Source organism: Silurus aristotelis (assembly GCF_946808225.1).
Source record: "Silurus aristotelis genome assembly, chromosome: 6".
Lineage (NCBI taxonomy): Eukaryota > Metazoa > Chordata > Actinopteri > Siluriformes > Siluridae > Silurus > Silurus aristotelis.
This window is the reverse complement of record NC_139579.1, coordinates 29,899,300-29,969,736: the sequence shown is the minus strand read 5'-3', so window position 1 is coordinate 29,969,736 and position 70,437 is coordinate 29,899,300. Positions and strand designations below refer to the sequence as shown.

At 37.5% G+C, this 70,437-nt stretch overlaps 4 protein-coding genes across 6 annotated transcripts in view; 3 read left to right on the top strand and 1 right to left on the bottom strand.

Annotated features, from left to right (window-relative positions):
• Positions 1-5,912, bottom strand: part of vax1 (ventral anterior homeobox 1) — a 20,207-nt gene extending 14,295 nt beyond the window's left edge. Inside the window, exon 1 of the mRNA XM_083544909.1 lies at positions 5,845-5,912. The gene's annotated coding sequence lies outside the window, so the exon portion shown is untranslated. The remainder of the gene's footprint in view (positions 1-5,844) is intronic.
• Positions 5,913-9,747: 3,835 nt separating this feature from the next.
• LOC310727802 (cytosolic phospholipase A2 zeta-like) lies at positions 9,748-31,551 on the top strand. Of its 2 annotated transcripts, none has more exons than XM_083544611.1 (20): positions 9,748-9,915; positions 12,022-12,094; positions 15,190-15,326; positions 17,286-17,414; positions 19,275-19,526; positions 20,608-20,650; positions 21,372-21,423; positions 21,502-21,641; positions 22,256-22,354; positions 22,922-22,956; positions 23,570-23,708; positions 24,227-24,363; positions 24,860-25,082; positions 25,890-26,004; positions 26,085-26,222; positions 26,301-26,408; positions 27,835-28,005; positions 28,144-28,313; positions 28,581-28,767; positions 31,153-31,551. In XM_083544611.1, exons 4-20 carry the CDS (start codon positions 17,407-17,409, stop codon positions 31,398-31,400), a joined length of 2,265 nt encoding a protein of 754 aa, XP_083400737.1. In that variant the 5' UTR covers positions 9,748-9,915; positions 12,022-12,094; positions 15,190-15,326; positions 17,286-17,406; the 3' UTR covers positions 31,401-31,551. The 2 variants fall into 2 exon arrangements, with proteins under 2 accessions (XP_083400737.1, XP_083400736.1); XM_083544610.1 differs by having other exon boundaries at positions 9,750-9,915; positions 19,486-19,526.
• Positions 31,552-33,369: 1,818 nt separating this feature from the next.
• LOC310727803 (cytosolic phospholipase A2 zeta-like) lies at positions 33,370-50,892 on the top strand. Of its 2 annotated transcripts, none has more exons than XM_083544612.1 (20): positions 33,370-33,988; positions 36,291-36,363; positions 38,073-38,209; positions 38,593-38,721; positions 39,617-39,657; positions 40,281-40,323; positions 41,823-41,874; positions 41,959-42,098; positions 42,269-42,358; positions 43,047-43,081; positions 43,289-43,427; positions 44,027-44,163; positions 45,158-45,380; positions 46,993-47,107; positions 47,242-47,379; positions 47,469-47,567; positions 48,180-48,350; positions 49,009-49,178; positions 49,370-49,556; positions 50,555-50,892. In XM_083544612.1, exons 1-20 carry the CDS (start codon positions 33,983-33,985, stop codon positions 50,800-50,802), a joined length of 2,373 nt encoding a protein of 790 aa, XP_083400738.1. In that variant the 5' UTR covers positions 33,370-33,982; the 3' UTR covers positions 50,803-50,892. The 2 variants fall into 2 exon arrangements, with proteins under 2 accessions (XP_083400738.1, XP_083400739.1); XM_083544613.1 differs by lacking the exon at positions 33,370-33,988 and adding an exon at positions 35,222-35,354.
• A 16,038-nt stretch (positions 50,893-66,930) lies between these two features.
• kcnk18 (potassium channel, subfamily K, member 18) overlaps positions 66,931-70,437 on the top strand; it is a 12,291-nt gene continuing 8,784 nt past the window's right edge. Inside the window, exons 1-2 of the mRNA XM_083544813.1 lie at positions 66,931-67,311; positions 67,793-67,930. Coding sequence (XP_083400939.1) covers positions 67,086-67,311; positions 67,793-67,930 — 364 coding nt within the window. The 5' untranslated portion in view covers positions 66,931-67,085. The remainder of the gene's footprint in view (positions 67,312-67,792; positions 67,931-70,437) is intronic.

The following is a 70,437-nucleotide window of genomic DNA, read 5'->3' as shown; positions in this document are numbered from 1 at the left end:
CAACTAGATCATGAAAAATAGTGAAATATGTTCAGATGTGCAAAAGGGAAGCACAAAATGTATGGGATGTGATGAGGTATGACAATAACAGAGCACAAACGGTTACAGTGACGATGACATAGTAAGGTGCAGTGTGCAATTGCAGAACGGACACGTGTAATATGCATAAAATGGTCGTTTTAAACGAATGAGCTCCTAGTTATTGAATCAGCTGACTTGCAAATTGTAAATATTAGGAAGCAAAAAAAAGAAGAAAGAAGAGAGAAAGAAAGAAATGTTTCACCATCACCATTCCTGACACTTTCTAATCTGACAACATGGTAATATAAAGCATGTCATGCCAAGGCACTACTACACAAATGGCTTGCTCATATTTGAAATTTCTTACTTGATAAAGAACAACTCGAACGCATCCTGAGCTATTTTTAAATTGCAGAAATCTGTGTCTCATCTAACCTGAAGCTAATCTAAATTGAAATGTCTGCAAAACTGGAACGTCTGCAGGACATATCCTGTCTGAAATGAAACTTATTTTGTGTGCAATAATGGAATGGAATGCTTTAAAAAAAATGGGAAAGTTTCCCGTTTCATTGGTGACACAAATAACTTTGATATCGGAGGACCAGATTTATCAGTGAGCTATTTACTATTTACTGATTCCTCTTTCGTGGCATACAATTTGGAGAATAGGAGGAATCCCACTTATGAGCTGTGTGTATGATTTCTAAACAATTTACATCCATGGTTTTCAAAGTAGAGTCTGGAGACCTTGAGGAGTCTCTCAGGCAAAGCCTTTTTTTTTTTTTCTTTTTTTTGATCAAAAATATTGAACCTAAAAATATTAGCTAGAAACTATTTTATATTAAAATCTTTTTTTTTTAATGAATATTTGTAACCATTGAAACAGTTTTTTTGTGAAAAAAAAGGAAAAAAACATAAAAATATACAAATTTTCAACTTTTTTTTACATTTTTAAATAATGTGCTTATATATATATATATATATATATATGTATGTGTGTGTGTGTGTGTGTGTGTGTGTGTGTTTGCATTATTTCATAAATTGTGCAAAAATATTGGGACACCTGATTCACGTGATTCTTTCCCAAAACTGTTACCACAAAGTTCGAGGCACACACTTGTATATGGCGTCTTTGTATGTAGTGGAATGAAATTTTTCCTTCACTTTAATTAGGAGACCCAAACCTGTTCCAGCGTGGCGATGCCCCTGTCCACAAATCCAGCTCCATGAAGATATGCTTACATGGTTTGGAGTGGAAGATCTGCTGAGATAGATCTCTGACTTCAACCGTATTAAACACCTTTGAGGTGATGACCTTTTTTCACCCCCACATTTTTTTTATTCGACAAACCCTATAAACTCAGCGCATCCCAGAGGAACAGCACCTTGTCAGGAGAGAGTGTAAAACACAGCCTTTTGAAAAAATAAATAAAAGCGACAGACTGCAGCACCACCAAGAGTGAGAGGCAGAGCAATGAGACGTGAAACTGACAGAAGACGGAAATAAACGAGAGACACACTCGTCCAAGATAATAAAGAGAGCATGACGCAATCAATACACTACTTTATAGAGCTCTTTCAGATCCTATAGGAATAGTTTTTCAGGAAAAACAGGGAAGTCAGGAAATCTTTCGCAGAGCAGATTTTCGGTCTCAATTCTTTGCACATTTAAAATAAACATAGAGCGAGAAATGTAGGGGACTGAAACGTTGCACCTGTAGAGGTGCAAATATAATATAAAATATTATAAAATAAAAGTATAATTCAATGAATAAAATGAACTTTCAGATTAATAAAATACATAAAAAAAAAAAAAATTATAGTTATAAATAAATATAAACTGTATTATAATAGTTTGTATAGCATTATAATAGTTATTTATAAGCATAAAAATAATATTAAAAAATATATATATAAGAAACCAATAAGACCAATGAGTTAGTGGGAGTCAAAAAAAAAAAAAAAAAGGACCCCAAAAAATTGATAAAACTGAATTTTAAAAACTCAAGATCAGGAAATTTGAGTAACAAAATATTACACGTAATAAATACGTATCTTTTAAATGAAACTATACATATTTCCATATTGTGTCATTTAAAGGGTCTTTTTTTTTGCAGCAGTGAATCATAAACCTTATATACCTAACCTTAAATCTGTCACCCCCCCCCCCCCCACACACACACACACACCTTCCCACACACACACACACACACCTTCCCACACACACACACACACACACACACACACACACACACACACACACACACACACACACACACACACACACACACACACAAAAGCACAAGCACGCACAATTAAATAAATGTGTTTCTGTATACTCAGTCCTTCCATTACCCATAAAGAAACATGTCTCAGCTTGGCTACTTAATGAAAGGGGAGACAGACAGACGGAGGGTAAGAAAGAATGAGAGAATAAGTGAGCGAGCGAGAAACGAAAGAGTGACAGTAAGACACGGCGAAGGAGGGGGGGTGTAGGATAGATAGATAAAGAGAAAAGAGAGAGGGATAGAGAGAGGGAGGGAGGGAGTGAGGGAAAGAGAGCTCCATCTTGTTCTAATAGCTCATTATTGCTGATTAGGAGGGTCTTTTCTAGGCGGCTGCTACCTTTTTTTGCCGCTAATGTTTTTGGCATCTCTTTACCGTCTCACCCACATTAATGGCACGGAGCCTAAAGCATGCTGGCACAACATTACAGCAGGCCAAACAGGCACAACAAATACGGCCTCGGCGTGGACCTTAAGAAACAGCTCAGTCCTTGTGTGTGTGTGTGTGTGTGTGTGTGTGTGTGTGTGTGTGTGTGTGTGTGTGTGCTAGCAGAAGATGATTATTAGCTCAGAAGTAGACAGAGACGTCTCTATTGTGGATCTCCTGTAAAAATCAACCACACGTCACACCCACAATGAGATTACTCAACATCAGTCAACGTGTAGTAGATCAAGAATCGGATTATTTAGATCAGTCAAGTCGCAATTCCATAATCTGTAATTCAGTGATGCCACTGTAAGTAAGATGCAAACTTCCTGGGAGACAGAGGAAGATGGAAGAATACACGATGCGTTTTAGCATGATTGGAGATGCAAGAGTAAAAAAATTATATGCAGCCGATGTCAAACAGCAACCGTGCAGAACTATAAAAACTTCAGAAACAGATTCTGGTGCATATCCTGTATTTATTTATATTTGCAGTATTCATTTGTCTTTGTGGTACAAATAGTTTTTAGGTTAAATTGTGATCTATCTATCTATCTATCTATCTATCTATCTATCTATCTATCTATCTATCTATCTATCTATCTATCTATCTATCTATCTATCTATCTATCTATCTATCTATCTATCTATCTATCTATCTATCTATCTATCTATCTATCTGACAGACAGATAAAGAGACAGACAAAAAGAAAGATGTGAGGACACAGCCAGTAAATCAGGCAGACAGACAAAGAGACATATGAAAAGATGAAAAGGCAGTGGCACAGACAGTCATACAGAGAACGGGACAGACAGATAGAGAAAAAGACGTACCAAAAGACAAAGAGGCGAGGACATAGCCAGTCAGACTGTCAAACAGAGAGAGACACAAAAAAAGACAAAGAGGCAGAGACACAGCTGGTCAAACGAACAGACAAGATACAGAGGGACACAAAAGACAGACAGGCAGACATATAAAGAGACACGAAGGCACCCCAAAAGACAAGGAGACAGGGGCACAGCCAGTCAGACAGACAAACAGAGAGACACACCAAAAGGCAGAGGCAGAGACATAGCAAGTCAGACAGACAAACAGAGAGACACACAAAAAGACAAAAAGGCAGGGACAAAGCCAGTAAAACAGACAGTTGAACAGAAAAACAGACTGACAAAGAGACACAGAAACACAATAATAATCAACTTCACGTGATTTGATGTACAGCATTAGATAAAAAAAAAATCAGGTGTGCAAAACTAAGCGCACAAAAAAACAACCAATAGCTGAATGTGCTTCTGGACTGATGTTTGTTTTTCTGTCCTGGAGAATGAGTAGGAATGATGGTCAAGCAGGAGAATGCATTAAAGACAAGAAGTGGACATGAGAAACAAAAGAAGAGCTGGGAAAATTGCAGCTGGTGGTGTTACACAAAGTAGAGGCTGCTGAGGTGTGTGTGTGTGTGTGTGTGTGTGTGTAATGTTTGTTGATATGCTGCAGACTTTCATCCATTTTATTCTCTTTTTCTTTGACAATCAGGTCCTGCCGGAGATAAGGACACGTCTGCTTTTCTCAAATCATTTGTCCTCTCATTTGCGTTGTCATGTTTCGAAACTAAAGAAATGTAAAGACACGCTTGGCAACGACGCGGGAAAAAAACACAGACCGATTCCTGCACCTGAGCTGAATGGCCCATCAAAACAAGAGTGTTTTCTCGCCCACCTAACAATGAATACCAAAACACCAGATTGCCATCTTGCCATGTTGAACATAATGAAATGTTTACCTCGTTTTTATCATCATGATACCGTGCGGCTCCATTTACTGCTCTCTGACAATCACTGACAGATTGTTTGCGAGTAATAAAAGGATCTCTGGCCATTTTCAGACGGAAATTATTTTAGGTTTTGAATAGCGGCAGCGCGGTCTTTTCTCTGACCTTCAAACACACTCACACACTCACACATACACACACACACACACACACAAACACACATATATATATATATATATATATATATATATATATATATATATAGGCAGCCCCTTTATTTTCTTGCTGCACACACTCATTGGAAAAATCAATACAGACACATCATCTCGCCTCTCCATGGCTTGACACCTTCTGCTTATCACAACAGAGGACCAAATACCTGCAGCAGGAGTGTCAGCGCTCCCCAAACGTGGTGCCGTGACTGCATGCATGTGTGTGTGTGTGTGTGTGTGTGTGTGTGTGTGTGTGTGTGTGTGTGTGTGTGTGTGTGTGTGTGTATGTGTATGTGTGTGGGTAGATATGTTGAACCTTACAAGCATCTTTTATTACGATGGGCATCTTGAGCACTAAGACGGATGAAGTCAAGGTCACGGCCTTACATGCTATAATTTAGAATGGTGAGAAAAACAGCACCCGTGTATTAAAGGTGTATTAAAGCGAGCAATTTTTTTGTGCACTTTTCAGTCAGGCTATTAAAACATTTAAAGACTTGGAGCGGTATTTAAAAAGTTACTTTTCATAGACCGGTTATTAAATGGAGAGGAGAAAAAATAGGGATTAATAGAAAAGGAAAAGTAAGAAGAGGAATAAAAGGCATACGTTGTGAAAGTTTGAGAAGCGAGAATAAATACTGTGAATGCGCATGAATGTCGAAACACGGATTAGACTATGAATAATTTAAAGCTCCAACTTGACAGAGACTTTTTAAAAATTGAGTTCTTATAATCACATGGTGACCTTTAGTGATATTTGATTAAGAAAAACACATACACTATAATCCCAAAAGAATGATTTCACCTGACTTTTTCACTCATATGTGGTTCTTCTTGAAACAATGAACACAAATGTGGAGGCACACTATTGTATAGGAGGTCTTTGGATGTGGGAGACCCAAACCTGTTCCAGCATGACAATGTTCCTGTGCACAAAGCCAGCTACATGAAGATCTGCTTTACATAGTTTGGAGTGGAAGATCTTTTGCTATAGAGATAGAGAGATGAATTGGAATGGCACAACCAGACCTTTTTACATCATCTACATCAGTTCCTGACTTCACTCATACACTTGTTGCTGAATAGATTTAAGGACTAAATGTGGAATGAGATGTTCAAAAAGCACATACCGATATGATTGTCCATAAACATTTGTCCATATAGTGTAGCTAATCTATGGAATTTAATTTAATTGAACTAAATCCTACACTTAATTCGACAGTGACTTGCTGAGGTCGGATCACGTGTACTGTGGGCGAGAAGTTCGTATTAATCACATGGGCCTTTATTCTAAACAACATCCACTCTAGTGCTTATACACCAGCGCCATCACATGGCCATATACTGACACAACACCATGCATCGTATTTGATGTTTGTGTCTGTAACTAAGCAAATGGCCGATTGGTGTTTCATATTTTATGAAAACATCTACAGAGCACGAAATATATATATTGAAATAATTACTATTTATTTATTAATGAGAGGGAGGGCAGTGGAGGGGTGTGGTTGCAGGGAGAAGAGGTGGAGAAGGTGGAGGAGTTCAGGTACCTGGGGTGAACGGTGCAAAGTAATGGAGAGTGTGTTAGAGAAGTGAAGAAAAAAGTGCAGGCAGGGTGGAGTGGGTGGAGAAGAGTGATAGCAGGAGTGATTTGTGATAGAAGAGTATCTGTGAGAGTGAAAGGGAAGGTTTATAGGACTGTGGTGAGACCTGAGATGTTGTATGGATTAGAGACAGTGGCATTGAGTAAAAGACAGGAGGCGGAGCTGGAGGTAGCAGAGCTGAAGATGTTGAGATTTTGTTTGGGAGTGGCGACGATGGACAGGATTAGAAACGAGTTTATTAGAGGGACGGCGCATGTAGGACGTTAAGGAGACAAGGTGACTGTGCACCAACGCACAGCTCGAGTCATATCATTAGACCCGTGGTGGGTCTTATCAGCAAGAACGACGAGTCAGCATACAGAGAGGAGGTGCAACGGTTAACAGCCTGGTGTGGAGCCAACAACCTGTCTCTGAACGTGGACAAAACCAAAGAGATGGTTTTTGACTTCAGGAGAGCACAGAGAGACCATTCTCCACTGATCATCGAGGGATCTTCAGTGGAGATCATCAAGAGCACCAAATTCCTTGGTGTTCATCTGGCGAATAACCTCACCTGGTCACTTAACACCAGCTCCATCACCAAGAAAGCCCAGCAGCGTCTCTACTTCCTGAGAAGGCTGAGGAAAGCTCATCTCCCTCCCCCCATCCTGACCATGTTCTACAGAGGGGCCATCGAGAGCATCTTGAGCAGCTGCATCACTGCCTGGTTTGGGAACTGCACCGTCTCGGATCGCAAGACCCTACAGAGGATAGTGAGGACAGCTGAGAAGATCATCGGAGTCTTTCTCCCCTCTATCATGGACATTTACACCACACACTGCATCCGCAAAGCACACAGCATTGTGGACGACCCCACACACCCCTCACACACACACACTTCACTCTCCTACCATCAGGGAAACGGTTCCGAAGCATTCGGGCCGTCACAACAAGACTGTGCAACAGTTTTTTCCCGCAAGCCATCAGGCTCCTCAACAAACATCTGAACTGAACTCTCTCTCTCACACACACACACACATACTCACACACACACTTACACACAACTGTGTGACTGATCTGTACAACCGGACTCAACACACATACACTTCGCACACCCAGGTTTCAACACCATTTACACCTTTCATTGTCGCAATAATGTTTACATGCCGTCTGTTGCTGATCTTCTGATCTTCCGGGACTTGCTCTCTTTGCACAATATTCTTTTCTGTCCAAATCCTTTGGTCACTGATCAGTTTAGTTTGATTGCTGCTATTGTAGAATTGCAAAATTCTGTTTACATTTCTCTGTTTACATTTTTCTGCACCTTATTCTATTATGACAGGTTTTACTGGCGGAGCTATTGTTGTTTTTATTTTTATATTTTGTGTATTTTGTATTGTCCTGCACTGTCCTGTGTTGTCTCGCACTGTCTTGTGATGTCTTTTGCACTGTTTGCACCAGTTGCACACATGCACTTTATGTGGCGAGGATCTTAGTTCCTGGCCCTGTGTTCTTCTGTTCTGTGACTGTTGTTTACTGTTGTTTTATGTTGTTTTATGTAGCACCTGGGTTCAGGAGGAACGTTGTCTCATTTCACTGTGTACTGCATCAGCTATATATGGTTGAAGGACAATAAAAGCTTCTTGACTTGACTTGACTTGAGGGAGGAGAGATTGGGATGGTTTGGACATGTACAGAGGAGGGACATGGGGTATATCAGTAGGAGAATGCTGAGGATGGAGCCACCAGGAAGGAGGAAAAGAGGAAGGCCAAGGAGGAGGTTTATGGATCTGGTGAGGGAAGACATGCAGGAAGTTGGTTTGAAAGAGGCAGATGTAGAGGACAGGGGGTATGGACACGGATGATCCGCTGTGGCGCCCCCTAATGGGAGCAGCCGAAAGAAGAAGAAGACTATTTATTTATTACATTTATTTATTTTTAGCCGATTTCCCCCCATTAAACTTTAACAATCACAAGCTGTCTTGCACAAATCATAACAAAAAATCTACAACCGTCTAGCACTGGATGAACCTGTTTAAAAAATGACAAAAAGGACACAGATAATAACTACAGTGCATTTCAGGTTGTAGTCATTATATGATCATTATCATTATAAAAATTACAGTCATAAGTTTTATTGTGAAAACCCACATGGACATTCCTGATCACACTGAAGAGCTTTCGATTACTGCTGGGGTGTGGCTAAGTGTCAGGAGATGCACGTTCAGCTAAAGTAATCTTTAATGAATCTGTAAAAAAAAAAAAGTGCCAAACCCAAAAGTCTCTTAACAGTAATAGAAGTTGATTTTCTTGCTCTGCCACTAGCTAGGTTGTAGCTGACCTTGATTTGACCCTGTTTAATTGAAATTGCAAAATCCATTCAGTTTATCTGCAAGTTTAACTGATAATAATTTTTATTATAGAAACCATTCAGACATTTAACCACTATTATAATAGAACATGAGAACATTTCTATGTACACTGCTAGTTTAATAGGGTACGTGCAGGAAAATAAGGAAACAAAGTAAAAATAAAAGAAAAATGTAATAAATATTGTCAAGTTTTTATTTGTATAGTGCGTTTTACACAGGTCAGCTTTACACAGATAAAGCGGTAATAAGGTTACATATACGAATGTGTCAGGACCTTCCGGTTTCGTGGTGTGCTCTTACGGTTTCTTCCGAGACCTTTGATCTTTGGGAGCTCATACTCCATTAGAGAAAGGAGTACCTTAGGGCACTTCAACTGGCTCTAGATTTCATCTTAAGACAGCTGTTCCCTAGTGAGGAGTACCAAGGAAATTGCCTACAGTCATGCATGGTGGTGGTAGCATAATGGTCTGGGGCTGCTTAAGTGCTGCTGGTACTGGGGAGCTTTGGTTCATTGGGAGAAACATAGATTCCAACATGTACTGTGACATTCTGAAGCAGAACCCGATGCCCTCCTTTCAGAAACTGGGCCGAACGGCAACTGCCTTGCTGAGGAAGCTGAAGGTGAAGGTGATAGTGGCCAAGTATGTCTTCAGACCTGAACCCTATTGAGAACTTGTGGTGCATCCTCCAGCAGGAGGTGGAGTATCTCTATTCGTCTTACATCCAGGAGCTCTGTAATGTCATTTTGGAGGAGTGGAAAAGGATCCCAGAAACAACCTGTGCAGCTCTGGTGAATTTAATGCCCAGGAGGATTAATGCATTGTTAAATAACAATGTGCTCACATTAAATATGAACATATATATATATATATATATATATATATATATATATATATATATATATATATATATATATATATATATATATATATATATGTGTGTGTGTATAAACTTTATATATTTGTTATGGTAAAGCTATTGAACCAACTGCAGGATCATTTCTTCAAGAACCAAAAGAAAATGAAATGGGGTTTGGCCTCATGGTCTCATAGTACAGTGAAGGTGTTGACACTCGGGGTGTGGCTTCAGATTCACATCAGCAATACATAAAGCAAGCTGTTCTTAAGAACCTCTGTGGCATCGAGTGGACGTTAAGCTGTTCTTATTCAGGTTTTACTTGATAGACTATACACACAAACTAAATTTTACTTCAGCCTCGAGAGATTCTGCTCACTTACAAATGAAGGTACTGTTTTTCTTTCTCTTTTAAACTAAGTAACTAAGGGGAATGTTGTAGATGTGAACACGACTGTAAATAGCAGATTTCAAGATCAGTTTCTGTGTTCTGTGCCGTGTCCTGAAGAGTATGAAGACAATCAAACATGTGGTTTACACTGACTGATTTTGGAAAAAAGATTGTGAAACTGGACCTGCTAGTGTAAGAGCCTGAGGATATGGGTTGCCATTTCCTCTGTTTTTAAATTCCAGGTGTAAAAAAAAAAAGAGAAATATTAATCATGCGAGCAGAGTTTGCAGATCTGATGAACTAACATCCACAGATAGATAGATAGATAGATAGATAGATAGATAGATAGATAGATAGATAGATAGATAGATAGATAGATAGATAGATAGATAGATAGATAGATAGATAGATAGATAGATAGATAGATAGATAGATAAATAAATAAAGGTTTGTCTTATCTTAAAAACATAATATACAATATTTGAGGTATGTGCATTACAACATAACCAAGGTATTATACAGTCTACATACAGATATAAGATATATATAATAAACTAGGATATGCTATGAATTTGCAATTACATGCAGTTATAATTATCTAAAGATGACAGACATGATAATACTGTAATTGGTGGTGTTTTCTGCTTCTACTTCGAACTGTGGTCGAGATGGCTACTGGCGTGACTCCAACCTAAAAATGGCCCTTTTTTTTTTTTTTGTGTGGGATTTTCATATCTGATCTCCTCCCCCTCGTTCACATGCGAGTGAAAACTGCCACTTCCTGCATCAGATAAGCAGTGTAAACCTGCAGTGGGTCATGGTCAGTGTTTTAATTCGGTGCCACCCAGATAAGTATGCGTTTCCTTTTGAGTCTGGTTCCACTTTAGGTTTCTTCCTTAGACCATCTCAGGAAGTTTTTCCCTCACCTCAGTCACCACTGGATTAATCATTAGGGATAAACTGAAAATTATAAGAAACAAATGTCTTCTTTTTCTTTCGGCTTCTCCCATTAGGGGGCGCCACAGCGGATCATCCGTCTCCATACCCCCCTGTCCTCTACATCTGCCTCTTTCAAACCAACTACCTGCATGTCTTCCCTCACCACATCCATAAACCTCCTCCTTGGTCTTCCTCTTTTCCTCCTTCCTGGCGGCTCCATCCTCAGCATTCTTCTACTGATATACCACATGTCCTTCCTCTGAACACGTCCAAACCATCTCAATCACACCTTCCTCACCTTGTCTCCAAAACGTCCTACATGCGCTGTCCCTCTAATAAACTCATTTCTAAACCTATCCATCGTCGCCACTTCCAACGAAAACCCCAACATCTTCAGCTCTGCTACCTCCAGCTCCACCTCCTGTCTTTTACTCAATGCCACTGTCTCTAATCCATACAACATCTCAGGGCTCACCACAGTCCTATAAACTTTCCCTTTCACTCTCACAGATACTCTTCTATCACAAATCACTCCTGCTATCACTCTTCTCCACCCACTCCACCCTGCCTGCACTCTTTTCTTCACCTTCTAACACCTTCTCCATTACTTTGCTCTGCTACCTCCAGCTCCACCTCCTGTCTTTTAGATAAGGAACAAATGTATACATAATTTTTTTAAACAACTTTTTAACCTTTATATCTTTGTAAAGCTGCTTTAAGACAATGTCCATTGTTAAAAGCACATCAAGAGCCTAAAGATCCATGAAATGACTGAGCAACTCAAGAACTTTGAGAATGGATTTGGATTTTAATTAATATCAATAGTTGGGACCGCAGGTTACAATCGTTGATTACTGCACACCTTAACAATGATGGAACTGTAATTGATGGACATTCGGTGTCACCCGAATGAGGATGGTTCCCTTTTGAATCTGGTTCCTCTCAAGATTTCTTCCTCATACCATCTCAGGGAGTTTTTCCTAGCCACAGTCACCACTGGATTGATTATTAGAGATAAACGTTTACATTCTTTTACAGACGGAAATGTTTTTAAAAACACTATACAAATAAAAAAAATTATTGAATTGAATAAATTTTGCGCAAGTCCACAGGATTGAAATATTTCCAGTTTACCACAAACTTCTCAGATTTTCCTGTTTGTTACAGAGGGAGCAGGCGCCACACTGGAACCTGTCCGTGACGGTACTACGAGGAGAGTTCCAACATACATATGATTACTGTATGTCCCTAATTCATCACACACACACACACACACACACACACACACACACACACACACACACACACACACACACACACACACACACACACATTGATTAATTAATGTAAACATTAATCTTCTAATTCAAGCTAGTTTCCTTTTTTCCATTTCATATTTGAATCATCTTATCCAGATCATTAACACATGTTTATACACTGGAGCAGTTGAGGGTTAAGGGCTTTGCTCAGTGTCCCAGCCGTGACAGCATGGTGCTTCACGGATTTAAACTCACAACATTCTAATACAAATTTAATCAGCTTAACAATTACAGCTGAGCTACCGCTTCCCTAAATTTACGGCATTTGGGGAGACACCCAGAAAAGTATCTCATTTTTTCAACTGAGCAATTGAGGATTAAGGGCCCTGCTCAAGGGCTCTGCAGTAGCAGCTCGGTGGTGCCGAGATCAAAAATATATTTGATGTTCATGTTATATGCAAGTATGAAGAAACATTTGAAATGTTCTACTGCATTCGTAATTCTGATCATATAGAATGCTGACTGATATGAATACATGATGTATACACAATGGGCGCCTGACTTTATGGTTCTTCCCCAAACTATTACCACAAATTTGAAGGCACACAATTGTATAGGATGTCTTTGGATGTGAACCAGGATACCTTCAACCTGTCTAACATGACAATGCTCCTGTGCACAAAGCCAGTTCCATGAAGACATGGTTTACATAGGTTGGAATGGAAGATCTCCTGGTATAGAGCTCTAAAGCCTATTGAGCACCTTTGGGATAAATGTGAATGCTGACTGCACCCCAGGCCTCCTTTCTTTCTCACCTACATCAGTACTTGACTTTACTAAAAACATTCTTTCGGCTTCTCCCATTAGGGGTCGCCACAGCGGACCATCCGCATGTTTGATTTGGCACATTTTTACGCTGGATGCCCTTCCTAACACAAACCTCCCCATTTATCCGGGCTTGGGACCAGCACTAAGACTTGTGGGGACCGGGGATCGAACCCGGGCCGCAGCGGTGAGAGCGCCGCATCCTAACCACTAGACCACCAGGGAACCAAAATACTTGACTTTACTAACATTCTTAAACACAAATTTAGATCAGCAAACACAGTTCAAAATCTAGTGGAACATCTTCCCAGAAGAGTGGAGGTTCTAATAACAGCAAAAAGGACCTACATGTGGAATGGGATGTTCAAAAAGCACATACCAAGATTATGGTGACAAATCTTAGTCCATATAGTGTAGCAGAAGAGTTGCAGTAAGGAAAGGACAAGTTCCTCAGTTCCCACCTCAAATGATTCTGAAGAACAAAAAGTTTTTTTAATATCATGAAGGATTCTCATCAGGTCTAAAGGTTCAGTTTCTTAACACCCAAGAAACACCAATTTGTATATTTGGACAAATTTTTGGAGTTCATGGATTAATTAGTCATTAGTCAATGCAAATGGGTTTTATTAACATTTTATGACTTTAAATCTGTAACTGATAACATTTTTAAATAATGACCCTAATGTAAAGCATTACAGATATATCAGTGCAATGAATAAACTAAAACACACACAACCTAAATAAGCCTATTGTCTATTCTAGTTTATTCAGCTGGCATGACTGCTGTGAATGAAATGTTTAAAATCAGTAACCACATTCACTTTCAAATAAGCACAATGTAAGTGTTGTCTTCTATGAATAGCTCATATGTAGTATGAGAAAAGTAGACTGCTTGTAAAACCGTGTTCCTGAAATGCATGTAGCAACATGTCAACATTGTGTGTGAGAATTTTTTTTTTTAAACAAGTCTGGTCGTATGATTTGATGATGATTTGGCTGTAGATCAGTTTCTCACAGCTCCACACTGTTTCACATGTTACAGTCGAAAAGTAACGTACATTTCATTTGGCAGATTAATCAGGAAGTGGTGTATGTAGTGGCTTTTACTGTACATTTATGACTTTTGGCGGATGGCGTTATCCGACGCAGCTTACATTTATGTCATTTCTACATTAAATACTGTAAATTGCTTTGAATAATAGAGCCTTCCTTATGCTACGAATGTAAATGTAGCAGATGAGGGTTAAATAACTGTATCAAAGCCTAGCTGGCAGCTTTGGTAGAACTTTCAGATATGATGTTCTGCAGCTTAACCATTGAGCCACTTCTCATTTAAATCTGAAAAACACCATGCTAAATATGAAGCATGAGGGTGGTAACATCGTGTTGTGCTAAAAATAAATGTTTTGCTGGTACACTTCTGATAACAGGAAGGAAGCACCACCTCCAAGCTTCAGGTCAAAAACTCAGCAGGATAATGATCCCAAGCATATCCCAAGCATTTCATCCGGGCCTGCCTCTGGATGGTGTTCTCTTAGACTGGAGGCCACTTTGTGCAGGTGGAGATGGTTTCACATCTATGGCCTGAGGATCTATTAAATTACAGAGTATGACAGGAGTTTTGAGGATAGATTTGGACTCTACTTAATGTCTACAGTCTGCTACACTGATTTAGATTAATCGTTTATCTGTAATAAATAGGCATTCTGTGCAACCCAGATGAGGATGAGTTCCCTCTTGAGTCTGGTTCCTCTCAAGGTTTCTTCCTTATGCCATCTCAGGGAGTTTTTCCTTGACACAGTTGCCACCAGCTCAATTATTAGAACATTAAGAACATTCTTATTTATTATTTACAACATTATGTGTTGCAAAGCTGCTTTGAGACAATGTGCATTATTAAAAGTGCTATACAAATAAAAATGAATTGAATTTAAATTGAATATTTCCAAAGGTGTGTCATATAAAATGGTCATCAATAAAGTTGGAAAAATAAAGAAAAGCAGAGGAGCCTTCACCTGAATTTCAGGGGAAATTTGTGAACTGTACTAAAGACATAAAGCATGCCTGAACTACAGGGAAGCCCACAAACCTGTGTGTGTCACACCTGTGAGGAGGAATGAGCAGAAAAACCTAAGATATTTTATAAATATGTTGTCTATAGTCTCTGTGAGTGTAAACTTTTGGCCCGATGTGTAACACTGACTCTCAAAATGTTGCCTGATTAAACCTACAGCATGGTTTATTCCTACAGTTTCTAAGCCTGACCTGTACGTGACCCTGCGCCTACCCACAGCCTCGGCTTGTACTCTGAGAACCAGGACAATCAATAACTCTCAGAGCCCTGACTGGAACGAGACGTTCCTCTTTCGAGCCTACAGCCAGGCAAAGGTGAGTCAGCCAGATCTGTGAATTTCCAAAAAGGGCTCCCATTCTACTCTTTCCTTGAGGTCTGATCTGAGTCTGATCTAATACACCTTGCAACAGTATACAGGTCCTACTCATTTACCATGTCAAATCTAATTAAACAAAATGTGTTGCGTAATATATTATCTCAAAGCTCCAATAATTAAGTAAATATTGTCTTTGCCAATGTACGAGTTGGTATCAAAAGGTTTTGAGACTAGTTTTGAAACACATCAACAGATGGCAGCACAAGGCTGCACGCACAGTCACAGGGAGCACAAAGAGCAAACCTGCATGAAACTGGCCAAATCTGCCCCTGAGACGTTTCACATGACATGTTTGACATACAGCGATGCTGCAACGAGTTGTTTGAGGTGTTTTGAGTGGCATGCACACTTCAAGAGCAGAACAACATCACTGGAAGACGACAGGAGACCAGGAAGACCTTCAACGAGCTCATCCACTAAAATTAAAACTTGTGCATGATGATTGTCGGAGAACATTCTACAACAATGTTTTTATTATCGGTGTATCATTATTGTTGTTGAAGCTGTGATGGCAGCTGTAGCATTGTGGAAAATGCTGCACTTCAGTCTGCTTGTAGGTGGATTGATGGCCCTGTTCTTCTGTTCAGATGGTAAAGGGACAAACATTCTTTGCCCTGAGAGTCTTAGATAATGATGCTAGTCTTCAATTACAGTGGGCTAGCATATAAAGTGTCTGGGTTTGGGAACTCTACGCCTAAGCCTATGATGCATTGTGCGGATTTAACTACCCACAGTTCTGTTGGTTTTCCTGATACAGCTAGCATTCAACATAGCATGTAATATTGCATGCTAGTATACTCTCTGTGGTGCTGGGATGGACATTTACTGTGTGGGTAGTCTGGCCTGTGTAGGTAGGTAGCTAGGTTGGATAGTACGTGCCAAAAAATTAGATAATTTTTAATTGGATACTGGATTAAAAACAAACAAACATAACACTCCATGTAAAATAGTACTGAACTTTATCACAAAAATAAAGCAGTACTGAATCATGCAAATGTGCTTAAGGAAATAAATGTGAATATACAGTATTATACTTGATCAATATAATTAGATAATTAATTAATAATAAATATAATGCTCTCTGTGCAACAAGCAGCCATTAGTGTCAGCAATTCGCCTTTAGAGGCCACTGTTGTAATGACAACGAACAGGAAGCCGGAAAAACTATCGGTTTGGATTTCTGCCAACAGTACCAGCAATGAATTTTCTTTTTTCATTTTCTTCCTTTTTATTTATACATTGTGTTGTATATATTGTATTATGTTTCTACATATATATATATATATATATATATATATATATATATATATATATATATATATATATATATATATATATATATATATATATATATATAATGGCCGACCTCTAGTACAAATAAATGTGAAAAAATTTATTATGTGTCACTGTTTACTTTATACAAATCCCAACTGCTGGCTGACTGTTGTGAAATAAGAAGATTAAAACAATTGTTGTTCTAGATGCTAATACTATCTTATCATTGCAATTTTGGCAATTGGCAGACACCCTTCTTCTTAGCTCAAGAGCTTAGGGATGGGTCTTAGTGATGTTGAGATTTAAACGCACCATTTTAACCACTAAGCTACCACTTTCCATCATTAAATATTTTCCAATGCACACCCTGTCACATTATTTCCTGACATATTTTACATGTACACACCAGAATCTAAAGCCCATGGTTTTTTAAACCCAGCCTAGAGTCTATCATCATTAATCGAAATCACCACATAATAGTAATGTTCACAAACCTTCTTTGAATCCTTTTCTTTTGTCCAATACCTATCCAATACCTTCAATACTACATGCCAAAACATGTATATACTGTACCTTATCCATGCTTGAGTGTAACCAAGAGGCCTCTTGTTCTCTCTTCTAGAATATTCTGGAGATAACTCTCTATGACAGTGATGTAGTGTTGGATGACAAATGCACCAGCATTTTGTTTGACATCAGCACCCTTAAACTGGGCCAGAAGTTGACCAAGGACTTCTTTACAGATGACAAGGTATAAGCTTGGCATATTCAAGTATTTAAGTTCAGAAAATTGTAGAAATTTGGAACAGAAAATTATAAAAACATATAAGTTTTTATAACAGAACTATAACTTTATAATATATAATTCTAAATATATTATAATTGAATCTATTATTACTGAATAATCTATAGAATATATTATAATAATAAAAAAATTACAGTATGATATTTTTATGAGCACAGCTCTTTGTTATATAAATGTAGACATTGCAGTGTAACTTTATAGTTTATGTTTTATTGTTTTGTTTTAAAATATTAAAATATCACATTAGGCAATTAACATCTCACAATATAACACGCACTCACTATTTACTGCTTTAATATTTACATATATTTACATATATCAAATCAGTGTTTATCAAAGCTTCTGGTCTGCTAGAAGTTGCAGCTTATCTGAGTGTACATTTACTCTAGTACATTAATAAGTACCCTAAATGTCCTAGTGTGTGGTGTACAGAAATTCTCCCTGCGATTAAATATTATATATATATATATATATATATATATATATATATATATATATATATATATATATATATATATATATATATATATATATATATATATATATCTGTTACACTCCCTCTACTAACTTCCTGTAGCTGCTACATCACATTTTAAACACTGATGTTGCTTGGAAAAGCCAAAACTGCACCAGTAACTCACAGCACTTATCCCTCCCTACACTGCACTACACTACACCTCTCCAATGATCCCTCCATCCTCTACCACTGCTCGTCTCATCCCACAATCTCTCACAGCACAAGGTGGCAAAACAACACACAAGCTTCACCCAAGTAGAAGTACAGATACTCATGTTATAAAAGACTCTGGTAAAAGTTGAAGTTCTGACTGCACTTTTATACAAGTTAAAGTAAAAGAAGTTTGGGCTCTGACATGTACTTAGTAAGTAAAATGTACCGTATTTTTCGGACTATAAGCCGCTACTTTTTTCCCACGTTTTGAATCTGTAGCTTAAACAACGAAGCGGCTAATTTATGAATTTTTCCTGGGTTTTTCCCGGTTTCACAAACTTCAAGCCAAAAGACTGAACCCCATAACATTAGACCAATGAAATTTCAGAACGGAAACGAAAAAACGCACCTCACCTGTGTTTTGAGCTGCACGGCATCGTGAGAAAAAACTTCCATCGGGTGATTTTTAAACGCACGACGATGCCAAAAGATAAACTCCCGAGAGAAATAGTTGTGAAAGGAAGGAGGAAGACAGTAAACAATGACTTACTTGGTCGGCTACTGTTTAGATACAAGTCGTTGTAGCGTGTTGAGCCTGGGTGAAGGGAGAGCTCGCTAACTCCAGTTACAACAGAAATCATATAAGCACAGACAGGTTTCCAAAACTCGTGCTTTTTTATTTTTTTTGGCAACAGCGTTACAGGTTAGTCAAAGAAACTTAGAAATGAGCATCAGAAAACAATAAGGACATATTCCTCTGTCTTACACACATGCAGTAATAGCGGAAAAATGCAGTGCCGGTCTTTTCCCAAAATACCGCTCTGCTCCTAAAGTAAGCATAACATATTTCACCCGTTACACCGTGTGTAACGTGTCTTTCGTTAAAGCCTGTGTAAAGTACATTAGTGTAGACACCTGCGGCTTATAGACAGGTGCGGCTTATTTATGTTAAAAATAAAAATATTTCTAAAATTCAGTGGGTGCGGCTTATATATGGGTGCGCTTTATAGTCCGGAAATTACGGTAATCATTACTACTACCTGTTTTAGTGTCCCACTGGTAACTAAACCTTACATCATTGTAATATATTAATACAAAACAAATTTCAAATTTGATTATCTAATAAATACATTCAGGCTGAACGTCCACCATGTAGAGCACAAGCAGAGCAAAGATGATGATGATCAGGTGATCAGGAAAGTCTATTCATATAAATATCTACTGAAGTACAGTAACACAGTATTTGTACCTCGTTACTTACCACCTTTTCTGCCAAATTGTACATGTAGATATGAATGTGAGGAGAACGGCATAAAGCTAATAAATAACTACTGTTTCTATTTCCAGCTCAATGATAAGCTCTGGGTGGAATTTGAGCTGACCGAAAGGTAACAGATGCTTGCTTACAAAATTATGTGACACACTACAGAAGAATAAATGTAAAGCCTTGCCGTTTTTTTTTTACTGCAAGATATTCCACTGGCTTACAGTACACTTTATGGACAACATTTATGGAATTTATGGACACTTTTTGAACATCCCATTCCACATTTAGTCCTGATTTATTGTTACAATAAACTTCACTCTCCTGGGAAGATGTTTGAATAGATTTTGTGGAAATTTGTGTTCATTCAATTATGACGAGGGATATTAAATTTAGGTACTGATGTAGGTGAGAGGAGTCCCAAATGTTCTTCCACTTCATGTAAAGCACATCTTCAAAAAGCTGGCTTTGTACACAGGCGGCATTGTCATGCTGGAGCAGGTTTGGGTCTCCTAGTTCAAGTGAAGGAAAAATTTCATACTGTTACATCCAGAGACATCCTATACAATTGTGCCGCTCTAACTTTGTTTGAGGAAAGAAACCACAAATAGTTGGAAAAGTCAGGTGTTTCAATACTTTTGCCCATACATAGTGTAAGTGTATATTCAATACACGAAGCAGGTTTTATAAACTCAGGATTTTGGTATAGCTTTTTTTTTTTTTTTCCAAATATAAATGATACCAGAAGAGTAATTCCTCCAATATTTTAACAAATAAAAACGAAAGTAAATAAATACTGACCTCAGAATTTATATAGAAATGTAAAGAAATTCCCCTTTTTTACTTGTCTTTTTTTAAAATAGAATTTCTATATTATTAGAATTTCTAGAACTATACATGAAACACTGTCTAGTATGATGGTGGTATCTTAGTGGTTAAGGAATTGGCTCTAAAGGACGAGAGTTCAAATGCCAGCCACAGAAAGTGTGCCCTCCTGGGCCCCTGTGCAAGGCCCTTAACCTCATAGCTGCTCAGTTATATGAAGAAGATAAATAAATATAAGTTGCTGTGAATAAGGGTGTATGCTGTAAATGTAAATGTCTATTTTTACTTTGTATAATTTAAATCTAAAAAATCTACAGTAGGTCATCAGAACTAGAATGATGTCTTTAAACATTTGATTTGTGTCTGTGTTTGTATTACAGTCCTGGCGCACCTGGTCAGTACCTCTCTAATGGAGTCCTATTGGTAAGCGATGTTAACCTACTGCATTCTTCCATGATGGCATTTAAGATTATCAATCTAGAATAGTAAGAAAGCAACAAAGCATGTCAGGGTGTGCAGCTAGGAAAGTAAATAAATCTTCTATGATTCAGCTCACATTTTGTGAAATACAATTATAAGGAGTCAAAACCTTTGATCAATCAGAATCTAAAGTTTAGTAGCACTATGGAATGTACATTACATGGACGAAGGTTTGAGATACCTGACATTATAAGCCATATTAGATTAGATTAGATTGGATTTAACTTTATTGTCATTGTACCAGAGTACAAGCGCAGGGCGAATGAAATGCGATAAAATCTGTTTTTTTTCCAAAGAAAGTTTCTTGCAATTAAACGTGGTAAAATTAAAAGAAAAGGAAAAATATAATAGAATATAATTTTCTATGTAATATAATTAATAAATAATAATAATTAAAAATAAATAATAATAATTAAAAAAAAAATAAAAAAATATTATATTACAATTAAAGTTTCCATATATATATATATATATATATATATATATATATATATATATATATATATATATATATATATATATATATATATATATATAAATGTAATAAAAAATAGAATTTAAAATAAAATAAAAATGAAATTATAAAACATTTTTAATAAAAAAAATTGAATAACAAATATTAGAAATGGAATAAATTAACTTCTCTCCCATGTTGTGATCACAGGCCGCTCCGTTGTCCACTCTGGAGGTGAAGTTGGACAAACTGCCCACTGACAGTAAGAAAATGAAATGTGTAAATGAGTAGGATGGATATGACGGCTTGTGCCTGTACATTGTGTGCGTTTGTGTTTCAGTTCAACACGACATGCTGTTAAAGTTACAAGGAGCGTACAATGAAGATCAAGTCATCTCGATGTCCATAAGCAGCAGCCTTATGCAGACGCTTCGCTACTTCATCAACAAAGACCTGGAGAGCAAGTTTGAACTGCAAACTGTAAGATTTATTCATGTTACCGTACATCATGATGTCTTTACACATTATTACATTATTAAATTGTCTTTATTGTTACAATAAAAAAGTGGACACTGTGTAGAATACAAATGACACCAGAATGCAATGATTTCCAAATCTTATAATCACCTATATTTTTATTCACAATAGAACAAAGAAAACAGATCAAATGTTTAAACTGAGGAAATGAACCAAATTAAGGAAACAATATGGTCATTTTGAATTTAATGAGAAATTTTAATTTACATTTAAATAAAAATAAATGTACATTACAAAAATACAATAAAAATTTGATCTAATCTATTTTATCTATTTACATTTGACATTTAAATTAAACAGTTATAAAAAACATTTTGCAATTAATTAAGTTCATTGGCAAAGTGAGTAAGAAATTGGGTATAAATGGTATATCTTAGAAGTAAAGCTGGGCAGAGCTTCACCTTTTTTGGTAAAGTGTCTATAGATTTTATATTGCACTTAAAACAACAAGTAACCATTGAGGCACAGATCAAGTACTAAAAGCTACTTTTGTCTTGGTGTAATGGATGCACCTGGCTTACTGTCTGATTTTTTGTTGTTGTTGGTTACCTGTTAAGCTGAATGAGGATACGGTGGATAATGAAAAATCATCCGAAGTCTCTGTAACCCCATTTGGACCCACACAAGACTGTACTCTCACACTTCCTGTGGCAAAGGTGAGAGTTTTTGTTGTTGTGCTGTGTCTTTTAAATGTTAACATTCACAGTAGTCACACCAGTTCTTTAAACACAAAACCTGAAGCAAAAAAAAAACAACAATCCAAAAGCACGCCCTTCCCAACGACCTAAAGGCAATGCGTATATATGATCGGAATGTGCACAAAAAATTATCAATGTATTTCTTCTGTGAATTATTGCGATCTAAAACATGGAATATAAAACTCGACAAAAATATAGAGTCTTACTCTGTTCATTTTAGAACGAAAGAAAACCAGACCTGTATTTTCCCTTATAAGCTTGTAACAAGAATGTAAAAAATGGCAAATGCAAGAATCAGTTTTTATTTATAAAAAAGAAATTAATAAACTGAAACAGATTACAGCTTATTAATAAATACAGGATTGTTATAATATTGTATAAGTTTCTCCTGCCTATTTCCTCTATGTTGTTGTGAATGTTTTAAATGCCACTGATCATTTGATTATTGTTATTATGACATCATGCATTTGGAAAAAAAAACATTATATCTGATGCAAAATGTTGCTGAACGTCTTTGTTTTACAGGAAAACGTAAATTTACATCTGAACACAGTGGACAGGTACTGCTAAAATCCGTTATTAATATCATTAACACAATATGGACAAAAGCAAAAAAAGGAGGTTATTATAACAGCAAATGGGGATTAAATGTGGAAGGGGATGTTTTTAAATCACAGTCCACAAACTTGTCCATATAGTGTATTAGTAATGCATGTATTATAAGGATGTAACAATATACAATATATTTTTATTTCCTGAGGCACTTGACATTATAATAATACAGTTAAAGGCACGATGTAGAGAAGGACTATTAGAGTCACGGGCATGTCACATTTGGAGGGGATGTTCTAAATGCGCCTTCAAATCTTATGATCATGTGTCCACAAACGTTTGTTTATATAATGTTCATAGCTGTGAGATTTTTTTTAAGTCAGGCATCATGTTTCATCATCTTTTATTTCATGACAGGATTTGCATACATTCGATATAATTTTAAATCGATAATGAAAACCGGTGCTATTATTTCAATTAATCATTCTTGGCTGGAACATGAATTATTGTTTTATGTCTAACAATTTAATTATTTATTATAATTTGGTGCATGTGTGTGTGTGTGTGTGTGTGTGTGTGTGTGTGTGTGTGTGTGTGTGTGTGTGTGTGTGTGTATTTTAGCTCTGATGAGAATATGAAGGTGCGTCTGGATTTTGACATACCACCAGAAGAGAAGGTGTTCCTGGTGAAAAGGAGAGAGGTGGTGTCTCGTGCACTGCAGAAGTTTTTAAGCCTTGAAAGTCCTCTGGATTCCACCCAGGTATAAGCCAAATATCTCTCACACACACACACACACACACACACACACACACACACACACACACACACACACACACACACACACACACACACACACACACACACACACACACACACATTTAAGGATTGAACTGAAGTCCTATCTGTGTAGTATCATACTTAAGAAAGTTTTAATTTTATGCAGTCATTTCAGTGCAATAATAATAATAATTGTTACATGTGCAATAAATAACGGTGGGAGTTTTTACTCTTAACACGTGAAACGTTTTGCCACCTTTTGGTTTGAATGTTCCTTTGACTTTGACTTTAATCTGTATACGCCTTCAGTGCTTGGCCCCCTAAAAAAAAAAGAAACAACTCGATGGAGCTAAAGGGGGAGGTGAGATCTGTACTTTACAGCAAAAAAAAAAAAAAAGTGTAAACAGTGTGTGTGCACAATATTGTGGTGTGTGTGTGTGTGTGTGTGTGTGTGTGTGTGTGTGTGTGTGTGTGTGTGTGTGTGTGTGTGTGTGTGTTCAGGTCCCGACAGTGGCTTTGGTGTGTTCAGGAGGCAGCTCCAGGGCCATGACTGGCATGTATGGAGCTCTGAAAGGACTGCAGAGCCTCGGCCTGCTTGATGCCATCACCTACATCACGTCTGTGTCTGGCTCCACCTGGTGGGTGTTAAAGAGCCTGAATATTCTCTTGTGTGTAGGTTGTTCAAACACCTGAAGACTTCATTTTAAGATAAGATAAACCTTTATTCGTCCCACAGTGGGGAAATTTCTTACATTTTAATTTAATTTACATTTTTAAGGCTGAACCAGTTTCTTCAAAATGAGCAGACGTGACACAATCATTCATGATGTCCCAACTAGAAATTATGTCAAGGGGTTCTAAGCTCACACTGGTTCCAAACTCCTAGTTTCATAATTTCCCCTTTCCCTGTGCCATACTGTATATGGTTTATACAAAACCTAATATACATTTGTGTGCCTCCAAACGCGTGCTTAATGTTTGGGGAAGAACTACATATGATTCTAAAAGTTGTGAAAATAAAGAATTCGGAAAACATAAAGACAGAGACCCAGACACAATAGGTTAAATATAGATATGATCTTATGCATTTCTCTGTGTTTGTCATGTATTAACGTGATTTCTTTTCTCTTTAAGGGCCCTTGCAAGTCTCTACTCTGATCCATTCTGGTCAAAGGAAGGCCTGGATAAAGTGATGGCATCTTCGCAGAAGGAGCTGTCTAAGAGCGTGACCAGTCTCTTTTCTCCTGCACAGCTGTCTTATTATCGTTCTGAGCTACAGAAAAGAGAGAAAGAAGGCCATTCTGTCTCCTTTATTGACACCTGGGGGCTCGTCTTAGAACACCTCATCTTTGGAAAGGTCTGCTTCTCGTTTGGCACAGAAATCCACTCATACTGGCAGTTAGAAGCTGCCAAAACATGTAAAGAGTTTTACACTCACATTGTTTTTACAGTACTATGGAACGAGCAGCAGTTCTGGCAGGAGTTCCAGCTATTAGACAAATTACAGGGTCTAAAACATTACTGTTATGCACGGGGACATATAGACGTTTAGGCTCTATACTGTACAAAAAGGGATTAATATTAAAGTGTTGTTAAAGGGGATATAACACACAGTTTCTGCTAATCTCATATTAATCTTGAGTATCTATAGAGTAGTATTGCATCCTTTATATCTACAAAGAGTATTTAGTTCAGATCAGATTTATAAATGAAACATCCAGCTTTACGCTTCCCTCCGAAAACAGCCTGGCTTCTGGAAGGCGAGGTGTGGGTGGAGCTAAAGAGTCGCAAGGAGGTGCAGCTTGTAGCTGTGACTTCATATAAATAAAACAGGAACCAAAATTGTATAGTCTTAAATGACTCAGAGTCTGAAATTGAACATAAAGAACAGCATCAGCGACGACTACAGCAGGACATGTCTATTTATTCTATTTTTGTGCGAGTCCTGGGCAGTGCTGCAACGACTTCCATAACCAAATGAAGCACGGTGATGGGTGTGCACTTGCTCTCGCTTTTCCGAGGAAGTGGCCATACAAAGAATTCTATCCTTAATGACATCATGATGGGCCCGGGAATGAGAATCCAACTCTTAAACAGTGTAAACAACTCAAAACGCATGAAATAGCATTAGACCCCCACTTTAAATATTATTTTTCTTGTTCAGAAACACACCGAGACACTGTCTGACCAGAAGAAGGCAGTCTACAAGGGTCAGAACCCACTCCCAATCTACACTGCAGTAAACATGAAGAAGGACACCAGTGGCTGTCTAGTGCCTGGTAAACAACAACAAAACTCTTTAATGAACCTTCAATGATTTGAAATTATTCGTAACAGCCTTTCTTTCTATTCGTTTCAGAGTGGTGTGAGTTTAACCCATATGAAGTGGGGTTCTCCAAATATGGAGCTTTCATCTCTGCAGAAAATTTCGGAAGCGAGTTCTACCTGGGTCATGTGGTTAAAAAACTACCGGAAACTCGCATCTCCTTCCTCCTGGGTCAGAGACAGTTTTCACACAATATCCATTAGCCAACATTAATGCTGTATTCTCTAACTACTACTAATCTGTGTGTAGGCATGTGGAGCAGTATTTTCTCAGCAAACCTCATGCAGCTCTGGAGTGCTTTTACTGGAATGATACCATCCTGGGCTTCCAGGCTGGGAGATAAAGTGGACAAGATCGGTAAATACGCCTTAGTAACAGCCATGTTCATCTTCATCGGCACCTTTAACAGGGTTGTGCAGACATTCAACAGACAAGCAGCATGTATTTGCATTTTGCATTTGCACAAAGCAGAGATGTTACTCCTGCATAAGTCTGTATTGGAATATATTACACATTTTAATGCACACAATAGAAATAGGATTCCCTCAATAGTTATAGGTTTAATGGCAAGCGCAGATTATTTGTATAAAGTTGTGGTCTACATGCTGTTGAAACTAAAGGTCGACCGATTCATCGGTTTTGTCGATTCATATTGCTAAAAAAAGTCCATAACGATAGTTTTTCCGGGTTGCGTCTGCGCTGGAGTGGCTGAGAAGGTCCGTTGTCGGCCTATAGAGGTGAATCACTGACACCATGTGCTGTTTGTTTTTGCACGCTGTACCTTATTCATGTTAGTTCACAGTGCATTAACTATTTAATAGATCAAATGAAAATAAACTTAATTCGAAATGTATTAGTAAATGTTAAAATGAGCAAACAAACAATACTTCTAAAGCATTTACAGCATTTGCATTAAGACCCTTATCCAGAGAAAAAAAAGGGCCTTGTTTAGAGACCCATAAGTGGCATTTTGTTGTGGCTGGGAACTCCTGACCAAAGTCCAATGCCTTAAGCTACCTTCCCCATTTATTAACTTCAGTTAATGTCACAAATTCAATCTTAATTTAAAGCGTTACCATTTCACATTTATGCAAACAGTCACTTAAAATGAACATCTTTAAATGTCTTTACAAAGGCCAGAGCATTAAATGCTTTGTTGTCATTTGTCAACATTTTGTACAATCCTGAAGACGCAAGCTGCCGAACAACATACTTTTCTAAATAGTTTAGAGTTAAGCTGTTAGTCATTAACAATTGCTTCGATTCTTTAAAAGAAACAGATAGAGTCATTTGTTTGTAAACAGTGATCAGGCAGTTTGCATTGAATGTGTTTGATTCACTCAAACGAAGCAGCTCATAAGAGTTGTTTGTTTGGACTTCGCTTTAATAGAAAGATGAGATTATTGTCGGGTATATGCTTTTTTTTATGTCATAGAATTAACGTGCTGCTGCTGTAAATCGGTCGAGTAAACTGATTCAATTTATATTTTATACATTGAGATACTAATGCTGGGGTGTAGATGTAGTGGCAATGCTTTTTTAATTGCTACCATGTGCCACACCGGTAGATCCGCCCCGGATCCAATGTAGCTATTGGTATGGGAATAATCCACTATCGGCCGACCTCTTTTTAAAACCTCCAGTCTACTCAAGACAAATCCTGCAGCTTTAACGTGTTTTTGCATTTGTTTAGCCCAATTTCTGAACAAATTCATGTCTATATATTCATTATAATAACTTTTTTATCTCAATTATGTCCATTGATGTTTTCTTTGGCCTGTAGAAAAAGGAAATACATCCTCAACCTTGAACACTTTGCGGGTCAATCCGGAGGCTTCAGTGCTGAGCGGCTTCCTGAATGGCTGCCCCATCATCAGCAATGTGTTTAACTTCCTGAGAGGATTCACCCTGCACAACCTGTACAGTGAAAGCCCAGGATTCAACACCTCTAATGGTCAGAGCTCATTTTGGTATTCTATTGTAATACATAGTGAACAAGTGTGATTCCTTGCATCCCATTCAGGATGGACTAAACATAGAAGACTTGTCTTCTTGGAATGAATGCTGGTTTATAAGATTTGTCCTGTTTTAGAGACACACCCGGACGCGTTTCCGAACAAGCTGACCCCAGCGGACTCCACGCTAGGCTTGGTGGATTCTGGATTTGCCATTAACACGGCTTTCTCTCCTGTGCTACGGCCGCAAAGACACGCCGACGTCATTCTTTCTCTTGATTATACTTGGGCTGAAGATCATTTAAAGGTGAGTGTGAGGTGTGTGTGTGTGTGTGTGTGTGTGTGTGTGTGTGGGGGGGGGTGTAGCTTATTAGTTAAGGCATTGGACTTTGATCAAGATGAGTTTAAATCCCAACCACAACAAGCTGCCACTCCTGGGCCCCTGAGCAAGGCCCTTAACCCCATAGCTGCTCAGTTGTATGAATTAGATAAATGCAAGTCACTGTGGGAATCTGCCAAATGCTCAAAATGCAAATGTAATAATGCTGAACTCAGCTGTTTGTGTGTGAAACAGACGCTGAAGGACACTCAGCAGTACTGCAGTGAGCACAAGTTGCCGTTTCCAAAGACCGATTTCAGCAAGTACAAATCAGAGCCAAAAAGGGAGGTGTATGTGTTCGAAGATGAGAACAATCCTGATGCTCCTATCGTGCTCCATTTCCCGCTGGTCAACGTCTCATTTAAAGAGTTTAAAGCTCCCGGTAAAAGAAATTTCTTTACTTGATATTTTTATGCATTTTGACTGACGCAAATATACTTTGCATGTCATATACACACATACATACTACATGGACGAATGTATTTGAACACCAAACTTCCAGCCATAATGTAAATCTTCCCAAAACTGTTACCACAAAATTGGAGGCAAACAATTGCATTTGATGTCTCTGGATGTGATGGCATGAAGCTTTCTCTTGACTTGAACTAGGAGACCCAAACCTGTTCCAGCATGGCAATGCCCTTGTGCACAAAGCCAACTCTATGAAAATATGCTTTACATGTGTTAGAATGGAAGATCTCCTGAGATAAAGCTTATTGATTACCTTGGGATGAATTGAAACGCTGACCCAGTTCTCCTCACCTCACCCACATCAGTACCCGACATTGCTAACAGCCTTGTGCCTGAATGAGCACAAATCTCCACAAAATCTAGAGGAACATCTTCTCAGAAGAGTAAAGGTTATTATAAAAGCAAATGGGGACTAAATGTGGAATGGGGCGTTCAAAAAGCAACATATGTAATCTTATGGTCAGGTGTCCACAAATTTTTGTCCATATAGTGTATATTACATGATCAATTCATCTTTACATGTGATCACATATAATGGTTGTGTAACATCACATGTTTAGCCGAATTTATACGTTAAATCTTTTCTGAACGTTTTTTTGTCGGCAATATAATCAGATCAGATCATAAATCCCAGAACATGAGCTCACACTGAACTATTCCATTACAGTTAATGTGCTCTATAACTCTATGGAAAGCACCGAAGCTCATGTTTTTCTTAAATACTTCACAATAATTCACTATTTGATCTTGTTGAGGTTAAGCATATTATAACTATTCTGATGTGCTCTACAGATAATTTGCTCACTTAGGTTCCACACTTTTCTAATGCCTAAATCTACATTAATTCAGCCTAATTAACGTATAATTCCATCTTGGATCATCTCCCCAGAAGAGTGGAGGTTAGTATAACAGCAAATGAGGACTTAATATGGAATAGGATGTTTAGAAAACATCTCCATATTGTATCCACAGTGTCCACAAACTTTTACATAGTGTTGATAATACAATACACAAAACTCACGGTTTGGCACGTACATCAGTGTTTAAGTAACTGCCAAACATGAAATTACTTGTCCTTTTTATTTTATTAACGAGGTTTATTATTATTAACATTTGTGAACATCGACAGTTGACATTTTTAAAACAATTTGAATTAAAATGCCTGCTTGGTTTATTTAAAAAAATTAATAAATTGAAATAAAAAAAGATCAATAAATAATAAATCTAATAATAAATCAAAAAATATAAATGAAATAATCAATCAAAGATACATCTAATTAATGCAATACACTTTATTATATTGATTACATTTAGTCATTGATTAAATTCGCACAATTTTAAATTGATTAAATAAAATGTATTTATTAAATTATTGTTATTTAAATAGTTTACATTTGTAAGACCCCATATGGATAATACAGATGTGTATATAGAGGTGTGTGTGTGTGTGTGTGTGTGTGTGTGTGTGTGTGTGTGTGTGTGTGTGTGTTTTTATAGTTAATATTTAATTTTCTAAAGATATGACATACTTATCTGTTCTTTAACAATATATTCATTCCTTCCATCCTTCATTCATTCATTTCCTCGATATGTGGAATTGTCAGGATTTTCTCCTTTAAAGAGAAATACCTGAAGCTGGACAAAAAAACGCAAAAGGATCTGTATGGCTAGACTGCTGTAAAAGCATTGGAGATGACAGGAAGTGACAGCGGTTTTGCGCATGAGCAAAACTAAATCATGTTTCTGGTATAGACCCAGAAGCCACGGTGACAATGCGCTCAAAGTGCAAGACGGAGACTAAACAAACATTATATCATTTGTGAGGGCACTCACATTTTAAGTATGTTCCTCATGGAAAAAGGATTGCATCGGTACACTGACCCGAAAGCCCTGAAAGCCCTACGTGTACCGTTAAACCACTAGTGGATTATATACACTACAATATATATAGTACTAAATTATAGTATAGATGGTAAATGCATACCTTAATAAGATGCGTCTTGTTGACCTTCACCTCCATGGCTGGTACTTCTTTGATTGGTTGCAAGCGCTAAGATGGATTGCAAATTTTTACAGACATTCATCAAATTCATCAAAAACACTTTGGTCCTCACATGGAGATTGAACGGTCAGACAACTCCAGAACTAAATTATAAGTGAAGAGAATTGTAGTGTAGCTACTTACCTTTAACACAAATAATATTTAAACAATACTGGTGATAAATTGTAAAGAAACTGTGACTAATGAACTTCTGTGTGTGTCTGTTTGTCTGTGTGTTTGCATTTGCGTACTCAGGAGTGAAGAGGAAAGAAAACACGGAGCTAATTGACGGAAACATCGACGTGAGCTCCAGTTCCTCTCCATACGCTACCAAAAACATCACCTTCGAGTCGAGAGACTTCCAAAAGCTGGTGGATCTGACCTCCTACAACATTGTAAATAACAAAGAAATCATGAGGGATACACTGAAGAAAGCTATGAGCAAAAAAGGGCTTTCTAACATTCCCTCAAGTGAAAGTGCAAATAACTGCACACTGGCTTAAACCAGTTGTATTAGAAATGAAGGAACGTGTTTATATGTTGAGGAATTGTTTTTGAATCAGTTCACAAAAAAAAAAAAAAAAAAAAAATGTTTTAGAAATAGAGTGAGAAATGTACCCTTGTTATCATCTCTGTATGGACAACATTTGTGGAGCCTCAGCTATAAGACTGATATACGCTTTTTGAACATCCCATTTCCACATTGAGTCTCAATTTAAAGTAACATGTCCCAATATTTTTGTCCGAATAGTTTTAAATTGTTAATGCACTTGCAGACACAGTGGCTATAAGCAACACCTCAACAGTACTGATGTAGGTGAGGTGAGGAGACCTGGACTGCATACAATCCATTTTACTCCAAAGATATTCAATAGGGTTGAGTTCAGAGCTTCATAGCATAAGATTTTTCACTCCAACCAATGTAAAACATATCTTCATGGAGCTGGCTTTGTGTACAGGTTCATAGTCATGCTGAAATAGGGTTGGTTCTCCTAGTTCAAGTGAAGTACAACAATTCAATGCTACCACATCCAAAGACATCCTATACAATTTGTGTGCCTCCAACTTTGTTTGGGGTTTCCCAATGCTCTTGTACATATCTTGCAAATAGTGTATTTACTCTGCCTAATGGTAGATAGATAATAGATATAATGTATATAAGAGAAATACATGATGCAATATATATATATTTATATATACAGATGCTCCCTGAGGTATGATGGTTCAACTTGTGATTTTTTGATCTTACAATGATGATGGCAATCCAATAAAAATGTTACAGTATTTTGCATTTCGCATGGCTTCTTCTGCTGCTGACCTTTTTCCCTTATGCTTGTTGTTTAATGATCATAAGCTTTCCTCCTCCATTAATGCATTAATGCACAAACACCTAACCAACATCAGAATGTCTCACTGAAAGGGCCAATGGTTTTGTGGTCCAGTGATGGTCTTTGTGAGCTTATGTTCATATTCCATGATAAAACAGCTGTTGCAGCTACAGTCATTTACAACATTAACAAAGTCTGGACTGGATTTCTGATCAATCTAATGTTAATTAATTTGAAATTATTTTCTTCTAAAGTCAAAGCAATTTTTTTTACATTCATGTTACACTGGGACCTGTCAAGAAGTAAACAACAAGAAAACAATTCATTCTTGAAGGTGATGTGTTGGGACGGTGGAAGCTTTGTGGTTAAGGCATTGGACTTTGGACATTGGACCAAGCTGCCACTCCGGGCCCCCAGAGCAAGGCCTTTAACCCCATAGCTGCTCAGTTGTATGAATAAGATAAAATCACTCTGGATAAGGGCATCTTCCAAGAAGCAGGAAAAACTGTAAGGATCGATGGGACTTTGGCAAGGGCCAAATTGTGACAGCTAACTACTGGATCTCCAAAACTGAAGTGCTTCTATAATGTTCCATCAGAAATAAATGAGGTTTTCACACATCCCAGCTGGTCAGAACACAGGATTATATATGCCTTGCTCAAAGGCCCAACAGTGGCAGCTTGGGAGTGCTGAGGCTTAAACTCCTGGCCTTATGATCAGTAACCCAGAGCTTTAAACACTAGACCACCACTGCACTGAGTGGTCCTCTTATTAATAAGTGAACTGGCACCTACTAGTGAACAGGCTCATTGATGTATGTGGTTATCGAAATTCAGTGCCACCTGTCAAGGACACTGGTCCACCCTGCCTTGTTTGACAAAGGACATTGTTTCCCAATCACAACGCTATGCCTTATCAATGCTGTGTAATGGCCACCTTGAACAATTCCCCTCCAGAACACAAGAGGGCACCTCTCGAAACATCCACAGTCTACCGTTTCTCTCTATCAAGCGCTCACTTTTTAAACTACTTCTTTTCCACCTGTTTTGTATTGTCTCATTAGTCCCACTCTTAAGGTTTAATGTCTTACCTTCTTTTATAATCACTTATATCAATGATTATGAATCAATATTGAGACACTTTTTTTGGATTTCTAGCTACTGGGAAGATAAAAAGAGAACATTTTTCTATCTGACATGTTTCAGTGCAACGTCTTATAAAAACCCAGTGTTCTGGGAACAGCATTTATCTGTGTGTTGAGACACAATTAGGCAGCAGGATCCAGTTTGCAAATGCAAATAGTATGATCATGAATTAATTTAATGACCAAGCCAACATTTCCTTCCTTTATATATGTTGGGTCTTTGCCCATCATGCTTTTATTAAAGTTTTATTCATTTTTATGGAAGTTTTTATTTATTTTTTATTATGAATGTTTCTTCTCAAGCAGTGGACTTTCCATTTTAGACCTTCAGACTATTTTTTATTTTTTTTTTAATAAGTATTCAGAATATGATTATGCAGGATATAATACTGCATTGAGATTTGCCTAAATCAATACTATACAATAAACGATGTGGCTTGATCACTTTGGCTTGTCATATGACATTTCAGTGGTGCATAAAACAAGCTGGTTTCTAAAATCAGTCACATTCAGGCAACTCTTTCAGGGAATCCCTGGAAAAAGCTGCTGCTGAAAACACTAACTTCTAACTCATTTTTCTCTTCAGACCAGGAAAATTTTGTGACAGGAAGAAATGCAGGTACTGTTTTCTTATTTAATTGAATTTTAGTCACTAATGGTAAAATTGCAGTTAGAAATTAGGCACTAATTACAATTTTTTGGTTAAAAGGTTTAAAGTTTAGTTCTTTAAAACCAAATCCCTACTCTGAACGGTTATTCTTTTGTTATGTAGCAAGTAAGATGTGTGTGTCCTCTGGAATTTGTAAAAATTGGTTATAATTTTTAATATAAAAATCATATTAGAAAATACGCTCTACTATGTCATTTGTTTGGTATAAAAAAAAAACATTCAAACAATTCTATATTAAAAAAAACCTCAAAATACATTAAATATACATGCAAAGATTTCATACAAATTAATAAATGTACATACCTTTTTTAAGCCAGAGTGGGGTTAAAAAGTTGCGTCTTGGAACTGAAAGCCAGAGTAATAACGGCGGATTCCCATGCTGTTGATCTTTGGTGTCTGCGAAGGTTTTTTTGCACATGCAAATGATTTAACAAAGAATAACTGAGACTCATGACAGGTTTATTCAAATGGAAAGGAGGATGAAAGAATGAAGGAAAGATCGCACCAATGAATCAATACTAAAAATAGGCACAGCCAAAATATTGGGGGTGGGAAAAAAACCCCAACAAATTTTAACAATGGAAAAGTCGGAAATGTTTACACAATAGTTTATGGTTTTGTATTGTTCAGTATGCTTTTTATTAATATAATCATACTTTAGACTTTATTACATGGGGAAAAATGCTGTGGTATGAATGTTGTTGGTCCTCCCACAAAAATAAAATATAGAGTATAAAACTCGTTAGCATTTTTAGTTTAGCCAGGTCTTCAATCCAGACTACTTTTACAATGAATGCTAATAATAGCATTAATTAAAATAGTCAGCCAGTTAAAACGTGTTAAAAAATGTGAGGGGAAAAAAAAATACCTCAAACCAAAAATTACTCAACGTCCCATAGTGACCAAGCCAACATTCACTTCTTTTGTCTATGTTGGATCTCTGTCTATCATGTATTTATTAAAGTTTTATTCATTTTTATTATTTTTTTATTATGAATGTTTCTTTTGAAGCAGTGGACTCACTTTTAGACCTTCAGACTATTTTCTTAATATATTCAGAATATGATTATGCAGGATACAATATTTTATTGAGATTTGCCTAAATCAATACTATACAATAAAGGATGTGGCTTGATCCCTGTGGCTTGTCATATGACATTTCAGTGGTGCATAAAACAACCTGGTTTCTAAAATCAAAGTCGCTTTCAGTCAACTCTTTCAGGGAATCCCTGGAAAAATCTTCTGCTGAGAACACTAACTTCTAACTCATTTTTCTCTTCAGACCAGGAATATTTTGTGGCAGGAACAAATGCAGGTACTGTTTTCTCATTTAATTTAATATAAGTCACTAATGGTAAAATTACAATTAATGCTAATAATAATTGTTATAATACCAATAATAATAAAAAGCATTTAGTAAAGTCAGCCAGTTTAAACCGGTAGCACCAAGAAGCTTAGTAAATAAGACCATATTGCGTACAGCTGACCTTACCAGTTACCAGTAGCTAGTAGAGCGGGGGGATTGTTAATCAGACTCGTTCGCCAAAATTTGAAACACCTTCCAGTGTCTAAACTTTAGTTCAGTTATGAACTCTTCAAATAGCTCCTAAAACAACCACATCAACATGCAATAAGGCCATTTTATTGGACATGTGTTAATCACAGAGTATCATTTATGCAGTGTAAATGTAATGGGTCATATTTTGTCTCCGTAGGCCAGAGATAACTTTTCTATACCATATCGTATTCACTTACACACAAGTGTTCAGTTGGAAAAATATTGAGCACCTACCTATTTGTCATTATAACAAACCTTTTGCTCAAAAAGGACCATTATTGGACCATCATTTAAGATATTATTCTCAGCTTTATGTTTTGGGGGTGTTTGTTAGTAATCCTCAATTTGCTGGTTTGGGAAACAAATCAACCAAAGCAAAAAATCTCCAGATAAAAATACCTAATAATAATTAATCTAAAACTTATAATGGCAAATAGCTTCAATCTCTAATGGTACACCAACACAGTGGACTTCAAGCTGGAAAAATATGGCTTTCAGATTTTACAAGAAAATGAAACAAATCTGACTACTATTGAATACTGTTGCACTTGCACTATATGATATTTTTTTTAATATTTGTAGTACATGCACTGCCTACTGTACACTTTTAGGATAACATACATAGTCTTCTTATATTTATCGATATTGGAATAAATGGTTCAGATCTCAGATTTGGTTTGCTGTGTGTTTCAGAAAGAGCAGGCGCCATACTGGAACCTCTCTGTCACCGTGCTGCAAGGAAAGTTCCGTCATTCATATGACCTCTGTATGTCATCACACACAAACCTGGATCTACACTGTATATGAAGTTTTATAGTTATTAATCAAGGATTAATTATCGGACAATATACATCTCCATAACCCCCTGTCCTCCACATCTGCCTCTTTCGAACCAACTACCTGCATGTCTTCATCCCACCACATCCATAAACCTCCTCTTTGGTCTTCCTATTTTCCTCCTTCCTGGTGGCTCCATCCTTATCACTCTCCTACCGATATACTCCATGTTCCTCCTCTGCACATGTCCAAACCATCTCAATCGTGCCTCCCTCACATTGTCTCCAAAACGTCCTACATGCGCTGTCCCTCTAATAAACTAGTTTCCGATCGTCACTCCCAACGAGAACCTCGACATCTTCGACATCTGTCTCTAATCCATACAACATCTCAGGTCTCACCACAGTCCTATAAACTTTCCCTTTCACTCTTGCAGGTATCCTTCTATCACAAATCACTCCTGCTATCACTCTTCTCCACCCACTCCACCCTGCCTGCACACTTTTCTTCACCTCTCTAACACACTCAATTACTTTGCACTGTTGACTCCAGGTACCTGAACTCCTCCACCTTCACCACCTCTTCTCCCTGCAACCGTACCACTCCACTGCCCTCCCTCTCATTCACACGCATGTACTCTGTTTTACTCCTACTGACTTTCATTCCCCTTCTCTCCAGTGCATACCTCCACCTCTCCAGGCTCTTCTCAACCTTTTCCCTACTCTCACCACCAATCACAAGATCATACACAAATTTTATAGTCCATGGAGACTCCTGTCTGACCTCGTTCGTCAACCTGTCCATCACCACTGCAAACAGGAAAGGGCTCGGAGCCGATCCTTGATGCAGTCCCACCTCCACCACGACCACCTTACTTTTCTGGTTAACAATCATCTCAAAACAATTTCCATTTTTTACATTTAGTCAGTTGATCTAGCACAGCAATGAAAAACATGACCGTGACACAATGTAAGATCTATAGAACATGCAAACATCAATATTTTATCCGCATTAAAAGACCTTAGTCTCTGCAAACATTACAATATTTGCTGCCCCCTCTTGTGCAAAACATTAGTTTTTTTTTATTAGTATTTTAGTTTGTTACCTGTCTTTAGGTTGACTTAACAGCTGCTGTTCTATTTACATACATTATATAAACAAATGTTTGTGGACACCTGACTTCCTTCTTCTTGAGCAATTATTTCCACATTTAGTCCCTATTTGATGATCTAAGAGCCTCCACCCCTCTGGGAAAATGTTCCACTAATTTCCGAACTGTCCCTGTGTGTATTTATCCACAAGGGTGTCAGTAAATTCCGGTACTGATGTAGGTGAGGTGAGGAGGCCTGGGGTGCAATCATAATCCCAAAAGTGTTCAATATGGTTGAAGTCAGAGCTCTATAGCAGGCCACTCAACATCTTCAAACCATGTAACACATCTCTTCATGAAGCTGGCTTTGTGCACATGGGCATTGTCATGCTGGAACAGGTTTGGGTCACCTATTTTAAATGAGGGAAAAAATTACATTCTTCTGCATTCAAAAACATCCTATAATCTGTGCCTCCAACAGTTTTAGAAAGAACCACATATGTCTGGAAAGGCCTGGTGTCCCAATACGTTTGTCAATATAGTCTATATTCATGTATGCACATGCAGATGCATTGGTTAAAAGCAAAAATTTTTGCAAACATCCACAGTTTCACTTCCTGACCTCTATGTGACGTTAAGCCTTCCCACGGCCTCAGTGTGTACTATGAGAACCAGAACAATTCAGAACTCCAAGACACCTACGTGGAATGAAACCTTCATCTTCCATCCCTTTAGCCAAGTGAAGGTGAGCCAACAAACAGACTAAAGTTCATTTGAAATGGGTGAAAGTCTACACATGCTGATTTAAGCCTCCTGATCTATTAAACTTGATACCAATATTCAAATACTCTTGTTAAGCTGCATCAAGTACAGCAGTTATTCGTTTACAGCATTACTCTATTTTTTATATGATAAATCATATTTTAATGATCATGAATTCTATAAATTGCTAATTCATTAGTATGCCAAGATCTGCTTCTTTTGCATTCATTTCTTTGATTCTTTATATGGAACTATAAGGGCTGATTAGGTAAAGACAATACAAATATATATATAATTCTAGTTCTGAAAGAAAAGAAAAAAAACATGACTGTACTGATCTAAGAGGCTTTTCATATTCTTCTGTAGAATATTCTGGAGCTGAATATTTTTGATGAGGATTTAGTGAAGGATGAAGAATGCACCAGCATCCTGTTTGACATCAGCACTCTCACACTGGGCCAGAAAGAGACCAAGGTCTTCATCACAGATAAAAAGGTCAGTAGGTTCGGTAAATAGTAAAGGAAATCTCGCTTACCCAAGTGTATACGATGAAGAAAAACGCTCTTTCTGCGTTCTGATTGTCGGATATTTGCATGTAATATGCTCACTTCAGCAAAATATTAGCAAGTTACACACACCCAAAAAAAAAGTTCAATTTTTCTGCCTTAAACAGTGCTCCCAGTTCTGCCTTAAGAAATGTTCACAATTCTGGAGCTTATTTGCATGGATCTGGCACCTTTGCAGTTTTTTCTTCTTCAAATTCGTAAAACATAACTTTATCAGTCACAGAGACTTGTATATCATGGATATGGTGAAAAAACATCAAATTTATTGTTGAATGAATTAGTGTACTCTATATGGTGCAGAGCAAGTAGCTAATATTAGAATTATGTATGTTATATTATGTGACAAATCAATTAAGACAGACTTTAACGTGGACTACCACTGACAAGGCCACAGGATCATTGATATTATCCAATGATCACTTTTAAAAGAATTTTCTCTGCCAAAGCTTTCATTTAATGCAGTTTGAGTAATGAAACCCAGTTCTTTTAAGATTCTTGAAAAATAAAAGGCAAGAACAGTATAGATGTATTCTTTGTGGACAAACAAGACCATAAGATGTGCTTTTTGAACATCCCATTCCATATTTGGTCCACATTTAAAGTTATAATAACCTCCAGTCTTCTGGGAAGGTGTTTCTCTAGAAGGAGATCACTCCAACCTATTTAAACCACATCTTCATGGAGCTCACAGTAGACAGGGGGATTGTCATATCTAGGTGTAATATAAATCAAGAATTTCATAGTAGGTTTTAAAAATAAATCTAGTAGTGTGACCATATTAACATGAAAATGAAGCTGATGATGATTTCTTTCCTTGTTTTCAGCTGAAGGATGAACTATGGGTGGAATTTGGGCTGACCGAGAGGTAAAAAGTAATAAAAAAACAATTGTGAAATGTGAACAGTCAACACACTGCACACTTTCTGAAATTTAGCTTCGCCAGCTAATTTCTTGCAAAAAAATGTTTAAAAAAAACACTTTATTGGAAAAAATCAGCAGACACTCAACAGTCTTGTACAAACACCTTTGTTCAGTATTTTCAATAAAACATAAGGTATATCTGCAAAAAGAAAACCTACATTTAATAAACCCAAGTTACGTTTAGTGATTTCGTCTGTAGTGTATAAAGCCTCAAACCGTATGGGAATTTGGCCTTTTCCAACTTTTTCAGTTATACCTCCTAAACTCTACACAAATCCTGACTACTGAACATGCAAATCTACACTTAACATGTAAATTGAACTTATCATCTACTTTACATTGACCCACATCAAACCACTCTTATTGATGATCATTTTCCTCGAACACCTTGCCCTGAAGTGTTCGATTACTTTCTTTAAACAGGTTTTGCCAGTAAGCACAAAATCCTACCAGAAGAATGCTTTCATTATTTTCTTCTTTAACAGTATTGTTCCTAATTAAGACATTCAGCATAAGTAATTAGCTTAATAATAAGTGTATATTTCTGTCTCTGGGTTTGTGTTACAGTCCTGAAGCTCCAGGTCAGTACTTCTCTAACGGAGTTCTAGTGGTAAGCATGTTTCCCTGGCAAACAATTTACACAATTTATCTCTTCGAAAAGTTACGCGAACATGCACATGCGTTTATAATGAACTCAAGATCAACAATGAATACAACGATCTATTAGACTTACAGAGGATGTAATATTGAATATATTTAGCGGTCGAGCAAAGTGGATTAGAGTTGACCGATTGTAAAAGGAGAACTGGAAAAAGAGTTCCTGGTCTAATTCATTAAACAAAGAATTTGCTAGATTTAGCTAAATATAGAGATTCGACTGTAAGGAAAGCTTTTTGTTGTAACCTTCCCCTGAAGAAATAACTGGTAGCATCTTAGATGGATCCTGTCCTTACGATTGTCTCATTTATACAACTGAGCAGTTGATTTATACAAAGGGCACAGCAGTGGTAGCTTGGTGCTTCCAGAAGTTGAACTCCTAAGCCACCATTTCCCATTTTTTACCTCTCATATTACCTCATTATCTCGCACCTTTTTATCTCATATTACCATTTCAGCATGTCTGGCGGACATTACATCATGGATGAGTGCTCATCATCTGAAACTCAATCCCAACTGCTGGTCATCCCAAGTGATTCATCTCCAGATTCAAGATCTTATGATATCCCCATACAACTCTCTAATCTCCCCTTCAGCCACTGCTTGCCACCTTGGGATTATCCATGGATGATCAACATATTTTTCCTCACATGTTGCTAATGTGACATGCTCTTGTCAATTCCTTCTCTACAATATTACAAGGATTCTGACTTTTTTTTTTTTAATTACAAAGGCTGCTCAGGTGCTTGGTTAGTCTCTTGTTTTTTTCAAGACTGGACTACTGCAACTCTTTTCTGGCAGGTCCACCTCTGAAAGCAATTCAGCCTCTGCAAATGATCCAAAACGCAGCTCCGTGGCTTGTTTTCAACCCGACCAAGTTCTCCCCCTCCACCTCACTGCTGCGTTCCCTCCACTGGCTTCCGATAACTGCACTCGCGTGTCAGATTCGAAAGCCTGATGATTGCCTACAAATCCAAAAATGGACCAGCAATCTCTTACCTCAAAGCTCTGAAAACTCCTCGCACTGCACCACACTGCCTCTGATCTTCTAGCACTACTCAACTGGTCCCACCTTTTCTCAGGTATACATCAATACTCTTCCCAGTTCTAGCTCCAAAATGTTGGTGGAATGAACCTAGATGTCCAGCCGAGTTACTAGTTATCTTCAAATTATGGGTGAAAACACTTAGCACTTATTTTCTATGTTTGTTTTATGTTGAAATGTTTTAAAACAGTGCTTTAATTCCTCCCAACAGAGTTTTAGGCTGATGGTATCCTAAGTTTGCAATTTATTGAACCACTGTTGATTTATTTATTGTGTTTTCAAAGCACTTTTTTTCTACTTTGCTCTGGAAAAGAGCTTCTGCTGAATGCCATAAATGAAAATGTATCAGCATATACATCATTTTAATGTAGTTTATATTCATCTCATACATTTTGTTGTTGCTGTAGGCCGCCCCATTGTCTACTCTGGAGGTGAAGTTGGACAAGCTGCCCATTGATGGTAAAATTAGTATGAAAAATTTGTTCTGCAGAAATGTATCCTGGGTGAACAGACTTGTCCACCATTCGTGGTTTGTATTTTTAGTTCACCATGACATGCTGTTGAAGATACGAGGGGCGTATAACGAAAGACAAGTCATTTCCTTGTCCAAGAACAGCAGCCTCATGCAGACCGTTCGCTACCACATCAACAAAAACCTGGGGACTGAGATTGGACTCCGGATGGTACGATTTGTGGTCCAATCATCACGCCATTGGAATGGTTAAAAAAGAAACTGTTGCAGTTAAAGAATAGTTCCTAAGCAAAGAAAGTACAGGGAAACATTTCTTTTTCTCTGTGTGGGTGGATATTTTGTCATTTACTGATTTTACTGTCCCTTTTTGTTTGTGACTAGGTAAATGATAAAAGTTTCAACCCTGCAGTATCCCCTATAACCCCTTTTGTAGCCACAAGTCAATTTACACTCTCTCTTCCTGTAGCTAAGGTGAGACGACAACAATTTTTTTACAAATGCTTTCATGCCATAATTAAAAACTTTAAGCTAAGTGTTAGTTTTTTTTGTTTGACTCTGTGTTAATAAATCAATCTGTTTTGGAATTATCATGGCGTTAATTGTTTAGTGATTTTAACATCATGTAGTCCATGAGCCTTATACACTATATGGCAAAAGTTTGTGGACACCTGACCATAAGAATTGTATGTTCCGTTTAAACAACCTGTTCCATATCTAGCTCCCATTTGCTGCTATAATACTGTCCACAATTCGGGAAGATGTTCCACCAGATTTTGGAGTGTACTTGTGGAGATTCGTGCTAATTCAGCCTTAAGATTGAGGTGAGGAGTCCTGGGGTGCAGTCAGCGTTCACATTCATGCCAATGATGGTCAATAATGTTAAGAGCTCTATAGCAGAAGATCTTCCACTCCAAACCATGTAAACCATATCTTCACGGAGCTGGCTTTGAGCGCGGGGGCATTGTTGGAACTCTTAGTAAAGGCAAATTTTAAGCTACCACATCCACAAACATCCTATACAATTGTTTGCCTCCAATTCTGTTATAAAGGTTTGGGGAAAAGCCACAAACGGCTGAAAAAGTCAGAAGTCCAGATACTTTTGTCCATATAGTGTTTTACTTAGGATTAAGTGCTGATAATGTTTTCTTTTACTCCACAGGACAAAATAGATTTGCATTTGAATACAGTGGACAGGTACAGAGCAAACTTATTTGTCTGTCACTTATACAGTATCATGTTCTCTAAATTGCCAGACCTCTTTAATTAAAACGTTTCACCATACTTTATCATTAAATAAAAGTTTATTTTCAGATCGTTTCACTGATTCATTGGAAAAGTTGTTCATTCTATATATTTTGATTATATCATTATTGTGATCTTGTGTTATGTGGTCGTGTGCAGCCCTGCAGAAGACATGAAGGTGCGTCTGGATTTCGACATACCTGCAGAGGAGAAGGTGTTTCTGCTGAAGAGGAAAGAGGTGGTGTCTCGTGCACTCGAGAAAATCTTCAACCTTAAAACTCCATTGGATCCCAGGCAGGTAGGAGATGATATCTATATATGTGCCTTCCAAAAGTATTCGCCCCTGCATAACGTTTCCATGTTCTAGAGCAGATGTTTGAACAGTCAGTTCTCAAAGGTAATGTTTTGGAAGCCAGAAAAAGAAGCAAATGTAAAAATCAGAGCAACTGTGACAAGAATCAAAATGAGTGGATTGACCACTGGGTCAGAGCTCCTACAATAATAATATATTATAATAAGAGGTACCCATAAGTCTGCAAGTCTCATGTTCATTGGGAGTACATGGGGAACATCAGAACTGAACTTTAGACCAATGAAAGAAGATGCACCTTTTCATCATGTGGACACTTTTTACAGCAATATGTGGTTCTTTCCCAAACTGTACAAGTGAATTGAATGTCATGGATTCAGTAGCATGAAATTTCCCCCTTGAATTAGAAGACAAAAACCTGTTCCAGCATGACAATGCTCCTGTGCACAAAGCCAGATCTACATGGGAGTGGAAGATCTTGAGTGGCTCTGACCTTAACCCTATTAAATACTTTTGGGATGAACTGGAATGCTGAACCCCATTCTAAACGTCATGATGAACGTGACACAGTATGATGGTGTGTTTAGGTTCCAACAGTGGCTTTGGTGTGTTCAGGAGGAGGCTCCAGGGCCATGACGGGAATGTACGGCTCTCTGAAAGGACTGCAGACCCTCGGCCTTCTAGATACCATCACCTACATTACCTCTGTGTCTGGCTCCACCTGGTGGGTGTTAACAGGGCAAGACAGGTTCAAACACACACCTCCATGCTATTTTATAGGGATGGTACGATCAAACGATTTTCATCAGTACATCGGCATAAAAGTTAACAAAGTAATGCATTGATTTAAAAAAAAGTTTGCATCGAATGCATGTTGCCAGGTGTATCGCGATGCCTTGTTCTTAACATATTTATATCAGTAAAAATGTATTTATTTATATTCAATTATTAGTGCATTCGTTATACTTTTATTAGTAAAAAAGTGACCATTATTTTATATGTAGCTTGATTTCTCAGCACCACTGCTGCTACGTAAATATGACATATCACAACACTATGGAGACCGAGGCGTGTCCTGATAGTCACATATTATATGGATTAACATGGCAGAGGTAGAGCTGCATCTTCCTGACAGAACACGAAAGAAAGTCTGGTTTTATTTTATTTATTAAAAAAATAGAATTTTTTGTGAAAGGGCCATGGGTTAGAAGTCAGAAGGCACTTAAATAAATGTATGATTTATGAACTATTCTTACCATATTGCATTGAATTGCATTGTGTTGAATCGAATCGGAATCGGATTGAACTGCATCGTAGTAGTGGAGAATCATATCACATCGGTAGCTGCTTCATATGTATCTTTAATGTATCGTAGCGTTGGTTATGGGTCAAGATGTGAATCGCATCAGCCTCAGTTATGGAGTTGCACATCCCTACTATCTTATTTCAAATGTGGGAAAATGTGAATCTGGATTTTACCATGATTAACCATAAAACCATTTTACTGAATTGAACTGAAGATTTGGTACATAAACTGAACAATTATGAATAATAGTGAACGAGTTAATAGTCAGAAAATACAGGGGGGGGACACACCACATGCTGATATATAGTTTTGTCAGAAAGGCAAACAGAATTTTGTGTTGCTGGATCTTATGTTTCATATACAATTGTAAAAAAAACCCTGAATCTCCATTCTCTCTCTATATGTATTGAAGGAGCACTGCAAGTCTCTACTCTGACCCATTTTGGTCGAAAGAAGGCTTGGAGACCCAGATTAATTTTGCGAAGAAGATGCTGTCAAAAAGCACGGCTAGCCTCTTCTCACCTGCACAGCTGTCTTATTATCACTCTGAGCTACAGAACAGAGAGAAAGAAGGCCACTCCGTCTCCCTCATCGACACCTGGGGGCTTATCATAGAAAACCTTATCTTTGGAAAGGTCTGTTCTCTGTTTGCACAGAAATCCACTCACACTGGCAATCCAAAACCTTTTTGAGTACTTGTTACTGTATATTCTATTTTATGGAATACAATACATCAGTGTTAATGTAAATATAGACCTGTGCTTTATATTACAGAACCGCTGTTACAGAAAACTAGGCAACACCAGAAGTGTAATGAGTTCCTGAAAATCATACTTGAGTAAATAGATTAAAAAGATACCCAAATGTACTCCATTACAAAGTCTGACAGTATCTGATTTGAACAGTACTTGAGTATTTGACTCAAGTTAAACGTAGGCTTAAAGATACACTAGACACCAGGACACATCTCAGTGAAAAGGCAACAACAGTTGATTTTTAAGGATTTATTTGCTCAAATACAAATCAATTTGTACAACTCAACACTACATTAACCATCCATACAACAACCGCTTCAACATGCCAGAATGAAACGAAGGGATCTTTCAAAAAGGGATGTTCAATTAACAAATAAAGTCGTAAATTTAAATATCGAGCGGTAAAAAGCACATATAGTAAATCACAAATGTAGTGAGAAATTTTGCTTATATTTTTGATACTCAGTAAATCTAGAAAGAATACAAGAATGGGTTGAGGGTCCTCTCGTCACATTTTCATATGACACCGAATTCCTTTGGGCAATTTAGTTATTTGAGAGATAATTGGGGTCCATCTTTATTTGGTGCGTCTATATTTTCATACCAACAAATTTCTCCATGCACGACTAATATAAAAAAAAAAAAATATATATATATATATATATATGCAAAACATAGAATTTGTCATTTTTAATTAACACAGTTTATTATTATTAACATTTTGTAAACAACTGTAAAATCTGAACAGTGAAATTGAAATCAAATGGTTAAATAATATAAAAAAATTGAATAAATCAAATTAATGCGATATACTTTTTATTACATTAGTTAAATTGATTTAAATAAATTAAAAAATTTACATCTAACATTAAATTTTCTTTAGATATGTTCTACTTCACTGTTCTACGAATTTTTGCATACTTTAACAGATGTCTTCATTCCTTCCATCCTTCATTCATTTACACTCTCAATAGGTGGAATTGGCAGGATTTGAAGAGAAATTCTTGAAGCTGAACATGATCTATAGCACTTGCATTGATAATCGATTGATAAAGAATCCATAGGGCATTCAGCATTAGGATGAGAGACTTGTACACAAAGCACTTTACATTTGAAATGCTCTAATAAAAGATAAACAAATTTGTATGGTTCTGTCAAGCAGAACAGGAATGATAGGAAATGTGGCTTTGCACCACGTACAGCTGTTATCACTTAGGGTGCACTCACTTTAGTTGGCGGTTATTTAGAGAATAATGGCTGTATGTTGAGTTATTTTTAGAAAACAATAAATCTATACTACTGTACAAGCTGCACATTGACTAGTCTAAAATATATCCAAGTTTGATTTCTATAGTATTGAGAAGATACAATAAAATGGTTATTGAACTATGAGGGGTGTACTAACTTTTATGAGATATATACAAACTAGCTGAAATACTAGTTACTTCAAGAGTCTTTCCTTGTGAGTTTATTGATTTTGTCTTTAATTCAGAAACACACAGATACACTGTCTCACCAGAAGAACGCAGTCTCTGAAGGCCAGAACCCACTCCCAATCTACACTGCAGTGAACATGAAAAAAGACACTATTGGCTCCACAGTCCCTGGTATACAAACTGCCCTTTAAACCTCCTCTGTATATTTCAACCTGCTGTGATCTGAACTCTGGGGGTCATTTGTTAGTCTGCTATGTGTCAATTAAAAAGCATTTTCAGCTTACGTGTCTATTTGTCGAATACAGAATGGTGCGAGTTTACCCCATTCGAAGTGGGATTTTCCAAATACGGCGCATTTGTCCCTGCTGAATATTTCGGGAGTGAGTTCTACCTGGGTCATGTGGTTAAGAAGCTTCAAGAAACACGCATCTCCTTCCTCCTGGGTCAGTGCTGCATTTGTATCAAAGAGTGTGTTATATTGTCTAACTACTACTAATCTAACAGTGTGTATGTTTGTGTTTTGCATATGCAGGTATATGGAGCAGTGCTTTCTCTATTACCCTGGCACAGATATGGAGTTCTATTACTGGAGTGATACCGTCTTGGGTTGGAGGAAATGTAGACCATATTGGTAATTACACCTGCGTATTAGCTTCATTCGCTGTTCATTACAACGAATTTCAATTAGGGGTATACAGAGACAAGACACAGACATAGAAAAAGTAATAATAAAAATTAACTATATATATATATATATAAGTTTGTGGACACCAGAGCATAAGAATGTTATGTGCCTCCACACTTTTGAGATGATGTTCCACTTGATTTTAAAGTGTAACCATGTGGATTTGGGGTGTTGGTAAAAGTCAGGTACTGATGTAGGTAAAGTGAGGAGGACTGGGGTGTAGTCAGCGCTTCAATTCCTCCAAAAGGTGTTTAATAGGGTTAAGGTCAGAGCTCTATAGCAAGAGATCTTCCACCCCAACCCATGCAAAGTAGATCTTCATGGAGCTGGCTTTGTGCAGGTTTTTGATTGGAGGCAAATTAGGACTAAGTATTGAACACTATAGTCAAAAAGCACATACAAATCTTATGATCAGGTGTCCACAAACCTTTGTCAGTATAGAGTATTATTAATTACTTTGTGATGTTTTTAGTAACCAACTAAACCATTTCTATGAATTAGCATGTCTTTCGAGTTTCTCTGGTAAAACAATTTGTAACATTTTCCTCTGGATTGTAGCGGCAGGTAATGAGAGCACGACGATGGATACGTTACGGGTCGATTCAGAGGATACAGCACTGAGCGAATTCCTAAACAATCGGCCAATCATCAGCAACGTGTTCAACTTCCTCCGAGGATTTTTCCTACACAACTTATACAGGAAAAGTCCAAACTTCAACACCTCGAAGGGTCCGAACTCAATTTATTTTGTTTGCTTTATTTCACAAATTTAAATACTTGCAGGTTTTTAGTCTCATCCTTTAAACGACCTTTAAAAACTCTATGAAATGTACACTCACTGACCACATTTTTAAGGATCACCTGTATACTTACTCATTCGTTCAAAATCAGCCAGTCACGTGGCAGCAGCACCACATTTCAAAGTCCATTGTTATATACAGTATATTTGCATCAAACATTAGATTAAAGGAAAAAAGTGATCTAATCGACTTTGAATTCTATTCAGGAAACATCTAGTGCAGAATTATTTGCAGTTTCTTGAGTTCAGAGGAGAAATCCCAGGATGGTCCAAGGTGACCGGAAAGCTATAGTAACTTTACACAAAGGAAGTTCTGAATGCTTAACCTAGATTAAACATTTAGGATGATGAGCAGTCTCAGCAACAAAACTAACTTTAAGGGCACAGAATCTAACAAAACTGGACGAGATGTTGGACCATTCTGACCTCTAACCTCTCTCATCAACAAGCTGCTTGCATCTGCAGCTGTAGGTGTTCCTAACAATGATAAATTAACGGTCAATGAGTGTATCAACTGTTTCTAGACGTGTTTTTTTTTTTTTTTTCACATACCAAGGATCGTCTTTTTTCGTTTGTCACCCTACACAGAGACAAACCCAGACATGTTTCCGAATAAGCTGACTCCAATGGACTTAACTCTAGGTTTGGTGGATTCTGGATTGGCCAATAATACAGCTTTTCCTCCGGTGCTGCGACCCAACAGATGCGCAAACGTCATTCTGTGCCTCAGCTACTCTTGGGATGAGGATCAGCTAAAGGTAAAAAATGTTCCCTCTCTTTTACTACTATCAATTTGGCCATTGAATGGCATTGTAGGTTAAGGGGAACCTTTAACAAACGTGAACAGATTTATATTTTCTTTTAAAAAGAAATTTTTATAGTACTTGGTTGAAGCTGGCTTCTTTATTGTGACTCAAATCCAAACAAATGTATGTTTCTAATATATCAGGTCATCAAGGACACTCAGGAGTACTGCATTGAACACCAGCTAGCGTTCCCAAAGATAGACTTCAGCAAGTACACATCTCAGCCCTATAAGGAAGTGTACGTGTTTGAGGATGAGAAAAATCCTGATGCTCCCATTGTGCTCCACTTCCCACTGGTCAATGTCTCATTCGAAACCTATAAAGAACCTGGTAAATACAATCTGTCCACGTGCAACCTTACTGAAAGTATTTAAGTGTGATTAGTCTGCTTGTTGCAAATGCACTATTTTGGAGGTGTTTAGTTACTTCGGAAACAAAAAAGAGAGAAAAAGCTTCTCGGTCAGATAGTTGGACTGTCCTTAATGGAACAGTGTATTTTGTTAATGTTAGAAAACTGTACATTGGGAGGAAAATGAAGAACCCTGACGACACTTTGGACACAGAGTATATGCAAAATGTTGCATTGACAGTAACCCAAGCTAATCACTGAATTGGGCATGGCAATGTAGAATTATGGTATGGTACATACGTGGAACCCAACCAGCGATTTCCCGGAGAAGGTGGTCTGAGTGCTGGGATTCTGTTGCGTAAATATTTTAATCAACTCATACTAGGGTTCACACTTGTTTTATATGGGGGCCATTGCCCATCGACTATGAATCTCTATCACATAGCTGCCACTAGTGAGAGAGTTTTTGAGACTATTACGTGTTGCTAACGATATCACATAACTGGTGCTCATGCAACATCAGGGGGAGGCATAAGGGGACTTTCTTACCAAGAGCAACTCACAATGACCTTCTGAACAGCTGAGGGTTAAGAATCTTGAACAGGGTTTTAAAGGCAGCAACCTGGCTGCTGTGCTGGGATTTGAACTTGCAACCTTTCGATCAGAAATCCAACAAAAAGTCCAATAACACTTCCCCTGATTTACACAAACATGAGCTATGGCTATGATTGGCTAGTAGTGCTTTAGCTGGAACAAGAGTGTTCAACCCTCCCAACAAAACTGTGTGACCAGTTTTGCTTTGCCTGATTTCTGCCCAAGGATGGCTGGGCATCATGATCTCCAAACGATAAGTTTGACCAATCTAATGTTACACACCAACTTAGTTTAATCATTGGATAAACATTTTGTATGTATTTAATTAATGATACTCTGTTACAAGGTATATGTGTGTTTTTATATATACGCTCTCAATCTGCAGGAGTAAAGCGAACAGGAAAGAAGGAGCTAAACGAAGGAAATATTAATGTGAGCACTAAATCCTCACCATACGTCACCTCACACTTCACTTACTCTACAGAAGACTTCCAAAGGCTGGTGGATCTCACTTCCTACAACATCCTCAACAATAAAGAAACCATCATAAACACATTAAAGAAAGCTCTAAACAAAAAAGGCCTTCCCATCATACCCTCAGCAGAAGAGACAAGCAGGTGCATAGTCAGTTGAGTGTTCGGCTGAATCCTTGAATTTGATTGTGAAAAAAAATATAAAAATACAGACCGTAAATCGAATTTTATTAATAAACTAGATCTAATATATTGCTGTTTCTATAGTAACTGCTCATTTGAAGTGGTTAGTTCTTTATTATCTAAAAAAATAACATCTATAAGTTTCTTTTGCCCCTGCAAAGTTTTGCTTTCTAGATCCTTGGTCTGTGTTTTTACCACTTTAGGTAATCGTGCTAATTGCTTGTCCTTGTATCTCCTTGTTTCGATTTTTTGTCCTAATTCTAAATACCATTAAATAAAAGCAATAAAACCCTTGAAAGCTTTTCTCTTGTAGAAAAATGAGATGTTCTGGTAGTCTATTGTATTTGACCTAATTAAATAGTTCGCTCATAACAACTGCATTAAAGATGTAAGGAGAATGTTAATTGCCAGGTGAAATATAATATAGGGTCTTGTTTTGAGGTAAGGAGGCAGGGCTGAGGCTGAAGTCCATAAACTTATTTCACACCATTTTTGTCCCTGGGAAGCTTCCTAGGTCTCCTCGGACAAGGACAGATTGTATTTATACCAGTTTAGGTAACTGTGTTTATTACTGGTTCTTGTACTTATCTGTACATGACTAAAGCTTAAGATTCTGAAATAAGATCAATCTGATTCAGCTATCTCGTGTCCTGGTCTTGCGCTTCTATCAGTCTAATGGGTTTAAGTTTTAATGTACAAAGAAAACAAGAGCTTCAGAGCTTCATAGGAACTAAGTTATACATTTTGAATATTTCTAACCTAATTATCTCCGTAAAGCTGATTTGGGACTAGTCCTATTTTAAACTCGGATGTTTCTAGTGCACATTTGCAAAACTGCACCTAGATTAACTTTTGATATTTATTTAGGTAAAATCAGGTGACTCTGGATGAGTTGGAAAGAAAAACTGCCTCTATTGTAATTACATTTTATTTTACTATAAGCAAAATAATGGGTCTAGAAATCGACTAAAATGTTAACTCAAACTTCTGAACTACCAATGCAGCAGTGCAGATTTTATATTACTAACTTCCACATGCTTAAGGCAGGTTTGGTGTGTGTTTATAAGCTGATAGTTCAGTGGTTAAACACCGCTTACACTGCATTACAATACTGTACTATTTCATATTTTACAGCAGGGTTTACTTCATTTCCTTGGAGTTCAGCTCAGTTTTATTGGAGAAAGAGGTAGCTTAGTGGTTACGGTATTGGATTTTGGATCCAATGACAGCGACTTCTAATCGCAGCCACACCAAGCTGCTACTTCAAACATAACATAGTTAAGTAAAAGTAAATTTACAGATTTAAAAAAACAAAGTATTAAGTATTAATTTTAAGACACAAATCAGTATGCATTTTTGATGGAGACTTTGGAAGTCTGATGAAGCACTTTGTAACTCGCTCTGTAAAGGGAGCCATAAATATAAAAATGTAGAATTTTACACTTTGTGAAAACAAAGCAGGGTAATATAACGTGCAGGGATTCATTTCTGCAGGTTTTTTGAATACTAGAACACAGGGTTTTTTTGCTTTGATTTGTGTAACTGCTACTTTATGGAAAGAGACGAATGTATTTAACAATAAACCTAATTACAGTATAATGATTCCATGTTAGATGGGACAGGGATCAACAGTTTAACATTCAAATGTCGGTTTTACTGAAAGCAATGCGGGTGTCAAAGGTAAACAACAAATCATGGTGTGTTAATGACCAATGGAAGATTTTCAGCTGCAGAAAAATAGCATAAATGACATAGAAATGTGAGGTCCTGTGAATGTGAAGGTATTACTCAAATGTATTTGACATCGTTAAATATTTCACTGAAAATAACTGCATTACAGACATGAGGTTAAATGTCAGGTGAAATATAATTAAGTGTCTTGTCTTGTGGTCAGTAGGCAGAGCTGAGGCTGAACTCCATATCCTTATTTCCCATAATTCTGTTACACTTCATTATACGCTTACCCTAAATTATATTGACTGCAGATTTAAAGAATTGTATAAATGTGGTTCATGCAAAAAAAACGAATTCTAGTATTTTTTAGTGGAGTCAAAGTCTATGCAATAAAGGTAAAAGAAAACCAGAGGAAACCCACAGGAGCTCTACAGACCCAGTAATTCAAGCACATGACAAAACTAAAGGCTCTAGAGCTGTCAGAGGGGTTATTGCTATGTTCCGCAACACAGCACCATCCTAGAGACTGAACAGACCTTTTATTTCTGGCATTAAAGCCTTGAAAGCTCCAGTGGAATTATTTTTCGATTTCAAGTATAACGTAACACCCCATTGTACAACCACACAAATGAAATATGGAGAATATCATTACTGCATGCTACTATTGCTACTTGATTATACAACATGTTCTAATATCTCAAATAAAAACATTTCGAAACATGAAAATCCCATTTTCTTTACAATTTATCAACATAAAATGAAAACACACATCAAAAAAATATTAACCTCAAATTTGATTCACCTTTAGTCATGTTAGCTTGATGTTGGGAACAGTTAGCTATATAGTGTAACAGGGTAATTATTATAATGATTAATTAATTAATAACTACAGTAATGTTGGAAAAGCACAAACAAGGAGATTTAACATTTAAACAGAATTAACATAGGAAAACATCACTATTTGGCTAAATTCTCCTGGACATCTAACTAACAGTGATTGGTGTCAAGTGACAAATCAAAATATTAAAATATCAAATATTAACACATTAAGAGGCTCGGATTGAGAGATGTTTGGAATATTTAAGAAAAATGGCATCAAAATGCATGTGTTTTTTACTAGGTAGTTTAAATTGACACTATAATCGTCAAAAAAAAAACCTATTATAAATATATAATAGCTTTTTTTAATTATATACATTGCTATTTGCACTTCTGGTTTGATGCTGACTGCATTTCATTTTCCCTGTACTTGTACTCTGCACAATCGCTATACAGTTGAATCTAATCTACTCTAATGCATGGACCCACACACACACACACACACACACACACACACACACACACACACACACACACACACACACACACACACAAACACAATCATATATTCGATAGGTTTTTCCATCCTTACTTCCTTTCTTCCTTCATGCATTTAAGTTTTTATCCTGCAACATTGGATCCCGAAACCTAGTTAGAAAAGCTTCTGGTGCACAATCTTTTCTCCAGACATTTAATGATTTTATCTGTGCAGTGTCACCAGTTGCGTTAATAAGAAGTAACCAGAAGTCATTCCTACTTCTGCAAACAAGAAGATAAACCACATTTGATCTATTGTCTTCACTTCCATTAATTAGCACTGTATCAAGCTGTTTAATATTTGCATGGATCTCTGAAAGGATTACAGCACACTGGATTGCTGGATGCCCTCAGCTGCATCAACTCTGGGTCAAGTCAAGTCAAGTCAAGTCAAGTTTATTTCTGTAGCGCTTTCACAACAGACATTGTCTCAAAGCAGCTTTACAGAAATCAACAGTGAAGGTGAACAGTGTGCATTTATCCCTGATGAGCAGCCGTGGCGACTGTGGCAGATGTAGTGAGGAAGAAACCTTGAGAGGAACCAGACTCAAAAGGGGAACCCATCCTCATTTGGGTGACATCAAGAGTTTGATCATAAATCTTTCAACAATACAGAACACTGGAGAGTGAGAACTAACATGAGCACTGGAGTATAAGATTATAAGTAATGTTCTTTCTAAAGTCTTATACAGTCATTATGGTTATAAAAGTAGGAGCTACTGAGCTCAACATTTGTGATCATCACAGATCCAGCACCAGCTTCTCCATGCCAGAGCCTTTTAAACACTCCAGGAGGTCCAATGTCAAAACTCCACACATGTATCCAATGGGATCCAATTAGCACTGGTACGTCTCTAGATGGTTCGGGATAGACGGTCTGCAACGTCACCCTTTCTCTCCAAACAGCATGTAAGGCCCCATGATATAATACCGCATTTATGGAAATGTTCGGTTCCCTGTTCATAAGGAAATCTGGTCCAGTCAAAAGAATTGTGAAATGCTGTCTGTAGGATCATTCCTCTGTACTGCCCTATCATTTCGTAAGACATGAAAAGGAGAAATCTTGTCTTGATCTTTGTACACAAATCATTTGATCATGCGCGATGCATTTTTTTATATCATTTTTAAAAGGTCACAGATTGTAAAATATTTTGTATCATTATTTTTAAAGGTTACAGACTATAACTGCTCTTGTATAGAGGGGTAACAGGAAGATCAGATATACATACAATACTAGATACACATGTATCCACAAAGTTCACACAAAGAACCTAAACCCAAGCTTGGTATCCGGTATGTCTAAGAAACTATTGACACACTGTAGAGATGTGCATCTTTATAACTCAGCTTTTCATCTCGATGCATAGCCAACGATACGATATATTAAAGATACATATGAAGCAGCTACTGCAGTGTGATCCAATTTCCATTTGATTCAGCAAATGCGATTCAATACAATACGATGCAATGGAAAAAAATATGATGCTATGCAACTCAATATGGTACTAATAGTTCAATTTAATTTTTTTCGGTTGAGACAGACAGCAAATCATCAATTTACTTAAGTGCCTTCTGACTTCTAATGCATGGCCCCTTTCACAAACAGTCTCCGTAATGTTGTGAAACGTCATATGAAACAGAAGAGAAAAAGTTCACAATTGGTCACAAATTTTTGGTCACTTTTAAATAATAAAGGTGCATCATTATACAATTACACTTTTTTAATTCGATGCATTACATCGTAAACTTTTATCCCGGTGTACTGAATTTATCATCCCTGACACAATGCATCTATGCAATGATCTTTGAAGAGTTTCCAATAACCAGGGCAAAACACATCTGTCTAAACTGTTTTTAGCTCGTCCATTAAAACCTGGTGCAACTCTGGAAAACGAGATTTGGACGATGACATTCTGGAACAGGATGTGTATGTGTGTATCATGGGTAAGACTGTAATGAGTTCAGGTCTCTCACTCAGTTCGCACATCTTCCTGTACTTCCTGTGCAACATTGCATGCCTCCTTCTTTAAAGAGAAGATAATCTGTACGTCATTTAGAGAGCGTTTACACATTTATACAGAAGTTGAACATGATACCTGACATACTCCAATACATTAGGACTGTTTGCCCTTTTATTTATAGACATCATTAAATGCAGATTGAAAGTGTTTGTGTTTTTAAGAAATGAAATCAAAGAGTAACTTATCGTCAGCAATGTGTATTCTGGCACATCGATGAAAAGCAATAAACTTTTGACTTGTGCCTTTGTGACTCGTTTCAAAGGCTTTGATGCTGATCTACTTCATGCATGTTCAATCCCTCATCTGCAACCTCCTCCAAAATTCCTCCGAAATTGCACCCTTTAACACCTCTAAAGGTAGAAACAAAAAAGGAAGAAAGATCATTCAGGCACTTTACAGCACAGTGAAATTCTTTCTTCGCATGTCTGAATGCAGGATCAGTCACGATACAGCACCTCTGGACACAGAAGGTTAAGGGCCTTGCTCAAGGGCCCCAAGAGTGGCGGCTTGGCGATACCAGGGTTTGAACCCCTGACCTTCCAATAAACAACCCGGAGCCTTAACCAATAGGCCCCCAGATTAGATGCAAGTATTTATTATTGATTTATTTACATTTTCCTAGTGATATTTTGTCATTTTTATATTATCGGCTCATTTTTTGTTTTACTTGTTAAAAAACATTGCGTTTCGTATAGTAATTCATTCATTGTTTCTGGGAATGAATATTGGTTCATAAATAATATCACAACAGAGGAAGTTGGATTTATGATAACGAGTGATAATTGCAAACACGCCCAATTTAACTGCATTAGTCGTCCCACGGTCTTTACACTGGCCAGTCTGACCTTCACTGTATCATTCCCCATTGATTTTCCCCAACATTTTTTGCATGTTCCATGATCTGCATTTTGCATTTTTGCAGATTCACCGTTACACAACATTGTGTCATTGTGTTGCAGTCAAAATATAGTCCTGGGAATTTCTTTAAAATTTTTTTGGTTTTCTTATTATTTGACACTGATTTCCTGCAAGCTTTATGTGTCTTATGTTTGTGAATGATGGCAGACAGGCTGAAGAAAATTGGATAAATAATGTTGATTTAGGTTCTGTTGCTTAGGTCAGGGGTCCTCAATCTTTTAAACACCACAGGCCAAAGGTGTGTCCAAACTTTTGTAATTTATTTGCTCAAGAAAGAGAGTAATGGAGTGCTGCATCAGATGACCTGGCCTGGCCTCCACAATTATCTTATCCAGTTGAGATGGTTCGGGTCGAGCTGACCTGGAAAGAAGATGCCAACAAGCACTTAAAGCTTCTGGGAGCTCCTCAAGGTTGTTGAAAAACCATTTCAGATGAGTACCTCATAAGGTTGACTGTGCAAAGCTGTCACCAGAGCAAAGGGAGGCTGCAAATATAAAACATATTCTGGCTAGTGTAACATTGAATGTGGTGTAAATAGTGAGAAAATGGTGATACAACGTGATACAAAAGATTTGAGAAACTGGTGTAATAATCATCTGCACAATTACTACTGTAAATGTGAAATTCACAATCAGGTTCAGTAAACATCTGGCCTTTTAATGATGGCCTAGTGAACATTAATGTCATTTTTTCTCCACTGCCATATTGGATGTGTGTTAGACAGACAGACAGACAGACAGACAGACAGACAGACAGACAGACAGACAGACAGACAGACAGACAGACAGATGATAGATAGATAGATAGATAGATAGATAGATAGATAGATAGATAGATAGATAGATAGATAGATAGATAGATAGATAGATAGATAGATAGATAGATAGATAGATAGATAGATAGATAGGTCAAAGCAGACAAGTGCCGATAAATATTAAAATATAGGTACAGCAAATAAATATAAAGGCTCTGGGCAGTGTAAACATGTGCAGATACCATGGGTGCATCTTCCAAGCAGCAATGTCGGATGTACTTTTTTTTCGACAGAACTATTATAATTTCTCTTATGATTGGGTGCTGGTTGCAGAAACACATCCAGATGTGTTTCGGAAACAGGCTGACTCCAATGGACCCCTCCCTTGGTTTGGTAAATATTAGATTTGCTATTAATGCAACCTTCACTCTTGCACTGTGGCCACAAATACACACCAACCTCATTCTGTCTCTCAGCTACTGGAATGAGGACAATCTAAAGCTGAAATTCTGTTATCACATTTTGATTGTATAAATAATAATAAAAAAACTAGTTATGTGAGCATGACGAATTGAGTAGTTCTGAGTAGTTAACTGATAAACACTTGTATTTATTCGAATGCATCAGATTTAATGGATATTTAATGCTTTTTACGAAATGTCCATGTTTTCTTTTTCATTACAGTTTTTCTCAGTTGCTTCGGAGCGTTTCTCAGATCAGAAATAAAATTCTCAAAAACAACTTATTCAACCTCAACGTCATTTAGTCATTTATGCACAATATAAAAGCATTTCTTGTTGCTTTAAACAAATGGCGAATGCTTTGGTACATTCACTTAATCGATTGTGTACAAGTGTCTGCTGTTACTTACATTATCAGTTGTTTATGTTCATGTTGATCAAAATATATTATACTGGTTTCACCTGAATCGTCTAAACCCACAAAACATCTCAGCATCAGTTTATTGTATACGTCACTGAATGCAAAATGGTTGAAACAGTTGTCATCATCTGTCATCTAAAATTTCTATTAAACTTCTCTTTGGTAAATGTGACTTAAATTGATGAATTGTGCAGATGAATCTTGAATGTCACTAATGAAGGCGAGTGAACGGCATCAGAGCAACCAATTATCAACCAGTTCTCTAAAACAGTTCAAAGGTGAATGTCGTGAACCTGAAAATGGATGAAAAACCAAGAAACGGACACTAAACGGACTCCTGTCTGGTCTCTTGCATTCAGTATAAATCAAGTATGCAATAAAATAAATACATTTGTGCTGCTGAAATTCATAGATGCCAAACAGAGGAAATTGAGCCTTGTGCATTTTCAATCACTGTAACCCAAACCATAGTTCATATTAGGAAATACTGAAACTGTGCATCATACTGAGAACACGACTAAACATTTTGACGATGTTGTTTCTGAACAACGACAAAAGGAATTTTCATTCTGATGGGAATGAGATGTTCATTAAAACAAATATTTACTTTTGAGAGATGAACTGAGGATTTTGAGAAAAGTACTGACTTTTGCAAGAAATCCAATGTGTTGTGCTGTTTGTACAGACAGTTTTAAGAAATGCGATTACTGGTTTGCAAATATTAAGGATGATTTAAAAAAATGCTCCAAAGCAAATGAGAAAAACTTTAATATCATTCTCAATCGTCAGGGAATCAAATTGGATGTAAGTCAACATAATTTACAACTACTCATTTTTACAATTAAAATACACTACTGTACATGGAGAAAAGTATTGGGACACCTGAATTTGTGTTCAAATGCAAATCTATGTATCGTAGAGTAACAAATAACACATTTGCATCATCATTTATATAAAATACATATACTCTATGTAATGGTGACAAAAGTATTGGGACACCTGACTTTTCCAGTCATATGCGGTTCTTCTTCAAACTGTTACCAAACATTTGGAGGCGCACAATTGTATAGGACGTCTTTTGAACCAGGAGACCCAAACCTGTTCCAGCATAACAATGCCCCTGTGCTCAAAGCCAACTCCATGAAGATTGAAATAATAGATCACTTCCTATAGAGGTCTTAACCCTATTGAACACCTTAGGGATAAACTGGAACACTGAATGCACCCCAGGCCCCGTCACCTCACCAATATCAGTATCTGACTTTACTTACACCCTTGTGGTTGATTGGTCACAAATCTCCACAAAATGCAGTGGAACATCATTCCAGGAGAATGGAGGTTATTCTAACAGAAATGGGGATTCGTGTTCAAAAACATATACGATTTATAGGGTCTATGGTATTATGTAAAAGCTGTTAAGGTGTTAAATACAATGAGGAATAAAACAATTGGAGATGTGATGTTCTGGATAAATTACTCAATTCAATTCAGATCATGGACATATTTCATCTTATACAGTATTCCCCCGTTTTACCGCTGTTTGAATCTGGCGCCCCCCCTGGTTTATCGCGAAATTGCTTTTGTCACGTAGCTAATTAGTTTGGCTGATTTTCTCGGTTTCTCACGAAAAGCACGATAGACCAAAAAACTCAGTGAGAATTGTTATTATGGAGTTTTATGTTGAAATAATGAAATCTATTAATAAAATATAATTATTTAATTATAAAATGAAGTAAAATGTTAATACAGTACAGAACTGTATACATGAAATTGCATTTTTGGGGCGGCGTTCCGTTTCCGTTTATCGTGGTTTTGCGTTCATAAACGTGGGATTACTGTACTATTGTTTTTCTTGTTCCTTGTATTGTTCCTTGTCAGATTTTTATTGATTTGCAAAGCCCTTTGTATTAACATATTTTTAATCAGAATCAGAATCAGAATCAGGTTTATTGGCCAAGTGTGTTGACACACACAAGGAATTTGGTTCCAGCTGTTAGTGACTCTCAAAAGTACAGACATAAATTAAACCTATACATGACAAAACAGACAAGACAAGACAAAAACAGACTATACAAGACAATACAAGACAATACAGACAATGTGAGTATAGACAGTGTGGTTATTAAATAGGGATACAGATCAGTAATGTACATAAAGTGTGAGAGTGCATGGTAGTGTAAATGACAGTATTGTGTGTCAGGTATGATTAGAGAGTTTACTATAAAACTTTGTACAGTATATAGCAGCCATAGTGTGTGCAACATATACAGATGATGTGATGACTGACAGTTCTGTGCAGTACTTATAGATATGAGCAGGGAATATAATTATGGTCAGTTGTTAGTGAGGGGGATTGCTTGGGAAAAGAAACTGTTCCTGTGTCTGGCAGTTTTGGTGAACAAAGTTCTGTAGCGCCTGCCAGAAGGGAGGAGCTGGAAGATGTTGTGACCGGGATGTGAAGGGTCATTAATTATTTTTTCTGCCCGGTTTCTGGTTCTTGTTTGGTACAAGTCCTGGAGAGTGGGCAGAGGAACACCAATGATTTTTTCTGCTGTTTTAACAGTTTTCTGCAGTCTGTTTCTGTCCTGTTTTGTTGCTGCTCCAAACCAGATGGTGATTGATGAGCACAGGACAGATTCAATGACTGCAGTGTAGAACTGCATCAACAGCTCCTGTGGCAGACTGTACTTCCTTAGCTGGCGTAGAAAGTACATCCTCTGCTGGGCCTTTTTCAGAATCGAGTTTATGTTGCATTCCCATTTCAGGTCTTGGGAAACGGTAGTGCCCAGAAACTTGAAGTTCTCCACAGATGACACAGGGATGTTGGATATTGTGAGGGGAAGTGGTGTTGAAGGGTGTTTCCTAAAGTCCACTATCATCGCCACAGTTTTAAACTATCATCTAAACAGTGTGCCTGGTATGCTGGAAACCTATTTTTAATAGCAACTGCTTTAATCTCTTAAGACATTATGCCCTTCACAAAATTGCACAGCTGACACAATGTCTTTTGTCTTCTAGGAACACCTGTCCTACTTAATTTAGCATGCATGGTGTGATATTTGACGTATTATTCTAAATGCAGCTGCTTAAAATATATTTAATGTTATTTTACGGCTAAGTAAGTGGGATCTTTCTAAACACTGGTCTAGGGTAAACTATCATAAATAAATAAATGTCATTTCAGACCAAACTTTGTCTCAGCATCATTGTGGTTACAGCTCATTCTGCTGCGGTTTACGTTCTACACATCTGAGACGCGTATCATGTGGAGTATACTGTACAATACTGTAAGTCAGGTGAACTAGAAATGAAAAAACAACAAAAAAAAACGTTATAATGAGCAGGATGACTCAAGACGCAAGAACTGGGAACCCCTGAGATATATCACAGCCGTTCCCGCCCACACAGCGTGGACACTTCGACACAAGCCAAACACCATAAACTTTGTATAAACACAATATTATTCTTTAGTGACTCTTTAGCTTAAAAGCCTTCCTTATTTGTCCCAAGCCGAATGTGATGACATCACCCTTGTACCAAAAGGCATGATGCGAATGCCTTGGAGGAATTTCACATAAATATTTACACTTGGGACACTAAGCAGGCAAAGGTTCCGTAGACAACAAATCAGCCAGGAGAGCATTATATTAGCCAAGATTAGAAAGAGGTCTGTAAAGTGGCAAAGCAGAAGCAGTCGAAGCAGCAGCAGCATCGTAAAATGAAACGAGGCCTCTCCTAGTTTGGGCTTTGTGCACTGAGTGATTCTCTTGGTTTATAGTGAAGGGACCGCTGTTAAAGACCATTATCAAGATGTATTTCAGTGTACTAATGATATTAGTACATTGGGCAGGCAATTTGATTTACAACGTTTTATACATCAATCTGGCTCTTTTGAATGATTTTCAACTCATCCAGAGGCAAGCTTTCATAATCATGATATTTTCCATAAGACATATTTCCTTGGTTTATTCAAGCTAGCTGACACACTCTGCAGGGAAAAGTGCTAGTCAGATGTAAAGTGAGACAAAAAACAAATAAAGAGAAGATGATTATTTTCCTGAATTAATCCCAGTGGTTGCAATATAATGGTCCTTGTTGATTGTGTTAATGGAACACAATAAAAATAAACAGTGTGGATTTTACACTACTGTAATTTCAGAGCAGGTCAGAGATAATGGTGAGTCCTTGGTTTTGATGATGAGTCGACTCTGAATGCCAAGAAGATACTTTATACATACAATATCTCACAAAAGTGAGTACACCCCTCACATTTCAGCACATTTCGTAAATAAATCTTCAGGGACAATACTATAGAAATGAATCTTGTATATATTCAAGAGTAGTCAATGTGCGGCTTGTATAGCAGTACAGATTTACTGTCCTCTAAAAATAACTCAACGTACAGCCATTATTGTCTAAATAACTGGCAACAAAAATGACGTGTACCCATGCAAAGCCACATGTCCTATTTATCATGTTCATGGTTTTGTCTGCTTGATAGGACCATAAAAATCTGTGTATCTTGTACAACCCGAATCCCGGAAATGTTGGGAGGTTTATTTTAATTTTTAATTTAAATAAAATAAAAACTGAAAGACTTTTAAATCACATGAGCCAATATTTTGTTCGCAGTAGAACATAACAAATGTTTCAAATGAGCTCATTTCAGATTTGATGCCTGCTACAGGTTTTTTAAAAAAAAGGGGGGCAACAAAGGGCAACAAAGGGCTGAAAAAGCCAAATATTGAAAAAAAGAAATTCAACTGGAGAACATCTAGCAACTAATCAAGTTAATTGACATCAGGTCTGTAACATGATTAGCTATAAAAGGGATGTCTTAGAGAGGCAGAGACTCTCAGTAGTAAAGATGGGCAGAGGCTCTCCAATCTGTGAAAGAGTGCGTAAAAAGATTGTAGAATACTTTAAAAACAACGGTCCTCAACGTCAAATTTCAAAGGCTTTGCAAATCTCATAAGCTACAGTACATAACATCATCAAAAGTATCAGACAAACAAAACCGGGACCTTAGACAAAACTGCATCACTCATTAACATGATTGTGTAATTGACATTACTAAATGGGCCCAGGAATACTTCCAGAAACCACTGCGGGTAAACACAATCCGCCGTGCCATCTGCAGATGCCAACTAAAGCTTCTTCTTCTTCTTCTTCTTCTTCTTCTTCTTCTTCCTCTTCTTCTTCTTCCAGCTTCTCCCATTAGGCGTCGCCACAGCGGATCACCCATCTTAATACCCCCCTGTCCACCACATCTGCCTCTTTCAAACTAACTACACTTGACACTTTCCATTGCGTTCCATCACTGTTGACCCCCGGTACATGAACTCCTCCACCTTTATCACCTCATCTCCCTGCAACCGCACCACTCCACTGCCCTCCCTCTCATTCACACACATGTACTCTGTCTTACTCCTACTGACTTTTATTCCCCTTCTCTCCAGCACATATCTCCACCTCTCCAGGCTCTTCTCAACCTGCTCTCTACTCTCACCATAAATCACAATATCATCCACAAAAACACCATAGTCCTGACCTCGTCTTTCAACCTGTCCATCACCACTGCAAACAGGAAAGGGCTCAGAGCCGATCCTTGATGCAGTCCACAAACTACATTTGCTTGAATTGGTTTTGGCTTTAGAAGATTCAGGGCATCCCTGAGGTGTAGCCAGAATCAGAAATTAAGTTGGTCTAGTCAGTCTTAATGAAATCTTGACTGTGTAGCTTTGTTTTGAGGACTTTAATTGGGATTTGGTGTTTAATTGGTCTTTAATTGTTGTTTGTTATATTGCTTGCTAAAAATGTTTCATCTGAACACACATTTGAGTGCCTAGTATACAGTATAGCATATATCATTAATATATCTTCTATAGCATTAAAATTGTCAGCAGTGTATGCTTAATGTGTATGCTTAAACGAATAGCCCATCTGTTCAGTGTCCTCCTGAGGCACCATCACTTAGCTACAAACAAAACACACACAGGTCCCATATGTATATGACACTGTGGCTTGCAGAACTCTTGATGATCGGACAAAGTGGTGTAGGAGATCGTTTTTCAAGATGCCATGTGCCATGCGACTTATCTGGTAGAGCATACACTAAGAGCAGTTCAAGAATTAATTCTACAACTGCAAATGAATTGTTAAGAACATTGCTAAGCAGATGTGTAGACTTTCTGAACAACTTTTGAGTTCAAAGCCATCACTCTAATTACTGCTGGCTATCGGCATAAATATGTAATGACCGGAAAAGGGCAGTGGAGCAGCTAATGACCAGTGCTGCTTTACATTAGCTGAGGTTTAGAATGAACTCTCTTTTTTGATAACGGCACCTCCGGTCCTCAGTTCAGGGCACAAAACACTTTTACACAGTGATAGCACTTATAGACAACTGATGGATCTGGTTTCTAGAAGAAACACATTGGGCTTTTATTTACATTGTAAAATGGAAAATATATGTTTTATTTTGTTCTGTTTGGGGTCACACTGATTTTCTAGGGTAAATGTATGTTTCTCCATATGTGATTGGTCAGAATAGTATGTTTAGGCTAAGTTAAGTCAAAGTGTTAGGTGGTAAAGTAGCCTTACTTTTGGTATATCTAATGACTAATGATGTAAGCATTTCTTATTTTAGTGTTTACATACACATATATGTACAGTATCTCACAAACGTGAATACACACCTCACATTACTATCAGGGAATAAAGACATGACATGAGGAGGGGTGCAACGATATATATATATATATATATATATATATATATATATATATATATATATATATATATATATATATATATATATATATATATATATACAGTATATGCTCCAGTGATGCTGTAACATGGCTGACTCTGTGCTCTGAATCTAAAACAATCAGGAGTTTTACATAAGTTCAGAAAAAGCACGTTGTACCTTTATTATTGTATGCATTTCAGAATGTTTTTTTTAATTATTTGCCATTTATTATAGATGCATGCACTATAATACCTAACGTGGATCTCAGTTATGGTGAACTGCACTCTGAATGGAGTGTAGCTATAGGAATTTACAGTGCAGTCTGGTCACCCTGACCGCTCTCAACAGTTGTACACTGAGATGCTTGGGCTATAAATATATTAAGGAGCTCTGTGTACACACGCGCCATGTGGAAATGGAATGAAACGGCTCAACTGTTTGGATGGGTGATTTTTATTGTCGAACAGGTATCAAAAACTGTGCAGTGGCTTTTTCTCTGGTCTTTCGGGATCATAGGTAAATTCTGCAGCTATACATTACTGATGATTTGAGCCTACGTGCTTTTTTTTCTGCACAGCACTCATACTGCGTCTCCTACATCCATAAATGGAGAGGGACCACTGTAAAACCGCCACTGCCAAGATATTATTTGGGTTGTAGATTTTTCCTGGCAAAGCAAAAGCACTGACTGGGTATACTGGTGGTAGACATTTATCAAGTGATGCTTTTAATCACCTCAGTGTCACTCTGAGGAGCTACAAAGCCGATTAACAAGGCCTGGTGAAATACACAGTGTTTACAATGGAAGCACAAAAGCTGCTGTGCTATGTCTCGTAAAAGAACATTAGCAACAAAGATGGCACTCTGAACTCGGTGTCACAGTTTTGGTCTAAAAATGGACCACCACTACTATGAATAAAGATGGCCAAAGGTATTTCAAAACAGTTGTATTGAATAAGAGGCTCTAATCCTGTTACTGCATGTCAATGTTTCTGTGTACAGTTTGCCAAGTTTGGAGTGAAAGAGATTGGAAGTGTCCTGCAAGCCAGGATACAGCACCCCTTGTGCATAGATGTTTAAGGGCCTTGCACAAGGGCCCCGTGCGGTCAGTAAACCAGAGCCTGAGCTACCAGTCCCCACCTAGAAAACTCTTCTCCATAAAATTGTCTACACATCCACTCAAGTACAGGAATAGGGTCCTTCATCCAGTTAGAGGCAAATATTGGTGCTTGGTCAGGTGTCCACACATTTTTCACCTGGGAGACAGTTGTCCCTGCGGCAGAAATTAGGTTTTAGTTTCCGTTTTTGCATTTTGCAAAATACTGCATTCATTAAAAAAATTGAGATTAAATATGATCTGCTTTTCAAGTGAAGCTGATGGTGGCATGGTGGCACATCATTCATTCTGGAATTAGCCCTTTAGGACTTTAGGTCATAATCAGACCTGGTTGAGTTGTAAATCCGAATGCAATGCAGATACATATGTACCTCTGATGCACAGCTAAAGTGCCAGTATGTTGTAACCCTATCCGCTGGAGAACTATCAACTTTTACGCATTTGCATTGTGCATTTGATACCTGGAATCTAATCAACTTATGATACAAACAAGACAAAAAAATAGATCACCCAGAATATGCATTACATACAGAACTGTAAAGCATCTCACAATTTCTGGTTATTGTTGCAGAAGAAGAGGAGAAGGAGGAGGCGCGCGTTTCCGACGCCCACGTGTAGCACACGCATTGTCTCGTTAGAAGATATAAGACGTCGGAAGGCTGCGTGACGCTTTAATGCCCACAGGGCGGGTCTTTCGGCGGTTTTCGAATCAATAGATCTGGCAACCCGCCACAAGTCAGTTCTGAGATGTAGAGGTCTGGAGACACCGAGCGCATGCACGAAGATGCCCATGGCTTTGGAAGAGGGGCGTGCGCGGCCGGTGGTCATGCGGACTGCAGTGAGGTGCATGTGGGAGCTTTTCCCCCACGCCGTGCTTATCCTCTCCCTCATCGCTTACGCCGTGCTCGGTGCCTTTCTCTTCCAGGGGATCGAAGGGAGACCGAGGAACGACACGGATGAATACCGCAATTTCGTGCGCCAGGTCGTCGACACCGTGCGCAATCGCTCCGGTACGCGCAGCGGAGAGCCGCTTCTTATATCCATTTTTCTTTTACTTTGTATATTTCACAGCAGCTTTTTGGGTTTTGTCTTTTTCTCATGTGTTTTAAAGATTGAATGAGATTAAGTGATCATTATTATAATTATTATGACTAAAAAATTTTTTTTAAATAAACATCCTGATATCTAATAGACACGTTTCTGGCCACAAGATTTATGTTTGAAAAGTTTGTTGGACTCACTTGTTAGTTATATTTTTTATATTAATAACAATTATTATTATTATTATCATTATTATTAATACATCCAGGGATATTTGAGTTTCATGTTGTTCTGAATCTGCATATAGTGACAAATATTCATTGTAACTTCTAAACTTTTTTTTGTTGCTGTGTGAATCCTTTATCAGCTTAATGCTAAATAATGACCCGAAACTGTTAAATGCACGCTTGTATGACACTGAGCTTTGTTGTCTTGGTGTTGGATGTTCAGATGAGTCTGAGGAGGTTCTCGTGGGTGCCATTGAGCAGAAGATCAGAACGGACTACCAAGCTGTGTGGTCTCAGAGTCATAAAAACTGGACCTTTTATGGCTCGCTCTTCTTCTGCTGCACCGTCTTCACCACTGTGGGTGAGGGAACAATCAGATTCTCTCTATTTTGTGTTCTGTATCTATCCACACTTTTCTTTGTGACACTTCCCTTTTACAGGCTGTTACTTGGCTATTGAAAATGTTATTTCATATAGGAAGTCGATAAATTTAGCACACATTTCGCCAAGTCTTTATTGATGCACATATCGCCGGCCTTCCAAACGTCTTACATTGTTTTAATGGCATTCTTATATAGGGTCAAGGTAAAGACAAGTGGTTAATATTGCCATTTTAGCCAAATATACTATTCAGTACATCCTGAAACAAAGCAACGTTCATCCGGAAACCAAGGTGATACCTAAAACAACATAAAATGGGAAGTGGGAGCTCAGTGATTAAGGCTCTAGGGAACTGATCGAAAGGTCAGGGGTTCAAACCCCAGTATCACCCAGCTGCCACTCTTGGGCCCTTGAGCAAGGCCCTTAACCCTACAGGGGTGCTGTACCTGTGCTCTGACCCCAGCTTCCTAATATCACTGGGATTTGTGAAGAAAAAAATTTCCTCTGCTGTAAAATACAGGTGAAAAGTAAAAAAAAGCATATATGAACATGGTCAAACTACACTACATTTAGACAATAAACCAAGTGACAGTGTAACACTAACCAATAAAGTAGTGCAAATTGTCTTTTTAATAATACATACAGTACATCGATACATAGTGGTTTATCTTAATAATATAAATCATATTTAATTCCTTAGAGTGGCATTTTTTTAGATCCTGGTCATGTTTTGACATAAGCTTTAGTTATAACATAATCACTGTAAAAGTTTCGTATGTAACACAAATCCTGTTACAGTAATTGGTCAGGTACTATATGTTTGTGGACAAAGCATCCTTAAAATGCACAATGTGTCCATAGCTTCAATTTTTTTAAGTACTGGATTATGTAGCCCAGAGTCTTTGTTCGAACATGTCATGAAAACTATTGTGTTCATTCAATGAATTAGAAAGACTGTATGTAAATGAGTATCAATGGCTATGAATAGTGGTGTATTTCACACCTGGGTGGACGATGTCCCAGCCCCCTTTTGGATCTATTAAGTTGGAATGCCACTGTTGAAACTAAAAAAGAAAAAAGTAACACACCTATGTGCCATATCTAGAAACAGATCTTTTCCAAATGTCTAATGTGACCCATCTGTCCTTCTCTGATCAAGTAAAATGGGTAAATGAAAAGTAGTGATCCCTTTATACTTAACAAAACCGTTTCCCCCTCACATTTATTTAAAAAAAACAAAAAACAAAACATGAAGAAAGCTTGGGGAAATTTTACTCCAATATACAAATATCTATGTACAAGCAGGCATAGCTGTGTCGCAGATATTATAGCTGTTTACGGACCCTAATTCATGGAAATCTCATTAAACTGTGGTAGTTCAGTGGTTCAAAGTTCAAATCCCAGTACCACTAAGATATCAGTGCTGGGCCCTATGAGCAACCCTCAACTGCTCAGTTGAATTCGCTCTGGATAAGGGCATCTGCTAAAAGCTGCAAATGTAAAGTCAAATGCTGCAAATGTATACTATTAACGGTCATTTCGTCGATCCTGATAATACAGTTTTTCTCAGTTGCTTCAGAGGGTTTCTCCAATCAGAAGTTCAATTCTCAAAACGACTTGCTCAACCTCCACATTATTTAGTAACTTGTGCACATCATGAAAACATTTCTCGTTGCTTTGATCAAATTGCCCACGCTTTGCTACGTTTATTTGATCGATTGTGTTCAAGTGTCTGCTGTTTCCTATATTATCAGTTGTTTATGTTTATGTTGATCAAAACATATTATACTGGTTTCACCTGAATCGTCTAAACCCCCAAAACATCGCGCCATCAGTTCATTGCATACGTCATTGAACGCAAAATAGTTAAACCAGTTGTCATCATCTGTCATCTAAAATCTCTATTAAACTTTTTTGTAAATGTGACTTGAAGTGATGAATTGTGCAGATGAATCTCGAATGTCATTAATGAAGGCGAGTGAACTGCATCAGATCAACCAATAATCAACTCGTTCTCTAAAACAGTTCAAAGGTGAATTTCGTGAACCTTTAATTGGCAACAGAGCAAAACAAAGAATTTCAATTCATGAAAATGGATGAACAACTAAGAAACGAACAGACACTAATACAGTACAGTAAAAGTGTGAATCCTGTCTGGACTCTTACAATCAATATAAATCAAATATGCAATTAAATAAATACATTTGTGCTGCTGAAATTCATAGATGCCAAACAGAAGAATTTTAATCTTGTGGATTACTAATCACTGTACCACAGTTTATATCAGGAAACACTGAAACTGTGCATCATACTGAAAACACGACTAAACATTTTGAAGATCTTGTTTCTGTACAATGACAAAAGGACTTTTCATTCTGATGGGATTGAGATGTTCAATGACAAGAATACTTACTTTTAAAAGAGGAACTGAGGATTTTGAGAAAAGTTCAGGCTTTTGCAAGAGATCCAATGTGCTGTTTATACACA

Bases quoted from the DNA above. Each gene is read 5' to 3' on its own strand.
- LOC310727803 (XM_083544612.1), top strand. The intron at 36,364-38,072 runs GTATGTCATCAC...AAACATCCACAG, and splicing joins CCGTCATTCATATGACCTCT to TTTCACTTCCTGACCTCTAT. The intron at 49,557-50,554 runs GTAAATACAATC...CTCAATCTGCAG, and splicing joins CGAAACCTATAAAGAACCTG to GAGTAAAGCGAACAGGAAAG.
- LOC310727802 (XM_083544610.1), top strand. The intron at 25,083-25,889 runs GTCTGCTTCTCG...TTTCTTGTTCAG, and splicing joins AACACCTCATCTTTGGAAAG to AAACACACCGAGACACTGTC. The intron at 26,223-26,300 runs GTCAGAGACAGT...ATCTGTGTGTAG, and splicing joins TCGCATCTCCTTCCTCCTGG to GCATGTGGAGCAGTATTTTC.